The sequence below is a fragment of the Triticum aestivum genome, chromosome 6B (assembly GCF_018294505.1).
Source record: "Triticum aestivum cultivar Chinese Spring chromosome 6B, IWGSC CS RefSeq v2.1, whole genome shotgun sequence".
NCBI lineage: Eukaryota > Viridiplantae > Streptophyta > Magnoliopsida > Poales > Poaceae > Triticum > Triticum aestivum.
In genome coordinates, this window is record NC_057810.1 from 400,578,229 (window position 1) to 400,650,317 (window position 72,089).

Genomic DNA, 72,089 nt, shown 5'->3' on the forward strand with positions numbered 1-72,089 from the left:
AGCCGCGTCAATTGAGGACCCAGACAGCAAGAATGGAAACCTTCTTGGAGAAGCTCCCAAGAAGAAGAAGACATCACCTGGTTCAAGGCCTCAAGAGGTAGGCTCCTCCGGAGGCGCCACATCCGGACATGCGCCCATCCAAGGGGCGTCACCCTCAGTCGCATAGGAAGGTGTGCCCGGCACCCTCCTCGGGCAAGGCTCGGGGGCTCTCTCCTGGGGAGCCACTGACTTTGCCAAGGTCACGAGGAAGGCGCTCGGGCACCACTTGGAGGCGTGCTTCACGGCATGTTTCCCTCAGGAAAGCGTGAGGCAAGGAGGGCCCAACCCTCAGGAGTTCATCACCAAGGTCGCTCAGGAGTTACAGGAATCGAGAGTCACACGCGGCAACCGCCGCCTGCCCAGCGTAGCTCCCCATCCAGGTGAGGATGGCGGGCTGCGCGTCTGCATCGACTACCCAGGACTCAATCGAGTGCATCTCAAGAGTGCTTCTGGACTTCGCGTGTGGGGCGTTGCACGGGACCGGTGCACAGCTACGTTCGCATGCCCTTCGGCCTGCCGAACGCGGCTGCAGCCCACCAGTGCCTGATGAGAAGCATCCTGGAAGCTCAGGTGGTCAAGCATCGCACGTTCCTGGAGGAGATGGAGATGGACCTCACTGAGCCGCCTGGACCTCCTGAGCCTCCCGAGGCTCGGAGCCCCGAGGGCTCGTGAGGATTGGCTTCTTTACGTCGCACCTTCAGCTGCTCCCACACTCGCTCTACAATGGTATCAAGTGACTTCTTTCAAGTTTCGTTTTAGCTGGGAGCGCCCTCAGGGCCGCATCATTCCCAGGCCGCGTGGGTGTGTCCCTGCGGCATGTATCCGTTTTGCTTTCAACTTCAGCTTACCTTGTTGGGGGTGCCCCTCGGGCTGCATCATCCCCAAGCCGCTCGGGCCAGACCCAGTGGCGTTTGCTTTTCTCTGCATCTATCTAAGTTGATTTGCTTCTTCATGCTTAACTTGCTCGAGATAATCGCCTGCTCGATTGACACCTACCTTCGGAGCCGCTCACTCTGGCACGGCGCTTGCGCATGGGTCTGTCCCTGCAACGTCGACAAATCTGAGTGGTCGAGCTCTGGCCGTGGCAGCCCCGCATAGCCCTACCTCACCAGGCCCTCAGTGCCTCAATCACTCCCTTGGAGCAACCAATGGCCGGTTCATAACCGCAATGGCAGTCCTTGTTTTCCTTGTGTTGGTATACATGATCCACGTAAGGAGTAGCGTGGGGGCATCACGAGCTCCCTCTTCCTCTCTCCCGCACGATCCGCTCACGCGTTAAAAGGGGGGCACCTGAGCATCGCAACTCATGGGCTCTTACTGGCTCTCCTGCCCTCACCCCCTGGCCTTGACCCACGACATCGCAACCTGTCATACCAGCGGCGGCTGAGCTCGCTCGAGGGCCGGGACCTGAGGACGTAGAGCATGAAGGAAAGTGCAGGGAAGAGGGGAGAAGCTCACGAGGGCCGACCCAGCAATACCCCAGCTGCCGGCACGCGGGCCAGGCACCTCGCCAAAGAACGTCTCCAAGTTCACGAGATAAGTCACGCCCCTGCAGAAGCTAAACCAACGCAACGCCAAACCCATGCCTAGTGCGGCTCTATTACCGCGACGTTGCCTTCCTTTCTCGCCCAGCAGAGGCTGGTTGAGCACTAAAGGGGACCTCCTGAGCATCGTGACTCAAGGGCTCTTACTGGACCTTGGGCCGCTCACCTCCTGGCCTTGACTACGGCATCGTGACCTAGCATACCAGCGATGGCTGAAGCCTACCTGGGGACTGGGACCTATCAGCGTAGAGCACCAAGCCCTCGTGAGGAAAGAAAGGGGGAGCCGAGCTAGGACAGGACACGCATCTTGCATCGATTCATAATAAGGATATAATATTCACAAAAGACATGGCAGGCGCCTTACATACCCCCGTGGGGTGTTACTTCGATTCCTCGTAGGGAACAAAAGGTGTTAATCCTATGGAACGCTAACTACGCACGCCTCTGGAGGAGACACCATAATCAACAGTGGGCCGTCAGGCGCCGGCGCCAACCCCATCCAGATCAGTGGCATCGGCGGCCTGATGCAGCTGCCCTGCTCCGAGCACGACGCGAGCTCGGGGGCTCATAGCTGTCGTCGCTCGTCTCCGGGGTCACGTGAAGCTCGAGGGAGTCGCTGGATTCTCCGGCTCCTCCACTGCTGCCTGAGGAGCTGCTGGGCAAGCGATTGGCAGGCCTGATCCTCGCCACATCGATGCCCCGGCCGCTTTCCTTGGGGCAGCACTCCAGCCGGCGCCCTTCTGTGTCAAAGACCTTGAAGAACATCAAGGAGTCTCCATCGTAGTCAAGATGAATCATGAGGGCACCCCCTGTCCGGCAGACCCGAGCGATCTCGCCCCAGCCCCGGGTCATGTACACCTTGCCCGGAGCGATGGCCGCGACCTCCGCTTCGATTGCAAGGGTGCTGCAGTCAGCATGCCGCAGCCAGAGCTCCAGAGACCCACTCGACGGCATCTCGAAGGCGAAGGAGGGAGGAAGACGAATACAAGAGCGTGGAGGCATGGCGGCGTGAAGCACAAGCTCGCGAGAAGAGCTCTCGGCATGGACTCCAGGGGTGACGACACACACCACCGTGACTTGCCGACATCACCGGCGGCATCATCGGAGTCGCTCAATGCCTTCTTCTCTAGGGCCCTCGATTCGGGCGTACAAGGGCAACGGGAACCCAGGCGGCGACCGCTCGTACCAGGGCCACAACGTCTCCTTCCAAGCGACCGCATCGCAGCGGCCGGGGACAGGCCGCTCCTTCGACGAAAGTGGATCAGGACCCTCTCGGGGGGCCTTTCCCTTCTCTTCAACTGAAAACCTGTGGATCGGCGCCATTGGCGAAGGAGGAGCAAGGGCGAGGAAGAAGGAGAAGGAATGAAGCAGAAGGGGATGGACTACGGGGGCTCTCGCCCGTCCGTACTTATAGTCCGAAGGAGGCCAACCGTCGGCCACCACGATCTCAGGTAATCATCACTCATTTTTTTTGCATGCAGTGAATGGTCAAGTCGGGCAGTTGCCGAGGCAGCGTCGGGAAGCGGAGACACCCACATCCAATCAACCGCCACGCGGCGCCCAAGGCCCCAGGCTGATGGGGCCCGTGGCGCTCCGCACTTGCCCCTTCGCTTCTCCGCTAAGCCAAGTCCGAGCGCGCCTTGGGCCCGGGGGCTACTGTCGGCGTTCTGGGAACGGGGGTCCCCAGACTTGCCTACCTACGGCCTGCGGCGTGGCTCAAGTAGTGGCCCAGTACGGCCCATCTTCATCAACACAAGACTCAAGACCCTCGCGAGGGGCCAAGCCTCGCGGGGCGGACGACATAAGGCTTCCTCAGGAACGGCCTCACCAGGCAGGCTCGCGAGGAGGCGGAGAGATCAAGGCACGGTACCTCGCGAGGTGCTCATGACACAAGCCATGACGATCGAGACCAGGCGGGCGCTAGGCGGGCGCTGGCCTGCGCAGAGTCCTTGTTTCCTCTTTGGTGCAAAGGGGGCAAGCGCAGGCATGGAGTACCGAGGCATCAGGCAAAGGTTTCCATTTCAGTGCAACGAGACCAAGACCAGCAAAGCGGCAGGGTGGAGGTCATGTGGAGCCCAATACAGCATCATCGCCAGTGCCTTTGGCAGGCGAAGACCAACTTTAGTTAGGATAACTTGTACCAGATGTTCCCCTTCGAAATGGCCGTTGTTGGCGCCCTTCCCGCTCAATATTTGGGAAGAGGATCAGGGCCTCTATAAATAGGACTAGCCACCACAAAGGAAAGGGGGGATTCATCGAGTGCTCATTAGACAAACATAGGCGATCGAACTCACGCAAGCAGTTCATCGCACCAGCTCAAGAACACCTCTCGCGAGGCTGTTCACCCTTTGTACTGTTCATCATCAGCCTCGGAGGCAATACACCACACCACACACTGGAGTAGGGTATTACACCACAACGGTGGCCCGAACCAGTATAAATCTTGTGTCCCTTGTGTTGTTCATCATTTAGCTTAGATCTCACGAGGCGATCCGACATAGATCGGTAGGGGAAAGATCTTCGTGCGCACCCAGAGTTCGAACCTTAAGGGTCTGCCGGAACCCAACATCCGACAATTCCGCCAACATATTTCACTCATATTCACATTGGCAAAGACAAGTGCAATCAACTTCCACATCTTGCAGTAGTTCAAGGAGTCACAAACCCTCTTGTTGGTAAGTCAAGGGACAAGGAAACTGTCGGTGTTCTGGGAACTGGGGTCCCCAGACTTGCCTGCCTGCGGCCTGCGGCGTGGCTCAAGTGGGGGCCCAGTGCAGCCCAGCTTCATCAGCTCAAGCTCAAGACCCTCGCGAGGGGCCAAGCCTCACTGGGCGGATGACATGAAGCTTCCTCAAGAGCAGCCTCCCCAGGCAGGCTCGCGAGGAGGCGGAGAGATCAAGGCGGGGTACCTCCCGAGGAGCCCGTGACGCAAGACGTGATGATCAAAGACCAGGCAGGCCCTTAAGGTTCGAACCATTATAAATCTCGTGTCCCTTGTGTGTTCATCTTTCTAGCCTAGATCCTTCGCGATACTTCAACGCATGAGCTGGTAGGGGAAAGATCTTCGTGCGCACCCCAGTGTTCGAACCTCAAGGGTCTGCCGGAACCCTAAATCCGACATTTGGCGCGCCAGGTAGGGGTGTGCTGGAATCTTTCTTCCGCTAGTCGCGCGTGATCTTACGCCGTGTCCATGGATGATGCTCGCCGAGCTCGCGCTGAGCGTCGGGCTGCTCTCGCCACCCGCGTCGCCCAGACGGCGCCCGTCGGCGGACGCCCTCGTCGTTGCCCGTCGCCTGCCGCCAACGCCACCACCGGCCCGGCGGGGAACGAGCAGCAGGCCTCGTCCCTGCATCCTTCGGTGCGGTGCGATGGCCGTACCGCCACCCCGTTGCTGACTCCAGCCGGTTCATCGTCCCACGCCCGTCGCGCTCCCATGGACGTGCACGCTGCGCTGCTCCTGGCACGTGAGCTCCCGCACTACCGTCCCGTCGACGACCTCTACAAGGACTGGCTTGCCCGCATCACCGAGCACGTCAGCGCCGTAGGGGGCTCTCCCATGCCGTCCCTCTCGCTGCCTCGCCCTCCATCCTGCGCAGGCGGCAAGGAGCAGGAGGTGCCTCCACCACCTCCTCCCCAAGATGGCGCCCTGGCTCCAAGGCGCGCGGCCCCAGGACGAGACCCTCCGCGTCCGGTGCCTGCACGACAAGAAAGGAGCTGCCAAGAGATCCCTCGCCCCCAAGAAGGTTCTTGCGTGCTCCTAGCACCAGAGCGTCGTGATCGCATCCCTCAACCGCCACGTCAAGACCCCGTGCTTCTCCAGGCAGCGGTGCACGGGAATCCCCAGGAGCAAGCCCCGCATCAGCAGAGAGCTCCGGTAGCCACTGCAGGCTGCCGCGCTTTCACCTCCGAGTTGCGTAGCATCACGTGGCCTGACAAGTTCAAGTCGGACCTGCCTCCTTGCTATGACGGCACTTCAGACCCCGGCGGAGTTCCCCCAGCTCTACGAGCTGGGCATTGAAGCCGCCAACGGGGATGAAAACGTCATGGCGAATTGGTTTCCCATGCCGCTCAAGGACAGTGCCCGCACCTGGCTTCTGAACCTGGGTCCTGGCACAATCTCCTCCTGGGACGAGATGCGCACCCGCTTCATCACCAACTTCCAAGGTACTCGCGACCGGCCCCCGGCCATGAGTGACCCGCGCCGCATCAAGCAACAGCCAGGAGAGACCCTGCAGAAGTACATCCAACGCTTCAACAACGCCCGCCTCATGATCCCCAGGGTGACTGAGGAGGCTATCATCTCAGCCTTCTCCGACGACGTGCGTGACATCAAGATGAAAGAGGAGCTAGCAATCCATGAGGACCTGTGCACATTACTGGAGCTGTTCAACTTGGCGACCAAGTGCGCCAGGGCTGAGGAAGGGCGCCTCTCCCTCCTCGAGCTCCCGGCTGCCGACCCAGAAGAGAAGAAGCCCAAGGTCAAGGACGTGAAGCGCAAGGGGGCTACTGTGCTCGGAACAGAGCCAGACACCAAGCGAGGCAGGGATCAGCCTGAGTCATCCAAGGGCAGCCAGTACTGCGTGTACCATGACCTCCACACCCATAACACCAACGAATGTCAAGAGCTCAGGGACGTGCGAGATGGGCGTATCGGCCGACGTCCCGATTGCAACGACCGGGGCTATGACCGAGGAGGAGGAAGAGGTGGAGGACGATGGGAAGACTGTGGCCCCCGCCAAGGGTGGCGTGACCGACCTCGCGAGGACCGCTGGTAGGACCAGCCTCGCGAGGAAGGTTGGAGGGATCAGCCTCGTGAGGACCGCCCTCAAGGCAACACAGGCCTCCCTCCACTGCCACCACCGCCAAGGAGGAATGAAGACCATCACCAGGACAAGGGGGATGGGGGCTTCTAGGAGCCACTCGCAATCGCTTGCATCCTGGGCGGCGCTCAGGCCCCAGCCTCTCAGCGCATCTTCAAGCAGTTTGCTCGCAAGGTGAATGCAGTCCTCCCCCAGGTTGAGGCCACGCGCCCTCTCAGGTGGTCAGCATGCGCTATCACATTCAGCTCAGCAGACCAGCTCAAGTGCGCAGCAACAGCCGGAGTCCTCCTGATGCTTTGTTCCCCAGTCATCAGCAATGTGCAAGTCACCAGGACCGTCATCGATGGCGGAGCTGGACTCAACGTCCTGTCCGTCGAGACATTCAACAATCTCCAAGTTCCATCTGATGGCTTCTGCCAACCAAGCCTTTCTCAGGAGTCACTGATGGTTCCACCATCCCGATAGGGCAAGTCCGCCTTCCCGTCACCTTTGGGCAGCGCAACAACTACCGCACTGAGCTCATTGACTTTGATGTCGCCCACATTCACCTGCCATACAATGCCATCCTCGGGTACCCAGCCCTGGCCAAGTTCATGGCAGTGACTCACCATGGCTACAATGTCCTCAAGATGCCAGGAAGCGGTGGAATCATCACAGTGCCTTGTGAGGAAAAGGATGCAGTGTGTTCTCTTGAGCGTGCCTTCCAAGCCGCAGCAATTGAAGACCCAAATCACAGGAGCGGGTAGCTTCCAGAGGCGACCCCTAAGAAGAATAATGCTTCACCTGGCCCGAACACTCACGAGGCAGGCACCTTTGGAGGCGTTGCATAGGAAGGCGCGCCCGACGCCCTCCTCGGGAAGGGCTCGGGGGCTCTTTCTTGGAGAGCCACTGACTTTGCCAAGGTCACAAGGGAGGCGCTCGGGCACCACTTGGAGGCGTACTTCAAGGCACGTTTCCCTCAGGAAGGCATGATGCAAGGAGGGCCAAACCCTCGGGAGTTCATCGCGAGGAACATTCAGGAGCTACAGGAGTCAAGAGTCATGCGCGACAACCGCCGCCTACCCGCCGTAGCTCCACATCCTGGCGAGGATGGTGGGCTGCGCGTGTGCATCGACGTACCAGGGCTCAACCGAGCCGTGTCTCAGGAGCGCCTCTGGCCTTCACGCATGGGGCATTGTGAGGGTCCACCTCACAGCTACGTTCGCATGCCCTTCGGCCTGCCGAACGCGGCTGCTGCCCACCAGCGCCTGATGAGGAGCATCCTGGAAGCTCAGGTGGCCAAGCACCGCGCGTTCCTGGAGGAGATGGAGATGGACCTTGAGGAGCCGCCCGTGCCCCCAGAGCCTCCCGAGGCTCAGGGCTCCGAAGTCTCATGAGGGTTGGCTTCTTCACCACGCGTCGTCAGCTACTCCGACACTCGCTCTGCAATGGTATCAGGTGACATCTTTCGAAGTTCCATTTTCAGCTGGGAGAGCCCGCAGGGCTGCATCACTCCCGGGTCGTGTGGGTCCGTCCCTGCGGCATGTATTCGTTTTGCTTATGCTCTTTACCTGTCTTGTTGGGGGCGCCCCTCGGGCTGTATTATCCCCAAGCTGCTCGGGCTTGACCCAGTGGCATTTGCTTTCTCCGCATCTATCTAAATGGATTTGCTCATTCATGCTTAATCTGATTTCTCATGGATTTCATTCGCTGCTTATCGCGGACCTCTCTGTTCTCATGCAAAGCGCTTGCACGTTAAAAGGGCGGCAGCTGAGCTCGCTCGAGGGCCAGGACCTGAGGACGTAGAGCATTAAGGAAAGTGCGGGGGAGAGGGAAGAAGCTCACGAGGGCCTAACCCAGCCACACCTCAGCTGCCTCCACGCAGGCTCAGCACTCGGCCGAGAGCTACTCCAAACATACGAGATAAGTCTCGCAAAAATTGATTCGACTCAGCGCTAAACCCACGCCTAGTGCGGCTCTGTCACGGCAACATTGCCTACCTTTCTTGCCCAGCGGAGGCCGCTTGAGTGCTAAAGGGGACGTCCTGAGCATCGCGACTCAGGGGCTCTTACTGGACCTCGGGCCGCTCACCTCCTGGCCTTGACCACGGCATCGCGACCTGGCATACCAGTGACGGCTGAAGCCTTCCTGGGGACCGGGACCTGTCAGCGTAAAGCACCAGGCCCTCATGAGGAAAGAAAGGGGGAGCCAAGCCGGGACAGGACAAGCATCTCGCATCAATTCATCATGAGGATATAATATTCACAAAAGACATGGCCAGCGCCTTACATACCCCCGCGAGGTGGTACTTCAATTTCTCGCAGGGAACAAAAGGTGCTATTCCTAAGGAGCGCTAACTACGTGCGCCTCAGCAGGAGACGCCATCATCAACAGTGGGCCGTCAGGCACCGGCGCCAACCCCATCCAGATCAGTGGCGTCGGCGGCCTGACGAGCCCGCCCTGCTCCGAGCGCGACGCGAGCTCGGGGGCTCGTAGCTGTCGTCGCTCATCTCCGGAGTTGCGTGAAGCTCTGCGGAGTCGCTGGACCCTCCAGCACCTTCGCTGCCGCCTGAGGAGCTGCCGGGGAAGCGATTGGCGGGCCTGGTCCTTGCCACGACGATGCCCCGGCCGCCTTTCTCGGGGCAGCATTCCAACCGGCATCCTTCCGCGTCGAAGACCTTGAAGAACATCAAGGAGGCGCCATCGTAGTCGAGGAGGATTACGAGGGCGCCCCCTGTCCGGCAGACCCGAGCGATCTCACCCCAGCGACGACCTCAACCTCCGCTCCGGTCGCAGGGGTACTGCAGTCGGCGTGCTGCAGCCAGAGCTCAAGAGGCCCCCTTGGCGGGATCTCGAAGGCGAAGGAGGGAGGAAGGCGAATCCAAGACCGAGGAGGCATGGCTGCGTGGAGCACAAGCTCGTGAGAGGAGCCCTCGTCATGGACTCCAGGGGGAATGACGCGCACCGCCGTGACCCGATGGCGTCGACGGTGGCACCGTCGGTGTCGCTCGGTGCTCTCTTCTCCAGAGCCCTCGATGCGGGCGTACAAGGGCAGCTGGAACCCCGGCAGCGGCCGCTCGGACCTGGGCCTCGATGCCTCCTGCCACGCGCCCTCGTCTCGGCGGCAGAGGACTAGCCGCTTCTTCGGCGGAAGCGGGTCAAGACCCTCTTGGGGGGCCTTTCCCTTCTCTTCTGCAGAGAACCGCCGGATTGGTGCCATTGTGATGCGGAGCATCCCACGTTCATCCCCATGTACACTCCGACTACTCTCCAAACCCCAAAAGGACTTATGACGAGACCTCAACGATACGCCATTGGACACAAGGTGAACTCGCTCCTTTCCGAACCGTCACTTTCCACATGTGAGACATGGCTACTACCTCATGCATGGACCTTGCATACACTCAGGTACAACCGAGACGACCAAGGAGGATCCAAGAACTGAGGCCAAGCATGGAAGAGGAGAATGAAGAAGAAGCAGGGACAAGCTTCTGGAAAGCCCGGACCTTCCGGCCTGCTCGGAACTTCCGGCCCCCGGACCTTCCGGCCTGCCCGGAACCTCCAGCCCTTGGAGTCCAGACCAGCCCCGAGCGCGCCAACTCTCTGGTTAGCCCGGAACCTGGCCGGAACCTGCCCGGAACTTCCGGAGCCCGGAACTTCCGGCCCCGCCCGGAACTTCCGGCCTGTCTGCGCACAGTGTATTGGGCCGAGCCCATGTACCCCTTCGCCCTCACTTACCCCTTCGTGGGCTAGCACTATATATACTCCCCCACCTCCTCCTAGTTAGAGTTAGCGTTGGTTTAGCTCAAGTTAGAGATAGAGCTTCGCTCATCCATTGGATCTCCTCCTCGTGAGAGACCGCGACCTCTTCGGAGAAGATCCTATCGGATTCAAGACCCCCTCGTGGGAAGATCCCCTTGTCGATTCAAGACCTCCTCATGGAGAAGATCGGTTACCTTTGTATCCTTACCTTTGTTGACTTTGGATCTCATGTATCTCTTTGTGTTCTTTGATATAGCACTTGTGTGACCGATTCCTTGTTGGTTGAGTGTTTTCCCTCGTTCCTCACCGTGATTTCCTCGTGTTCTTCCGCTCGTTCTTTGTGTCTCCCCGTAGGATCCACTCCAAACGTGAAAGATCGGCACATAGGGTTCCACCCTACATCATCTTGGTATCAGAGCCACGTTGATCACGTTTTTGGAGCCCCTACCCCTCTTTTTCTAGCTTGATTTTGTTGATTTCGTCCTAAATCCGAAAATCCCCACCAAAAATAGCCCCCAATTTTTTTTGTGATTTTTTGGTTTTGATGATGTATTGATGTTTTGACGACATGCCTATCCTCGACAAGTCCATCCCTCCAATGGAAAACCGATGGCCATGGTGGACGATGATACACCCCCCACATGGTTCCATCAAGATGAAGATGACAACGAGTGGATCTTCAACACCTCACCTACAACACATGAGCGACGCTCCAAAGGTAACATAGGTGATGGTGCTTCTCTTGTCCAACTAGTGGACCCTCTTAACAATGCTTGCTTCCATGATGTTGACCCACCTATTACCATGCTTCATGCTAGTGAGACTTCTTCATGCCTTGACTTACCTATTTATGATGAATATGATGATGAGCATGTTGAGTTGCCTAGTTGTGATGCTATGCTTCATAGGATATCCTGTGGAAATTCTATTGGTCACTTCATGTTTGACAACCCATTGAACTTGTCATATGCTATGAGTGATATCTCCCATATTGCATCATTACAATCTCAACATAGTAACTATCCATGCCCCATTAAAATCAATCCTATTTGCACTTATGGCATAGATGACGAGATGATGGTCATTGGCTTTTGTTTTTCATGTGATGATATTGCCATGCTTCCTTTACATGATTTGTGCAATTCATCTACTATGCCATGCCATGATCACATTGAACCAAATATGCTTTGTTTTGGATGTTGTCAATATTCTCCATGTGATGTTGCTACTCTTGCTCATGAGGAGACCCCCATAGTTTCCTCATACATATTAGGAGATTTTGATGCATTCCATACTTCGCATGATTCCCATAATTGCGTGCACCATATGCATTCCATGAATAACAATGCTCTAGATATTTCTCATGATGCATTACATCCTTTGAGTCTCCATTATGTCATACATAACAACAAACCTCTCATGATGGATGGCATGTTTCTATATCACGCATCTCATTTATTTGAGCATTGGTTATTTTGTGCTAACCGACACATGCATGTGCGCATCATGATGGATGATGTGTACATATACCATGCACACACAATTTTTCCTTTGTCTTTGTTTTGTGTAGGTACTCACATATACTCGTCAAACTATCAATCCCAAGAGTTGACGAAACGAGCTCTTGAGAGCAACGATGACTTGGGATCCCGTGGACTATCCTTACCACCGTTCCCTTCACGCAAGGACTACGCGCATCTCTTCTACTTGGCTCTCACACGGCTATGGGCTATTTACCATTTGTCACCTTATGCTCATTTTACCGTGTTCACTTTGCATGCTATGCTTGCTCCTATGCCTTTGCCATGCCATTGTGACCCTTGCTTGCATCTACCCATGATTCACCATTATGCTACTTCTATGTGTATTTGCATGCTTGGTGGAGATACTTGTTGCCATTGCCATGTTTACCATGTGCTCCATACTATCGATGCTTGTTGTGTTGGGAGAGTCATAGTGCCCCATTGCTATTTACATATGGTCTCTCGCCAATACATTGATGACACTTTACTCATATCTTGCTTTCATGCTTGTGCTATGTCAAGTCCATTACTCATGCCCACTATTTGCACACATGACATGCTTGCCATGATTCCTTCTAGTACGTTGCATCTTCGCACTACTAGCTTGCTTGACTTGATTGCTAAGATTGCTTGTTATGTTGCATCACCCATGTTCCACTATTACTTGCTTTCTTGGGTTGATGACATAGATGTTGATGCCTCTCACTTGATTTGTCATGATCATTGCCTCTTGTCTCCATTAGTTGCATCTCTCATATCACCTTGTATTGAGTGCCAACTTGCTATGCTTATTGATCTTGGAGACTTGGACACTTTACTTGTGATGCATGCTTGTTTGATTGAGCCTATTGCATTTGGTTGTTCTCGCATCATATGCCTCCATACTATGCAATACTCCCTTGTCCTTTATTATGATGAGCAAGATGCATACACTTGTTGGGTATCTTACCACACGAATGATAGGTGTTGCATTTGCACTAACCTCATTTGTTTTTCCGAGTGTTTGCCATGTTCTTTTGTTTTGAAGGATTCACAAGGCGGTACCATGATGAGACAACTTGGTCATGTGAAGGCATACACGATGTGCGACACCAACATTTTCGACATTCCCATAAAGGTGAACTCCTTCTCTTTGAGCCATCCTCAAATATGCATATTGGATGGGTCACTCTTTCATTGTTGTTTCCTTCTTGTTGTCTACATGATACATCTCGTGAACGGAGGAGCGACATTGGAGATTGGCTCTATGGACCTTCACATTGAGCAGCGCTCACACTTCTTGGATGCACCTTCGAACCTCCACTCTTGCCACAACATCGAGCATTGGTACACCAACACCTCCATATTTGTTGATTGTGCTCATACATGTCATGCTCGATGGACATCATACTCACCACAAGTTTGCACCCTATGCATGGATTGACTCACATTATGATTGCCTTGTTGCATCTTATATTCCAATGTCATCCATGATATATGAGCTTGTGCACTTCCTTAGCAAATTTGTTGTGATCTTCCTTGATTACATATTCATACATCATGATCATATTGCCCACCATCAATTGCATGATAACATATACATATTGAGCATCCATTGCTATGTTCATGCTTTTGATGCACCATCCCATTATGACATAATTTTGCATCGTGGTTGCATTGATCATACTCATAACACAATTGTGTGCACAACGATTGCATTTGTTCCCATGAATGCTTTGCATACCATTCTAGATCATCTTGATAAGCTTCATGTGCTTCGTCATGCACTATCCCTTTGCATGGACTCACGCTTAATTGATGGACACTTTGTGTGCGCTAACCATTGTATTTCCGAGTGTCGCTTGTGTTTGCTCTTTTTGCATGTCTATCACTCCAGTGACACCTTGGACTACTTGGATTGTGCCATGTCTTCAACTTCGTCCAACTACAAGTCCGTCCACGACAACCGTTTCCATGGTGATGAGGATCACGATCCGAGGTCGGATCTTTCCCAAGGGGGGGGGGGGAGATGATGCGGAGCATCCCACGTTCATCCTCATGTACACTTCGACTACTCTCCAAACCCCAAAAGGACTTATGACGAGACCTCAACGATACGCCATTGGACACAAGGTGAACTCGCTCCTTTCCGAACCGTCACTTTCCACATGTGAGACATGGCTACTACCTCATGCATGGACCTTGCATACACTCAGGTACAACCGAGATGACCAAGGAGGATCCAAGGACCGAGGCCAAGCATGGAAGAGGAGAAGGAAGAAGAAGCAGGGACAAGCTTCTGGAAAGCCCGGACCTTCCGGCCTGCACGGAACTTCCGGCCCCCGGACCTTCCGGCCTGCCCGGAACCTGCGGCCCCTGGAGTCCAGACCAGCCCCGAGCGCGCCAACTCTCTGGTTAGCCCGGAACCCGGTCGGAACCTACCCGGAACTTCCGGAGCCCGGAACTTCCGGCCCCGCCCGGAACTTCCGGCCTGTCTGCGCACAGTGTATTGGGCCGAGCCCATGTACCCCTTCGCCCTCACTTACCCCTTTGTGGGCTAGCACTATATATACTCCCCCACCTCCTCCTAGTTAGAGTTAGCGTTGGTTTAGCTCAAGTTAGAGATAGAGCTTCGCTCATCCATCGGATCTCCTCCTCGTGAGAGACCACGACCTCTTCGGAGAAGATCCTATTGGATTCAAGACCCCCTCGTGGGAAGATCCCCTTGTCGATTCAAGACCTCCTCATGGAGAAGATCGGTTACCTTTGTATCCTTACCTTTATTGACTTTGGATCTCGTGTATCTCTTTGTGTTCTTTGATCTAGCACTTGTGTGACCGATTCCTTGTTGGTTGAGTGTTTTCCCTCGTTCCTCACCATGATTTCCTCGTGTTCTTCCGCTTGTTCTTTGTGTCTCCCCATAGGATCCACTCAAAACGTGAAAGATCGGCACATAGGGTTCCACCCTACATCACATTGGCGTGAGACAGAGCAATGGCGAGGATGAAGAAGAAGAGGAGTAGCAGGGAGAGATGAACCTGAAGGGCTCTCACCGTTCTGTACATATAGCCAGAGGAGGCCAACCGTCGGCCTCCACGATCGCAGGTAATCATGACCCATTTTTGCATGTAGGGACTTGTCAAGTCGTGCGGTTGCCGAGGCGTCGTGGGGAAGCGGAGACGCCCACGTCCAATCAATCGCCATGCGGCGCCCAAGGCCGCAGGCTATTGGGGCCCGCGGCGCTTCGCACTTGCCCCTTCGCTTCTCTGCTAAGCCAAGTCCGGGCGCGCCTTGGGCCCGGGGGCTACTGTCAGCGTTCTGGGAACGGGGGTCCCTAGACTTGCGTACCTGCGGCCTGCAGCGTGGCTCAAGTAGGGGCCCAGTGCAGCCCAGCTTCATCAGCTTAATCTCAAGACCCTCGCGAGGGGCCAAGCCTCGCGGGGCAGACGACAGGAAGCTTCCTCAGGAGCAGCCTCCCCAGGCAGGCTCGCGAGGAGGCGGAGAGATCAAGGCGGGGTACCTCCCGAGGAGCCCGTCGCGCAAGCCATGACGATCAAAGACCAGGCGGGCGCCAGGCGAGCGCCGGCCTGCGCAGTGTCCTTGTTTCCCCTTCGGTGCAAAGGGGGCAAGCACAGGCCAATGCATCAGGCAAAGGTTACCGTTTCGGTGCAACAAGACCAAGACCAGCAGAACGGCAGGATGGAGGTCATCGTGGAGCCCAGGACGGCGTCAACGTCAGAGCCTTTGGCAGCCGAAGACCAACTTTAGTCAGGATAAGTGTACTAGATATTCCCCTTCAAAATGGCCAATTGTTGGCGCCCTTCCCGCTCATTATTTGGGAAGAGGCCCAGGGCCTCCCTCTATAAATAGGACTAGCCGCCCACAAGCTAGAGGCATCTAGAGGCATCTGGAGACATCTAGAGAATAGACCGGTCAGAAAGAGAGAAGTGACTGAACTCGCCCAAGCAGTTCATCACACCAGCTCAAGAACAGCCCCTCGCGAGGCTGTTCTCCCTTTGTACTATTCATCATCATCCCCTGAGGCAATCCACCACACCACACACTGGAGTAGGGTATTACACCACAGTGGTGGCCTGAACCAGTATAAATCTCGTGTCCCTTGTGTGTTCATCTTTCTAGCCTAGATCCTTCACGAGACTTCAACGCGTGAGCTGGTAGGGGAAAGATCTTCCTGCGCACCCCAGTATTCGAACCTCAAGGGTCTGCCGGAACCCGAAATCCAACAGAAACTAAATGCCTTCATGGACATCATCATATGTGTACTTCACTCTATGTCTATGGATATCCATGTTTGTTCCTTGTGGGACTAACCCATGTAGGTATTGAAAGTGCAACTCACTCCAATGGATTGCTCCAAATGATCTACATCAACATTGAGCATCCACATCTTCAACATCTACATGAAGTCATCATCGACAAAACCCAAGGTTTGTTCATCCCTCTAAAAGGGGATATCACATCTAGGGGGAGCTTTACTCTAAGAACTGAGCTAAAGCAACTCTAATGGTGTGAACACAACAATGCTTTATTTAAAAGTAGTAACCCCACTTGTGCTTAAACGATGAGTATGACCTATGATTCTCATTTGACTCCTAAGTCAATATACTCACATATAGATGACCTACTCATCCCCAATTGCTTGATAGATGCTATAGTGTTTGTGCATGCTTTGCCACACATTTCATTTTCTATCTTATTGTGTGAGCATGTTGGTTGCATAATTTTCTCATTTCAAGGACATCCATTTGTTGCTTTGATTGTTTGGCTTTTTCATTTTGCCAAATGGATGGACAAGAATGCCTAAGTACTCCCTCTAGCTATCTATGCCTTTTCTCATCTCAAACTCTATTCTTGCTACATCACAAAGTTCGAACAAGTTGAATTCGGACTCTCCAAGTGAGGAGCACTCAGAGCCACTGACCCGTCAAGGACTTAAACCTACAAAACCTCTTAATGCATCTTGGTCAGACCGATCCACCATACTCGGTCTTACCGAAATCATTAGGTTGATCTAGGTTTTCACCTCGATGCAACCGATTAGAACATTTCGGTTACACCGAGTTGCAGTAACTGCTCACAGTTTTGCATCTTGGTGCCATCGAGTCTTTCCACTCGGTCACACCGACAGTGACTGGGTATATATACTCCACGGGTTGGACTTTGGAAATTTCTTCAAACTCCCAACCGTGCCTGCCCAACTCTGCCGCCCCTCCTGGTCTCCAGACCGTCTTCTTGTCGCCAGCGACCTCCTGCTACTGGTCTCCACCGCCATCAACAGGAATCTCCACTGCTGTTGTCACCGTAGCGAGTTCGCCGCCAAGTTAGGGTACGAACTCGACCTCTTTGTGCTTTCTTTAACTCTGATTCTTGCACAAAGATCAATGCCAAGTTTCTTGCCACGATTGAGATTACTCTATCCACCTAAAAACTTCCTTTAGATTATATTTAATGCAAAACTTAGGGTTAGGTTTCCGCCGAACTCATCTTGGACCGACCGATATGAAATTCTCGGTCTCACCGATTTGGCTCAGGCCATTGCACATGTACTACTCGGTCTGACCGAAGTGTACGAATAGGTGTGACCGAAACCACTAACTTTGTGAAACCCTAGCATCTCAGAGTCACTGAACTGCATCTCGGTCTGACCGAAATCTCATGTTTAGACTCTAAAGCTGCTTCGGTGTCACTGAGTTGGACAAATCGGTAGCTTTGAAATGCTTTCTGCAGAAAACTAAAATTAAGTTTTTGTGTTAACTTTTTGCCAAAATAGCTATGCTTTGTGATGCTCATCTACTCTACCTATTCCTATCTATTCACAGGGATAGTTTCAGAGATGTCAAACCAAAGTGATAGCTAGAACATGTCAGAGGAGCAGGCTAATCTGAGTGAGGGCACTAGTCCCTCCAACAGCAGCTTTGATGAAGGAAGGAGAAGCACTCCAAGCAGTCTTCCAAAGGCCACTGTCAGGCAAAGTAAGAAGAGAACTTCTGACTCAGAGGATGAGGATTTTGAACTTGAGGATGTAACCTCAAAGAAGAAGGTTGTCAAGAAGGAATTTGGTACTGCTGCCTCCACTAGGCCTGGCTTGAAGAAGAAAGCACCTGCCAAGAGAGTGCCTATGTCCAAAGCCAGAGCCTCCACTCAGGAATCTATGGAGTTCACTCTTGAACCAAGAGAAGAAGAGCTGCTGGAGGAATGAAAAGGAAAGAAAGAGTCAAGAAGACTCTAGTCAGAGTTATTGGTAAGCCTTCTATGGTCAGGGAATCAGATGAAGAAGAGCAGGAAGAGCCTGTTGCACCTCCTGGAAAGACCCAGAAGCTTATGGGGGATGCTATCAAGTCTGGGGCTGCTCCATCTAAGCCCAAGACAGCCCCCAAGTCTGCTTCTACTCAAGCTTCAAAGCCATCTGCACCAAAGAGATCCACCAGGAATATCTCTGCTACTGAGAAGAACAAGGCCCTAGTGCCTAAAGTTCAAGAAGAAGAAGAACATCAAGTGCTCAGAAAGCTGAAGCCCAAGATACAGATCATGATGACAATCATCCCATTGCTGAGAACATGAAGGATAGGAAGGATGCAGGACTGAGACTATGGAGATAGTCTGATCCTTATGCTTTGAGGAGAAGAACTGCTGTTGACTATAGATTCCACACCAAGGAACAACAATACTTTTATGAAACTGTGCTGCTGGACAAGAAGCCCATTGTCTGTGATATGAAGTGGGTTGACTGGGAATATATTGATGAGAATGCTGATTACTTCCCTGGAGTGCATGACAACTTCAGGTTGAATGATGTTGACAAGTTTGTTGGACAGAAGCTGAAAAAGTGGAATGATGAGATGATTATGCAATTCTACTCCACTGCACACTTCTATCCGGATGGCAAGATAGTTTGGATGACTGAAGGCACAAGATATCAATCTACTGTTGATGAATGGGCCAAGTTGATAAATGCCCCTTCTGAGGAAGAGAATGACATTGATGTGTATGCAAAGCCCAGGAAGGACCACAATTCCATGGCACATATGTACCAGGAAATTCCTGATAAGGCTTTAGAGACACACAAATTTGGATCCATCTACTATCTTCTCTCTGGCTTACCCACTATCAACACTATTCTGAGGCACACTTTGCTGCATGAGTTAGGAGATCATAGGATGATCCATGGCCATTCAATCAACTTGTTGCATTTGTTTGATGTGCCATAGAAGTTCAAGGTTATGACTCTCATTGTTGAAACAATTAAGAGGACTGCAGCTGATCAAAAGAGATCTTGTGGATATGCCCCTTACATTTAGATGTTCATCAACTCCGAGATGGGGAAAGGGACATATCTTCTAGACAAAGAGCATATTCCCTTGAGGCTAGACTTTGAGGACAATGAACTTGTCATGGATGCCTCCCATCCAACATGTGCAGAAGCCCAGGAGAAGAGAGAGAAAGCAAAGGCAGAGAAAGTAGCTAAGCTAGCTAGTGCTCCAGATGCTTCACGGGTGATCCTCAAGACTAAACAAGATCAACTCAGCTATCTGACTGAGGCTACTTTAAGGATTGAGAAGGGTTGTCCACCTAACTCAAAATCACTAAAGTCTTGAAAGGATCATTGAGCAAAAGATTTATGATCTAGATGTGAAGGTCACTGAGATCCAATCTACTATGGAGAAGATCCAGGAAGAGCTTGAGGAGAAGAATGAAGGACCAACCACAGATGCATTTTAGAAAGTGACTAGGGCACAAAGGTCTTCAACTGTGCCAGTTGCTAGTGATCCCAGGACAACAGTGTCAACACCTACAGCAACTACCTCAGTGATTCCTCCAGTCTCAACTCCTCCAGCTCCACAAACTTCTACAAATGCTTTTGTTGAAGGACTCCTCTCAACGCCATCTACGCACATCGGAGCAACCAACCAGAAGAACCCTTCAGAAGCTCCCGGAGATCGTGCCTAGAGTGTCGTATATCACTATGGATTTTCAAGCTTTTTGGTAACTTGTTGCCAAAGGGGGAGAAGATGTATAGACCATTAGGCTTCGCGCGCGAGAGAGAGTTTTGTCTTTTGTTGCCTCTCTTGCTACTTTGGTCGTTTTTGTTTGATCGTTTGCATGCTACATTATTTGAGATTGTGTGTGAGATACTTCTATGATCATGTGTTTGATCATATTATGCTTAAATATTTGCTTGCTTGATGATATGTGTATGATCAATAATGTTTTCCCTTGGTGATGAGTGCATGTTTTTTATAGCTTATCATTTTGAGTGCTCCACCAAGATGTATGTGACATGGAAGAGTAACCCATGATCCTAATCGATTGTGCATTCGCATTCAAAAGCAAATTTGAAATTTGCACAAATTTAGAGGGAGCTCTTGCTTATCACGTACTTCTCAAAGCAACGATGTATTTCTTTGATATTATCATTTGTCGAAGCTTTGATCTATATGTTGTCATCAATTACCAAAAAGGGGGAGATTGATAGTGCAACTAATCCCCAGTTGATTTTGGTAATTCATAACAACATATAGCTCATTGAACTAATAGCCATTCAAGTTAAATATTTCAGAAAGTTCAATGATTGGCATGGCATGGACTAGAGATGTGGACCCCTCAAAATGGTAAGGACAAAGATTGGCAAAGGCTTAAGACTCTTCATTTTCATTTTCGTGATCCAAGATCACATTGAGTCCATAGCAAAGCCAATAGTATTAAAAGGGGATGAGGTGTTGCTTAATGGCTTGCTTGCTCAAAATGCTTAGTGATATTGCTCCAATAACCCTCAACCACTTACTCATTTCCACATTTGTCCAAAACCTAAAGTCAAACTCGGCCCCACCGATTTGATCCATCTGGCATCACCGAGTTCACTTGACCTAGCCATAGCTAGAAACCCTAATCAGTTCGATCGCACCGATACGACTCTCGGTCCCACCGAGATGGCTTTGCAAACTCTCTGTTTCCCTTCATAACATTTCGGTCTCACAGAAATGAGCGATGGTCCCACCGAGTTCGCATTGCAAACTCTTTGTTTCCTTTTCATAACATTTCGGTCTCACCAAAATGAGCGATCGGTCCCACCGAGTTTGCATTGCAAACTCTCTGTTTCGTTTTCTTGACGTTTCGGTCTCGCCGAAATGAGCTATCGGTCCCACCGTGTTTGCTTGACCAACTCTTTGCTTGATTAATTGTTGAAATCGGTCTCACCGAGTTCATGTGATCGGTATCACCGAGATGAGGTTTTGCCCTAGCCCTAGCACATCGGTCCCACCAAGTTGTTCTCGTCGGTCCCATCAAGATTCATAATGTTCACGTTTTGAACCGAATCGGTCTCACCGAGTTTCTCTATTCGGTCTGACCGAGTTTGGTAAAAAGTGTGTAAAGGTTAGACTTTGTGTGGAGGCTATATATATCCCTCCACCCCCTTCTCCATTTGTGAGAGAGCCATCAGAACGTGCCTACACTTCCACTACTCATTTTCTGAGAGATAACCACCTACTCATGTGTTGAGACCAAGACATCCCAATCCTACCACAAGAATCTTGATATCTAGCCTTCCCCAAGTTGCTTTCCACTCAAATCATCTTTCCACCATAGCCAAATCTTTGAGAGAGAGAGTTGAGTGTTGGGGATACTATCATTTGAAGCACAAGAGCAATGAGTTCATCATCAGCACACCATCTATTACTTGGGAGCCTAGATTGGTTAGGTGTCACTTGGGAGCCTCCGTCAAGATTGTGGAGTTGAACCAAGGAGTTTGTAAGGGCAAGGAGATCACCTACTTCGTGAAGCTCTACCCAAGTAAGGCAAGTCCTTCATGGGCGATGGCCATGGTGGGATAGAAAAGGGGTCTTCTTCGTGGACCCTTCGTGGGTGGAGCCCTACATGGACTCGCACAACTGTTACCCTTCGTGGGTTGAAGTCTCCATCAACGTGGATGTACGATAGCACCACCTATCGGAACCACGTCAAAAATCTCCGTGTATACATTGTGTTTGCCCTCTCCAGACCCTTCCCTTTTACCTTCATATGCAATGTTTTACTTTCCACTGCCACACTCTTAGAATTGCATGTGTAGGTTGATTGCTTGACTTGTGCTAAGTTGCTAAAATCTGCCAAGACTTAAAATTGGGAGGCTAGATTTTTATTTGGTCAAGTAGTCTAATCACCCCCAATCTAGACATATTTTCGATCCTACAAATGACATAGCCACCCTATTTGCTCATGATGAGAAAATTTGCTACTATTATATTCTAAAATTATTTCCGGTCTCATTAAAGGGTGATGCTAAGACTTGGTATAATACTCTTGCTCCTGGTTGTGTGCGTAGTCCCCAGGATATGATTTATTACTTCTCTGGAAAATATTTTCCTGGTCATAAGAAACAAGCTGCCTTACAAGAAATATTTAACTTTGTGCAAATTGAAGAAGAGAGTCTCCCACAAGCTTGGGGGAGGCTTCTGCAATTACTGAATGCTTTGCCTGATCATCCTCTTAAGAAAAATGAAATAATTGATATCTTCTATAATGGACTGGCCGATGCTTCTAGGGACTTCCTAGATAGTTGTTCTGGTTGTGTTTTCAGGGAACGAACTGTTGAACAAGCTGAAGAATTATTGAATAACATATTGAAAAATTATGATGATTGGAATCTTCCTGAACCACCGCCTAAACCTACTCCGAAGAAGAGGATATCTTATATCTCAGTCCTGAAGATATGCAAGAGGCAAAGAAATATATGAAGGAAAAAGGTATTAAAGCTGAGGATGTCAAAAATTTACCTCCTATTGAAGAAATACATTGGCTTGAAACACCATCACCTAAGGTGGCAGAGGTAAATTCTTTAATGGAATTCAATGATAATGACAATCATTATAATATGCGTCCTAGTCAATGCCTTTATGAGTTTGATAACTACATTAGAAAACAAGATCACTTCAATGCAAAATGTTATGAAACAATTGAAATACAATTCTGATATGATTGCTTGCTTGAGTGACTTGTTGTTTAGAATATCAAATGATGCTAGAGGTGTAGGAAAACATGCCTCTATGGTTCAAACTCAACTGGAACAAGTTGCTAAATCTCAAAGAGAATTGTTTGATGAAATGAACAATAATATAAATGACTTTGTTGTTAGAGTAGCAACTAGAGAGGTAAAATGACTCGGGAACCACTCTATCCTGAGGGACACCCAAAAAGAATTGAACAAGATTCTCAAAGACTTAACACTAATGCACCTAGTCCTTCTAAAAGGAAAAAAAAGAAAAATGATAGGACTTTGCATACCTCTAGTGAACCTGAGATAGAAAAACCTCCTGTAGCAAATAATGATATTTCTATTTGTGATGTTGAAACTCAATCTGGTAATGAACACTCACCTACTGATAATGAAAAAGATAATGATGAGGTTCATGAAGACACTCAAACAAATAATAAATGACCAGATAATGATGTTAAAATAGAACCAACTCTTGATCTTGATAACCCACAACCCAAGAATAAAAGATACGATAAAAGAGACTTTGTTGCTAGGAAACATGGAATGCAAAGAGAACCATCAGTTCCGAAGCCCATGCCCTTTCCACTTAAATCAATTAAGTAGAAAGATGGTGAAGAATTTGAACGTTTTGCTGAATGATTAGGCCAGTCTTTTTGTGTACCCGCTTAACTAATATTTTAAAGATGACCCCTTATGCAAAGTACATGAAAGACATCATCACCAATAAGAGAAAAATACTGGAAGCTGAAATCTCCACCATGCTTGCTAATTATTCTTCCAAATGGCTGACAAATCAGCTGCCATACCTGTCGGTATTTGTGAGGATGTGTCTGTTGGTTTTGCAAATGTTACTATCTTAATAGACTTTGTTATATTTGAGATGCCCAAGAACAACAACATGTTGATTATCCTTGGTAGACCCTTTTTGAATACTACAGGGGCTGTTATTGATTGCAATAAAAGCAATTCACTCTTCATATCAACGGTAATGAGCATACGGTGCACTTTCCGAAGAAACTATTCCAAGTGAATGGTATAAATGTTATTGAAAAATCTCTGACACTCACTATTGGGAGTTTCAAAATACTTCTACCTACTGCCAAAAAGAAATATGATATACTTATTGTTGGGGCCATGCATATTCCCGTTGAGGTAACTTAGTGTTTTACGAAAGTTCTTCGGTTTCATGCTAATCGAAGGTGGTTGTTAATAAGACTTGATCAAGCTTATTAATGGGTCACTTTTGATAGGTATGAAGTTGATGCATTTAGTAGGCACCACCTTTTGTCCTTACCTTTTATTTTCTATTTTTCTTACTTAAATAAAATAAAATGCCATGTTTATCCCGTTTTCTGTATTTCCCATGCAATAAAAATGACCCAAAAATAAAAGTTCTCAGAATATCCTGAAAATTTTATATGATTTTTTCTGAATATTTAAGAATTTTTGGTGCAAATAATATCAGAGGGAGGGTGCACTTGGTGGCCACAACCCACCTGGGCGCACTAGTACCCCCAGGCGCACCCTGGTGGGTTGTGGTCCCCACGTGGGCCCCTCACTTATCTCCTTAGCCCATGTCATCACCTACCTCCAGAAAATATTCATCATTGATCTCTCTCTCTCTCTCTCTCTCTCTCATGTTCTTGCTCTCAAACCAGCTGATTTCGATCTCTTTGCTCGAAGCTCCGTTTCCGAAACTGTTTTGCGGGATTGCTACTTGCTATGTGACTCCTCCATTGGTCCAATTAGTTTTTGCTTTAGTGGTTTATATTTTGAATAATTAGCTACTCTTGGTGTATTGTAGATGGGCTTGCACATTGAATTCTTAGAGTTCTAAGTAGTTTGAATGCTTAATATAGCCTCTATGCATGCTTATGAGTAGTTGCTATCAATCTTGTGAAGTTTTGTTGAGAAAAATTTTGTGGACTAAAAGTTTCAGAATTTTGTTCATAGGAATAAGATGAGTTCCTTTAGAAGTTCTTCGAGGAGGAGGTCTTCAGAAGCATAATCTAGTAGTGGGTCAGTGCGTTGGTCTTATGTTGAACCAATTGCAAGTTCGATACGAGAAGCAGTTACCAAATCCTGCATATGGCCATGCAACAATATTGTGGTGAGAGCGGGTATTAAAGAAGAATCTAAGAAATATGTTCACAACACCGAGCTTGGTCCCTACCTGGCAGTATGATGATATGGTATTGTCCTCCGAATGTTTGAGTGGCTTGACTTAGCACATGTTCATGCATGTAGTTGAATCAAAACAACATAGCCTCTATGATATTCATATTCATGGTGTTCATATCCTGCTCGTGCTAGTATCCAATGTTCATTATGCACAATGCATGTTCATGACCGTTTTCGCTCTCTAGCTGGCCGCTTCCCAATATATTTGCTAGCCTTCGCCTGTACTAAGCGGAAATACTGCTTGTGCATCAAAACCCTAAAACCCAAGTAATTCCAGACGAGTCCACCATACCTACCTATATGCGGTATTGCCCTGCAGTTCGAAGTAACTTTGCATGTGCCACCTCTAAAAACTTGAAATAAATACCCTTTTGTGTGCCTTGATTATGCATAGAGCGACAGGAGGTAGTCGGTATCTTCCATGCTAAGTGGGTTATTCTCCTGATGAGTGTTTATTCACTCGTCCTTACACGAGGGGCGGTAATAGGATTCCCAGTCCCGAAATCAAATTGCAAATAAATAAACTAAACTCCCCCAAGACTGATGTTGGTATGGACGGTACCCGTGGATTCGGTTAGCTGTGGAGTGTGTTTGTCGGTGGAGGGGGAGTAAACCTTTACTTTTATTGCTTAGGAACCGCCACTAATGTGTTTAGAATGGAAGATATCGATAACTAATGGTCACAAAGTAAACAAGAAGGTTGCATTTCTCAAAATTTCATTTACCTCTGTTTTAAAAATTGAGTTCTGGCACCACTGCAAATCCCCGTTTCCCTCTGCTAAGGGACTATTTATTTATTTTTATGTTGAGTCATCACATTCTCAATAAGCGCCAGATCCTGAGAGCACTATTGTCATGCTCATGAATTGTGTATAGTTAATGCTGGATGCATCATGACTGGATCTTTTCTACCATGAATTGCAATGGTTAGTCGCAGCTTGAACTTTGGAGGTGCTCTGAATTTATTTTTGCGGTCTCATAAATGGCTAGCAAGATACCACTATTGTCATATTATATCATGATTGTTTTGACAAGGTGTTGTCGTTTGAGATATTTTATTATTGCTCGCTGGTTGATTATGTCATTGATATGAGTTAATATAGTTTTAAAGTGTTATTGTTGACATGGTTGGTTATAATCTTTGTTGAAAACCTGGGTGCTACTTAAGCTTATTTATGTAAACAAGAGCAAAAGAGTTCATAAAAGTTTTTCTTTTTCACTTTTAGTTTACCAACTGAATTGCTTGAGGACAAGCAAAGGTTTAAGCTTAGGGGAGTTGATACGTCTCTGTCGTATCTACTTTTCCTAACACTTTTCCTCTTGTTTTGGACTCTAATTTGCATGACTTGAATGAAACTAACCCGGACTGACGTTGTTTTCAGCAGAACAACTATGGTGTTGTTTGTGCAAAATAAAAAGTTCTCGGATTGGAATGAAACTTTGCGAGTATTTTTATATAATAAAGGAAAAATATTGGAGCCAAGAACCATCAGAGGGGGCCCCTGGGTGAGCACAACCCACCAGGGTGCCCCCCTCAGGCACGCCCAGGTGGGTTGTGCCCACATGGTGGCCCCGCAGACCCTGAATCCAACTCCATAAATAGCTATTTTTCCAGAAAAAATTCAGGGAGGATGATATGGAGCCGCTGCCACCTCCTGTTCTTCATCGGAGGCCAGTCTGGAGTCCATTTTGGGCTCTGGAGAGGGTGATCTTCGATCTTCATCATCACCAATGTGACGCCCCCGATTCAATCGTACACTAATCATACACGCAAATGTGTACGATCAAGATCAGGGACTCACGGGAAGATATCACAACACAACTCTAGACACAAATTAAAATAAATCAAGCTTTATATTACAAGCCAGGGGCCTCGAGGGCTCGAATACATCAGCTCGAATACAAACGAGTCAGCGGAAGCAACAATATCTGAGTACAGACATAAGTTAAACCAGTTTTCCTTAAGAAGGCTAGCACCAAAGCATCTATGATCGAAAAGGCAAGGCCTCCTGCCTGGGAGCTTCCTAACTACTCCTGGTCGTCAGCCGTCTCCACGTAGTAGTAGGCACCGATGGTGGCATCTGGTTCCTGGGCTCCGACATCTGGTTGCATTAACTGGAAAGAAAAAGAAAGGGGGAAAAGGGGGAGCAAAGCAAGCGTGAGTACTCATCCAAAGTACTCCCAATCAAGGATCTACACTACATATGCAACATTATCAAAGGAAGGCTGTATATGTGGACTGGGCTGCAGAAATGCCAGAATAGAGAGAAGGCCTAGTCCTATCGAAGACTAGCATCTTCTGGAAACCACGATCTTGCAGCAAACAGGAGGGGGTAGAGTAGCATAAACTAAAGTAGTAGTAGTGTTATCAACCTCGGCCAGAGATCCTTTCTCGACTCCCTGCGAGAAAGCAATCCCAGAGCCATACTATCCATTTCTCATCACAAACCAATTCTCATCACAAGTATCCAGTTCTAGATGTATCAATCGGGATACAACTCCAAGTGTCCGTTACTGTAGGACAGGCTATCGATAGATGTTTTCTTTCCTGCAGGGGTGCACCAACTTACCCACCATGCTCGATTAACTCCGGCCGGACACACTTTCTGGGTCATGCCCGGCCTCGGCCAAACAATACGTCGCAACCCGACCTAGGCTTAGTAGAGAGGCCAACACGCCGGACTAAACCTATACCCCCAGGGGTCATGGGCCATCTCCCCGGGAACTCCTGCACGTTTCGTATGCGGTCGATGATCAGACCTAGCTACCTCCTTCAAAAAGGCAGGTGCTTACCAGTCCAACCCGGCGCGCGCCGCTCAGTCGCTAACGTTTATTAAGCTTCGGCTAATGCATACGACGCAGAACACCCATACTATGCCCACGTGATGGTTAGTGCTATCAGGCTAGAGGCCCCTCAGAACACGCGGTAACAAGCAGAGACTCACGAAAAATGTGACCCCGTTGCCCTATCTTGAGGACTTGCGGCAAGGGCTGGGAATGCCCGGCCATGCCTCGTAATTATCTCGCGGGCACCCTCTAGGTCAACCCGTCTCCACATCACTTGTGGGTACCCCTCAGGGTCGATCCGCCTTTCCAAGTAACAGGGGTAAAGTCCAAGTATCCATGTGTCCAAACACCAAGGGGAAAACCCAAGGAATCACCCTCGGTGGATTCCACTCGATGTAATCAAGGTGAACGTAAGAGGAATCACCCCCGAGGTTCACACTAGAGGGGTTGCACGACAGAGTTGTATCGGAAGTGGTTAAGGTGGAATCACCCTTGATGACCACGACCGAATAGCTACACTACAGGGTTAACATCAGAAGTGCTGTAGAGGTCTCACCCTTGGCACTCGATTGTAACCCAGCAGTGTCGAGCAACTAAGAGGAAAGTGATGTGCGGTGTCGGGGCCTGGTCTTCGATCCCGTTGATCGGGTCTTCGATGATGAAGCAGGGGCAACAAGGACAAGGTGAGGGTCACTGATGGATCACTAACCAACCTATACTAAGCAATTTAGGATAAGCAGGTAAGGTAACAATAAGCAAGTTACAAAAGCAGGCTATGCATCCGAATAGGAGCAAACAATAACAATAGCAAAATCTAATGCAAGCATGAGAGAATGGAATGGGCGATATCGAGATGATCAAAGGGGGGGCTTGCCTGGTTGCTCTGGCAAGGAGGGGTCGTCGTTGACGTAGTCGTACTCAGAGGTATCAACGTCGGTCTCGAGGTCTATTAGAGAAGAAGAGGGGGAAGAAACAGTAAATACAAGGCACATAGTTGCATGACATGACAATAAGCGGTGCTAGGGGTGTTCTAACGCAGGGCTACTGATACCGGCGAAGGAGGGAAACATCCAGGAATGTTTTCCCGGTGTTAGGCATTTTCGGACAGACGCACCGAAGGGGGAAAGTTGCAGGTTCGCTATGCTAGAGACGCGTGACAGATGAACTGAGAGCGTATGCAGATTCGTTGGATTTTTCTGAGCAACTTCCATGTTGAAAACTTTTTCATCCGAGTTACGGATTATTTTCTATTAATTTTCTAAGTTTTAAACATATCATGAAATTTTTATATTTAGCTTAATCCGAATTAACCAAGTCAATTTGACTAGTCAAAAGGGCAGGTGTGGCCCACATGTCATAGACTATTTACCTAAACAAATAAATAAATCTAACTTATTTAATGGGGTCTACATGTCATCTACTACTAGATTAATTTAGCACTAAACTAGTAGTACTTCTAACTAAGCCTAAACTAACTAAATAAGGGCCGGCCGTGGCACAGCCGTGCACACACACGAACACAACTCAGGACCATGGCAACCAGCAACAATAGCGGCATGAGCAGTATAGATAGCAGTAACAGCAGTAGGCATTAGCAACAGCAAGCAGCAGCGTTACAAGGAGCAGGAAGCAGACGCAGCTGCGGCCAAGTAGCGGCAGCAGCAGAATGCATCGAGGGCAGTGAGCGGGATCAGCAGAAGGAGCAGCAACACAGCAACACGAGCAACAGTCAGCACGGGCACGCGTGAGCGGCTACGGGCGGACGGGCAGGGGCGCGCCGGGCGCGGCCAGGGGGGCGTGGCTAGGCACACGAGGGCAGGCGCGGGGCGCGCGGGACTGGACACGGGCAGGCATACGCGTGCGGGTGAGCGCGGAGCTCAGGCCATGGCGGCCTCAACGGGAGCAAGCGGCCACGACGGTGGAACGGTGACCTACATGACCAAATCGAGGGGCAAATAGGGGGAATGGGGAGAGGAGCTCACGGAGGAAGCAGAGGACGCGGCCGGCGTGGCGGAGGAGCTCCGGTGAGGTAGACCGGGCGTGGGGCAGCAGCGGCCGTAGGCGAGGAAGACGCATCTATCCCGGCGATGTAGTGCTTCCCCGCTCGAACCGGTAGCACTAGTCGAAGGAGACGTCCATGGCGCAGCTCCGGACATCTTTTCAGGCGCTGGGGAAGTCGGTGGCTGCGACGACGACGATGACCATGGCCACGACAGCTCAGTTGCGGGCTATGGGGAAGGGGAGGAACCGAGGGGGAGAGGGGCTAGTGGGTTAGGGTTTGTCCGGGGGGGGGGGTCGGGGATGCTCTTAACCCGCAAGGAGGGTCGCCCGATGACGGACGCGTGCGCTAGCCGTGCCATGGACGGTGCATAGGCGTCCAACGTGCTCCTGTGAGTAGTAGGAAGGAGATAAGGGGGGTTGTTGGGCTGGGCCAAGGTCTGTGCATTGCTAGGCCTAAGTGCATAGTGCCATTTTCCTATTTTACATTTCTGTAACAAAAACTGCTACTGTTTCCTATTTAGTTTAGATAGCAATTGATTTTTGTTTAATAAGAAACGTGTCACACAAATACAGGGAAACACCCTGGGGCTGCACAAAAGGTTTCTAACCGTTTGGGATTGTTTAACTATTTTCAGAAATTGAAAAGGTTAACTAATTGGTTGTTGGCCCACTGTTATAAATCCCAGGGGCATTTTAAACAACTCCAAAATTGTTTGTTAATGCAAGGAAATTATGTGGTGAATATTTTCAACCTAATGAACATTTTTAAATTACCATTTGAACAAATAATAATTTGACTTTGGTTTTAAACAAGTGACAACCAGCTTAGTAAAAACCGGCGGTGACATGGCATCATTAGGGTGAGGTTACTGTAGCATGACACTAGGGGTGTTACAAATCTCCTCCACTACAAGAAGTTTTGGTTACGAAATTCTAACGGGTCTTCTCGATCTTGGTTGCTCTTCTTGAAGAGGTTGGCCCCTTTCGTTGATGTCTTAATTTCCCTTCTTCAAGTCCTCATGATGAAGTCGCCATCCTTTTCTTCGGGGTTTTCATCGTACTTACGAAAAGGATAAGGGGTAATTTTGGAAGAACAGACCTCTACAAGGTCGCTTATCTAGCGGATAACATCAGGGAAAGTGGTGGAACGTAACTCTCGAATTATTACTCAAGAAAATATCGAGAGCAAAGTAAGAAGGTACAATAAGAAGTTTCAAGCGGGCAGGCAATCATTCGATGCCTAATCAGAAGGTGAAAGGTTTTCAGGACAACAAAAATAAGGCTGTGTTTGGTACCAGAGTAGATCATCTCTAAGAAGGTGTCTCGTGATTAGCATATGAAGCCAAGTGTGAGGAATAACTTCGGAAACAGGGGTGTACAGTAGAGTCAGGTTTCGATCATGTGGAACTGTGGGTTATGGGCCCACCATTTGGGTTAAAAGTAGGAATGGCGATGATAGCAAGGCATGTCAGAGCATAAACTGTCTGTTATGTTGGCAACAACATTGGTACCAAGGGCGAGGGATGAAGAGAACTATTTTCCTGCTCGTTAAACGAGGCAGACCTATAGGCAAAGTTCTCGTCCATCGGTGGTTACCGGAATGTCAACAACAATAATAACAAGGTCTTACTAACAAATTGTACACTGAGGTGTTTACATAAGCATGGAACTATTATTGCTTAGATCATATAGATCACAAGAAAGGTTAAACAAAACAACGAAAAGGAAAATGTGTTCAAACACAAAATTTAGGACTGTAACTTTTCCCAAGGAACAGTAGAGCATGATATACATGTCAGAACAACAAGTACATCATCATTTGGATAAAGGGGCAAGGGAATTCATGATGTTATCCATACAATGGTGTTTGGATAATAGAGCAAGAAACATTTGGCAATGCACTTCCAATGTTCTTGTTATTGTTCGGCGTACCACAGTTATGCTTCGAGGTAACATTAACATGGTGTGCAAGCAAGATTGAATCTGAAGGTCACAAGAAGTACAAAGGAACAATTCCAAGAATGTTAAGGAATGCAAGATATAACCAAAACATGACCAAGCCTATATTGGCAGGAAGTCAGGATGGTGTCGATGACAACACGAATCATCGACAGGCAAGGATGGTTTTCTCCTCAAGAATTCGATTGATATCTTAGAATAAGGCATTATATTGATGGTGATTCACGATAAATTTTGTCGAGAGGCTCTAAGAAGATGCCATCGAGCAGCAACGACATCAAGCAAAAGGAATGATGAAGCGAAGGCTATTGGAACCACGGATACGACATAAGCTCGAATTCAAGCTTGTTGATCAAGGTGGAATGATAAGATGAGGAAGATCCATGTAAGCTTCATTCATCATCGAAAAGTTGTGCTCCAGGAATAAGGACCAGGTAGCACAGTTAAAGTTAGCATGATAATGATATAGCCGATCAGGCTAGGAGAGATGTGACGGAGTATCACTCCAATTAAGAATTTACAATAGGTAGTGCAATGACACAATATCCTCGAGATAACATGAGGCAATTCTTGAAGGTAGATCAAATTAGAGGTTGGACAGGTGAAATGCTTGCAGGAGACAAGTATTTTTAACTTGTTTGGGAAAAGGAATCACGGAGAAAATATGATCGGAACCACGATTGTAAATGATTAATTTACAAATACAAGATGAACTTATACCAAGGGGAAAATATTTTTACGAGCAGCTTCCATGATAAGTTCTACCTCGGGTCCATGGGCATGAACACAAAGTTCAAGGTCGACTCCCACTTCTTCAATGAACAACTTCTCATTCACTGCTCTCTGTTAAGAATGTTTAGAGTTTGAAAGTTTAGCTGGTGGAATACCAGAAGGTATGGCACATGAAGCCTTGTGGGTTCTCATAGATAGAGAAGGCATAAACAGAACCCATAGGGGCATTTTACGGATCTATACCACAAACTTATAGAAGCAACAGACAACATTTCAAAACAGGATGCAGATGAAAAGAATTAAATGAGACCGCATTGCCGAAGGCAATTGTAACAGGGGAGGAACTCTCAAAGATAAAAGATGGAGGACATTGTTGGATAATAATCCAACAAAAGATCAGGTGGTCATCAAAGGATCTAATGGGAGTATAGGTACTCAATCAGAGGAAGAAGGAATGCAAGGGCATCGGATTATAGGACATCTGAATAATTCGATACTTAGATAACAAAGGAATTATGATTACCAAAACGAAGGATCAGAAGCATACGCTCTGATAAAGGATGTATAAGTTGAATAGACCAGGGGCACAATCGATGGCAAATAGATTGGTCAAGAACCAGCTCATGTTCAAAATGACGTCTGAGCCGGAAAGATAATTTAGAAGGATCAATTGATGATTGCATGCATTCGCACACATGTTGAATCAATAGGATCAAAATGACGGTGTCAAAGGATACTAATGAATATTGCTAAACATACGGGAAGCATCCATAATGCAAAAAGACAAGTATTTGCAGAGCAATAGTTTGAAGAGGATTCTCGGAAGATCGGATAGTATTTCAAGTATCTTATGAAGCATACGAACAACTTGGGATGAAGGATACTCGATAAGTGCGAGGAATTATCCATAGGGGTATTCATGTGGCAAAGAACTGCAAGGCAGTAAGCTCAAAGGATTCTCGGGACAATAGAAGTACTTCGGGGCATCTTGTAATAACAAGAGCAACGGGGAATGGAAGTATGAACGGTACTTGTATGTTGTTATCCATAGGGGTTGTTGGTGGAAGGGCTTGCATGAGCACATGTTCTCGAGAGAACATCAGAGAGTATCTTTGAAGTCTTCTGGTGAAGCAGGCGATCATCTGGAATGAAGGGGCTCTCCGAGAGAAAGTAGTTACGAGAACCTAAAGTCGGAGTTAATAAAAGTTTTAACCCGAATGGAAGAGAGATCAGAATCCCAGAGTATAGACGAGGAGTAAAAGATCCTAATACCAAACAATGGCGACGTGGGCCCGTAAGACACACAACCATGTTAGTAAAAGTTTTTCAGTCACTAGACTCGACTTTGGCCAAGGAGTTGGAAGGGGGATACCTACAGGCAGTCGGCTCTGATACCAACTTGTGACGCCCCCGATTCAATCGTGCACTAATCATACACGCAAATGTGTAGGATCAAAATCAGGGACTCACGGGAAGATATCACAGCACAACTCTAGACACAAATTAAAATAAATCAAGCTTTATATTACAAGCCAGGGGCCTCGAGGGCTCAAATATATAAGCTCGAATACTCACGAGTCAACGGAAGCAATAATATCTGAGTACAGACATAAGTTAAACAAGTTTGCCATAAGAAGGCCAGCACAAAAGCATCTATGATCGAAAAGGCAAGGCCTCCTGCCTGGGAGCCTCCTAACTACTCCTGGTCGTCAGCGGTCTCCACGTAGTAGTAGGCACCGGTGGTGGCATCTGGCTCCTGGGCTCCAACATCTGGTTGCATCAACCGGAAAGAAAAAGAAAGGGGGAAAAGGGGGAGCAAAGGAACCGTAAGTACTCATCCAAAGTACTCGCAAGCAAGGATCTACACTACATATGCAACATTATCAAAGGAAGGCTGCATATGTGGACTGGGCTGCAGAAATGCCAAAATAGAGAGAAGGCCTAGTCCTATCGAAGACTAGCATCTTCTGGAAACCACCATCTTGCAGCGAACAGGAGGGGGTAGAGTAGCATAAAGTAAAGTAGTAGTAGTGTTATCAACCTCGGCCAGAGATCCTTTCTCGACTCCCTACGAGAAAGCAATCCCAGAGCCATACTATCCATTTCTCATCACAAACCAATTCTCATCACAAGTATCCAGTTCGAGTTGTATCGATCGGTATACAACTCCAAGTGTCCGTTATCGTAGGACATGCTATCGATAGATGTTTTCTTCCCTGCAGGGGTGCACCAACTTACCCACCACGCTCGATTAACTCTGGTCGGACACACTTTCCTGGGTCATGCCAGGCCTCGGCCAAACAATACGCCGCAACCCGACCTAGGCTTAATAGAGAGGCCAGCACGCCGGACTAAACCTATGCCCCCAGGGGTCATGGGCCATCTCCTCGGGAACTCCTGCATGTTGCATACACGGCAGGTGAGCAGACCTAGCTACCTCCTTCAAAAAGGCAGGTGCTTACCAGTCCAACCCGGCGCGCGCCGCTTAGTCGCTAACGTCTATTAAGCTTCGGCTGATGCAGATGATGCAGAACACCCATACTATGCCCATGTGATGGTTAGTGCTATCAGGCCAGAGGCCCCTCGGATCAAATATCCAAATCATAGTGGATTAGGAACGCGCGGTAACAAGCAGAGACTCACGAAAGATGTGACCCCGTTGCTCCGTCTCGAGGACTTGCGGCAAGGGCTAGGAATGCCCGGCCACGCCTCGTAATTATCTCACGGGCACCCTCCAGGTCAACCCGTCTCCACATCACTCGCGGGTACCCCTCAGGGTCGACCCGCCTTTCCAAGTAACAATGGTAAAGTCCAAGTATCCGTGTGTCCAAACACTAAGGGGAAAACTGAAGGAATCACCCCCGATGGATTCCACTCGATGTAATCATCAAAGTGAACATAAGAGGAATCACCCCCGAGGTTCACACTAGAGGGGTTGCACGACAGAGTCCTATCGGAAGTGGTTAAGGCGGAATCACCCTCGATGACCACGACCGAATAGCTACACTATAGGGTTAACATCAGAAGTGTTGTAGAGGTCTCACCCTCATCACTCGATAGTAACCCAGCAGTGTCGAGCAACTAAGGGGAAAGTGATGTGCGGTGGCGGGGCCTGGTCTTCGATCCCGTTGATCGGGTCTTCGATGATGAAGCAGGGGCAACAAGGACAAGGTGGGGGTCACTGATGGATCACTAACCAACCTATACTAAGCAGTTTAGGATAAGTAGGTAAGGTAACAATAAGCAAGTTACAAAAGCAGGCTATGCATCAGAATAGGAGCAAACAATAACAATAGCAAAATCTAATGCAAGCATAAGAGAATGGAATGGGCGATATCGAGATGATCAAAGGGGGGGCTTGCCTGGTTGCTCTGGTAAGGAGGGGTCGTCGTTGATGTAGTCGTACTCAAAGGCATCAGCGTCGGTCTCGAGGTCTATCGGAGAAGAAGAGGGGGAAGAAACAGTAAAAACAAGGCACACAGTTGCATGACATGACAATAGCGGTGCTGGGGGTGTTCTAACGCAGGGCTACCGATACCGGCGAAGGAGGGAAACATCCAGGAATGTTTTCCCGGTGTTAGGCATTTTCGGACAGATGCACCGAAGGGGGAAAGTTGCAGGTTCGCTATGTTAGGTACGTGTGACAGATGAACTGAGAGTGCATACGGATTTGTTGGATTTTTCTGAGCAACTTCATATAGAAAACTTTTCCATCCGAGTTACGCATTATTTTCTATGAATTTTCTAAGTTTTAAACATATTCTGAAATTTTTATATTTAGCTTAATCTGAATTGACCAAGTCAATTTGACTAGTCAAAAGGGCAGGTGTGGCCCACATGTCATAGACTATTTACCTAAACAAATAAATAAATCTAACTTATTTAATGGGGTCTACATGTCATCTACTACTATATTAATTTAGCAATAAACTAGTAGTACTTCTAACTAAGCCTATACTAACTAAATAAGGGCCGGCCGTGGCACAGCCATGCACACACACAAACACAACTCACGGACATGCAAACCAGCAACAGCAGCGGCATGAGCAGTATAGATAGCAGCAACAACAGTAGGCATTAGCAACAGCAAGCAGCAACATTACAAGGAGCAGGGAGCAGACACAACTGTGGCCAAGTAGCCGCAGCAACAGAATGCATCGAGGGCAGTGAGCAGGATCAGCAGAAGGAGCAGCAACAAAGCAGCATGAGCAATAGTCAGCACGGGCACGTGTGAGCGGCAACGGGGGGACGGGCAGGGGTGCGCCGGGCGTGGCCAGGGGGGCGCGGCTGGGCACACGAGGGCAGGCGTGGGCCCGCGGGACTGGACTGAAGGAAATATGCCCTAGAGGCAATAATAAAGTTATTATTTATTTCCTTATTTCATGATAAATGTTTATTATTCATGCTAGAATTATATTAACCGGAAACATAATACATGTGTGAATACATAGACAAACATAGTGTCACTAGTTGCCTCTACTTGACTAGCTCGTTTATCAAAGATGGTTATGTTTCCTAGCCATGGACAAAAGAGTTGTCATTTGATTAACGGGATCACATCATTAGGAGAATGATGTGATTGACTTGACCCATTCCGTTAGCCTAGCACTTGATCGTTTAGTATGTTGCTATTGCTTTCTTCATGACTTATACATGTTCCTGTAACTATGAGATTATGCAACTCCCGTTTACCGGAGGAACACTTTGGGTGCTACCAAACGTCACAACGTAACTGGGTGATTATAAAGGAGTACTACAGGTGTCTCCAAAGGTACATGTTGGGTTGGCGTATTTCGAGATTAGGTTTTGTCACTCCGATTGTCGGAGAGGTATCTCTGGGCCCTCTCGGTAATGCACATCACTATAAGCCTTGCAAGCAATGTGACCAAATGAGTTAGTTACGGGATGATGCATTACGTAACGAGTAAAGAGACTTGCCGGTAACGAGATTGAACTAGGTATTGGATACCGACGATCGAATCTCGGGCAAGTAACATACCGATGACAAAGGGAACAAAGTATGTTGTTATGCGGTTTGACCGATAAAGATCTTCGTAGAATATGTAGGAGCCCATATGGGCATCCAGGTTCCGCTATTGGTTATTGACCAAGAATAGTTCTAGGTCATGTCTACATAGTTCTCGAACCCGTAGGGTCCGCACGCTTAAGGTTTCGATGACAGTTATATTATGAGTTTATGAGTTTTGATGTACCGAAGGAGTTCGGAGTCCCGGATGAGATCGGGGACATGACGAGGAGTCTCGAAATGGTCGAGACGTAAAGATCGATATATTGGACGACTATATCCGGAGTTCGGAAAGGTTCTGAGTGATTCGGGTATTTTTCAGAGTACCGGAGAGTTACGGGAATTCGCTGGGGAGTATATGGGCCTTATTGGGCCATACGGGAATAGAGGAGAGAGGCCGAAAGGAAGGAGGCGCGCAGCCCCCCTCTGGTCCGAATTGGACAAGGGGTGCGTGCCCCCTTTCCTTCCTCCTCTCCCCCTCTTTCCCCCCTTCTCCTACTCCAACAAGGAAGGAGGGAGTCCTACTCAAGACTCCCCTTGGCGCGCCCCTCCTAGGCCGGCCGCCCCCTCCCCCCTTGATCCTTTATATACGGGGGCAGGGGGGCACCTCTAGGAAGAACAACACAAGTTGATCTACGGATCGTTCCTTAGCCGTGTGCGGTGCCCCCCTCCACCATATTCCACCTCGGTCATATCGTTGCGGAGTTTAGGCGAAGCCCTGCGCCGGTAGAGCATCATCATCATCACCACGCTGTCGTGCTGACGGAACTCATCCCCGAAGCTTTGCTGGATCGGAGCCCGGGGATCATCATCGAGCTGAACGTGTGCTGAACTCGGAGGTGCCGTACGTCCGGTACTTGGATCGGTCGGATCGTGAAGACATACGACTACATCAACCACGTTGTCATAATGCTTCCGCTTACGGTCTACGAGGGTACGTGGACAACACTCTCTCCTCTCGTTGCTATGCCATCACCATGACCTTGCATGTACGTAGGAATTTTTTTGAAATTACTACGTTCCCCAGCAGTGGCATCCGAGCCTAGGTTTTATGCGTTGATATTATATGCACGAGTAGAACACAAGTGAGTTGTGGGCGATACAAGTCATACTGCTTACCAGCATGTCATACTTTGGTTCGGCGGTATTGTGAGAGGAAGCGGCCCGGACCGACATTACGCGTATGCTTACGCGAGACTGGTTTCACCGTTACGAGCACTCGTGCTTAAAGGTGGCTGGCGGGTGTCTGTCTCTCTCACTTTAGCTGAATCGAGTGTGACTACGCCCGGTCCTTGCGAAGGTTAAAACAACACTAACTTGACGAACTATCGTTGTGGTTTTGATGCGTAGGTAAGAACGGTTCTTGCTAAGCCCGTAGCAGCCACGTAAAACTTGCAACAACAAAGTAGAGGACGTCTAACTTGTTTTTGCAGGGCATGTTGTGATGTGATATGGTCAAGACGTGATGAGATATAAGTTGTTGTATGAGATGATCATGTTTTGTTGAAGTTATCGGCAACTGGCAGAAGCCCTATGGTTGTCTCTTTGTTGCATAAGATGCAAGTGCCAAATAATTGCTTTACTTTATCGCTATGCGATAGCAATAGTTGCAAGAGCAATAGTTGGCGAGACGACCATGTGACGACACATTGATATAGATCAAGATGATGAAGATCATGGTGTCGTGCCGGTGACGATAGAGATCATGACAGTACTTTGGAGATGGAGATCAAAGGCGCAAGATGATCATGGCCATATCATGTCACATATTTTGATTGCATATGATGTTTATCTGTTATACATCTTATTCTGTTTTGTTTGACGGTAGCATTTTAAGATGATCTCTCACTAATTATCAAGAAGTGTTCTCCCTGAGTATGCACCGTTGCGAAAGTTCTTCGTGCTGAGACACCACGTGATGATCGGGTGTGATAGGCTCTACGTTCAAATACAACGGGTGCAAAACAGTTGCACACGCGGAATACTCAGGTTAAACTTGACGAGCCTAGCATATACAGATATGGCCTCGGAACACGGAGACCGAAAGGTCGAGCGTGAATCATATAGTAGATATGATCAACATATTGATGTTCACCAGTTGAAACTACTCCATCTCACGTGATGATCGGACATGGTGTAGTTGATATGGATCACGTAATCACTTAGAGGATTAGAGGGATGTCTTCTAAGTGGGAGTTCTTAAGTAATATGATTAATTGAACTTAATTTATCATGAACTTAGTCCTGGTAGTATTTTGCAAATTATGTTGTAGATCAATAGCTTGCGTTGTTGCTTTCATATGTTATTTGATATGTTCCTAGAGAAAATTGTGTTGAAAGATGTTAGTAGCAATGATGCGGATTGGATCCGTGATCTGAGGTTTATCCTCATTGCTGCACAGAAGAATTATGTCCTTAATGCACCGCTAGGTGACAGACCTATTGCAGGAGCAGATGCAGACGTTATGAACGTTTGGCTAGCTCAATATGATGACTACTTGATAGTTTAGTGCACCATGCTTAACGGCTTAGAATCGGGACTTCAAAGACGTTTTGAACGTCATGGACCATATGAGATGTTCCAGGAATTGAAGTTAATATTTCAAGCAAATACCCGAGTTGAGAGATATGAAGTCTCCAACAAGTTCTATAGCTAAAAGATGGAGGAGAATCGCTCAACTAGTGAGCATGTGCTCAGATTGTCTGGGTACTTCAATCGCTTGAATCAAGTGGGAGTTAATCTTCCAGATAAGATAGTGATTGACAGAATTCTCTAGTCACCATCACTAAGTTACTAGAACTTCGTGATGAACTATAGTATGCAAGGGATGACGAAAACAATTCCCGAGCTCTTTGTGATGTTGAAATTGACGAAGGTAGAAATCAAGAAAGAGCATCAAGTGTTGATGATTGACAAGACCACTAGTTTCAAGAAAAGGGCAAAGGGAAAGAAAGGGAAACTTCAAGTAGAATGGCAAACAAGTTGTCACTCCCATGAAGAAGACCAAAGCTGGACCAAAGCCTAAAACTGAGTGCTTACACTGCAAAGGAAATGGTCACTGGAAATGGAAATACCCTGAATTTTTGGTGGATAAGAAGGATGGCAAAGTGAACAAGGGTATATTTGATATACAGGTTATTGATGTGTACCTTACTAGTGTTTATAGTAGCCCCTGAGTATTTGATACTTGTTTGGTTGCTAAATATTAGTAACTCAAAATAGGAGTTACGGAATAAACAGAGACTAGTTGAGGGTGAATTGACGACGTGTGTTGGAAATAGTTCCAAGATTGATATGATCATCATCGCACACTCCCTATACTTTCGAGATTTGTGTAGAACCTAAATAAATGTTATTTGGCGTTTGCGTTGAGCATGAACATGATTTGATCGTGTTTATTGCGATACGGTTATTCAATTAAAGTTAGAGAATAATTGTTATTCTATTTACATGAATAAGACCTTCGATGGTTATACACCCAATGAAAATAGTTTGTTGGATCTCGATCATAGTGATACACATATTCATAATATTGATGCCAAAAGATGCAAAGTTATAATGATAGTGCAACTTATTTGTGGCACTGCCGTTTGGGTCATATCAGTGTAAAGCGCATGAAGAAACTCCATAAAGATGGATTTTTGGAATCACTTGGTTATGAATCATTTGATGCTTGCGAACCGTGCTTTTTGGGCAAGATGACTAAAACTCCATTCTCCGGAACAATGGAACAAGCTACTGACTTATTGGAAATAATACATACCGATGTATGCGATCCAATGAGTGTTGATGCTCGTGGCAAGTATCGTTATTTTCTGACCTTCACAAGATGATTTGAGCAGATATGGGTATATCTACTTGATGAAACATAAGTCTGAAATAGTTGAAAGGTTCAAAGAATTTCAGAGTGAAGTGGAAAAATCATCGTAACAAGAAAATAAAGTTTCTGCGATCTGATCGCAGAGACGAATATTTGAGTTACGAGTTTGGTCTTCAATTAAAACAATGTGGAATAGTTTCACAGCTCACGCCACCTGGAACACCACAACGTTATGGTGTGTCCGAACGTCGTAACCGCACTTTATTGGATATGGTGCGATCTATGATGTCTCTTATTGATTTACCATTATCATTTTGGGGTTATGCATTAGAGACAGCTGCATTCACGTTAAAAGGGCACCATCTAAATCCGTTGAGACGACACTATATGAACTGTGGTTAAGCAAGAAACCCAAGTTGTCGTTTATTAAAGTTTGGAGTTGTGATGCTTATATGAAAAAGGTTTTCAACCTGATAAGCTCGAACCCAAATCGGAGAAGTGCGTCTTCATAGAATACCCAAAGGAAACTATTGGGTACTCCTTCTATCACAAGTCCAAAGGCAAAACATTCGTTGCTAAGAATGGATCCTTTCTAGAGAAGGAGTTTCTCTCGAAAGAAGTGAGTGGGAGGAAAGTAGAGCTTGATAAGGTAATTTGTACCTTCTCCTGAATTGGAAAGTAGTTCATCACAGAAATCAGTTCCAGTGATTCCTACACCAATTAGTGAAGAAACTAATGATGATGATCATAAAGTTTCAGATCAAGTTACTACCGAACTTTGTAGATCTTCCAGATTAAAGATCCGCACCAGAGTGGTATGGTAATCCTATTATGGAAGTCATGTTACTAGACCATGATGAACCTATGAACTATGAGGAAGCGATGATGAGCCCAGATTCCGCGAAATGGCTTGAGGCCATGAAATCTGAGATGGGATCCATGTATGAGAACAAAGTGTGGACTTTGGTGGAGTTGCCCGATGATCGGCGAGCCATATTGTATAAATGGGTCTTCAAGAGGAAGACAGATGCTGATAGTAGTGTTACTATCTACAAAGCTTGACTTGTCGCAAAAAGGTTTTTGACAAGTTCAAGGTGTTGACTACAATGAGATTTTCTCAACTGTAGCGATGCTTAAGTCTGTCCAAATCATGATAGCAATTGCCACATTTTATGAAATCTGGCAAATGGATGTCAAAACTGCATTCCTTAATGGTTTTCTTAAAGAAGAGTTATATATGATGCAACTAGAAGGTTTTGTCAATCCTAAAGATGCTAACAAAGTGTGCAAGCTCCAGCGATCCATCTATGGACTGGTGCAAGCATCTCGGAGTTGGAATATACGCTTTGATGAGTTGATCAAAGCATATGGTTTTATACAGACTTTTGAAGAAGCCTGTATTTACAAGAAAGTGAGTGGGAGCTCTGTAGCATTTCTAATATTATATGTGGATGACATATTGTTGATTGGAAATGATATCGAAATTCTGGATAGCATGAAAGGATACTTGAATAAGAGTTTTTCAAAGCAAGACCTCGGTGAAGCTGCTTACACATTGAGCATCAAGATCTATATAGATAGATCAAGACGCTTGATAAGATTTTTCAATGAGTACATACCTTGATAAATTTTTGAAATAGTTCAAAATGGAACAGTCAAAGAAGGAGTTCTTGCCTATGATGCAAAGGTATGAAGTTGAGTAAGACTCAAGACCCGACCATGGCAGAAAATAGAAAGAGAATGAAAAGTCATTCCCTATGCCTCAGTCATAGGTTCTATAAAGTATGCTATGCTGTGAACCAGACCTATTGTATACCTTGCTCTGAGTTTGACAAAGGAATACAATTTTGATCTAATAGTAGATCACTGGACATCGGTCAAGAATATCCTTAGTGAGGACTAAGGAGATGTTTCTCGATTATGGAGGTGATAAAAGAGTTTGTTGTAAAAATTACATCGGTGCAAACTTTTACACGGATCCAGATGACTCTAAGTCTCAATCTGGATACATATTGAAAGTGGGAGCAATTAGCTAGAGTAGCTCCGTGCAGAACATTGTAGACATAGAATATTTGCATAATACATACGGCTCTGAATATGACAGACCCGTTGACTAAGCTTCTCTCACGAGCAAAACATGATCACACCTTAGTACGCTTTGGGTGTTAATCACATAGCGATGTGAACTAGATTATTGACTCTAGTAAACCCTTTGGGTGTTGGTCACATGACGATGTGAACTATAGGTGTTAATCACATACAAATGTGAATATTGGTGTTGAATCACATGGCGATGTGAACTAGATTATTGACTCTAGTGCAAGTGGGAGACTGAAGGAAATATGCCCTAGAGGCAATAATAAAGTTATTATTTATTTCCTTATTTCATGATAAATGTTTATTATTCATGCTAGAATTGTATTAACCGGAAACATAATACATGTGTGAATACATAGACAAACATAGTGTCACTAGTATGCCTCTACTTGAGTAGCTCGTTTATCAAAGATGGTTATGTTTCCTAGCCATGGACAAAAGAGTTGTCATTTGATTAACGGGATCACATCATTAGGAGAATGATGTGATTGACTTGACCCATTCCGTTAGCCTAGCACTTGATCGTTTAGTATGTTGCTATTGCTTTCTTCATGACTTATACATGTTCCTGTAACTATGAGATTATGCAACTCCCGTTTGCCGGAGGAACACTTTGGGTGCTACCAAACGTCACAACGTAACTGGGTGATTATAAAGGAGTACTACATGTGTCTCTGAAGGTACATGTTGAGTTGGCGTATTTCGAGATTAGGTTTTGTCACTCCGATTGTCGGATAGGTATCTCTGGGCCCTCTCAGTAATGCACATCATTATAAGCCTTGCAAGCAATGTGACCAAATGAGTTGGTTACGGGATGATGCATTACGTAACGAGTAAAGAGACTTGCCAGTAACGAGATTGAACTAGGTATTGGATACTGACGATCGAATCTCGGGCAAGTAACATACCGATGACAAAGGGAACAAAGTATGTTGTTATGCAGTTTGACCGATAAAGATCTTCGTAGAATATGTAGGAGCCAATATGGCCATCCAGGTTCCGCTATTGGTTATTGACCAGGAATAGTTCTAGGTCATGTCTACATAGTTCTCGAACCCGTAGGGTCCGCACGCTTAAGGTTTCGATGACAGTTATATTATGAGTTTATGAGTTTTGATGTACCGAAGGAGTTCGGAGTCCCGGATGAGATTGGGGACATGACGAGGAGTCTCGAAATGGTTGAGACGTAAAGATCTATATATTGGACGACTATATTCGGAGTTCGGAAAGGTTCTGAGTGATTCGGGTATTTTTCGGAGCACCGGAGAGTTACGGGAATTCGCCGGGGAGTATATGGGCCTTATTGGGCCATACGGGAATAGAGGAGAGAGGCCGAAAGGAAGGAGGCGCGCAGCCCCCCTCTGGTCTGAATTGGACAAGGGGTGCGGCCCCCCTTTCCTTCCTCCTCTCCCCCTCTTTCCCCCTTTCTCCTACTCCAACAAGGAAGGAGGGAGTCCTACTCCCGGTGGGAGTAGGACTCCCCTTGGCGCGCCCCTCCTAGGCCGGCCGCCCCCTCCCCCCTTGATCCTTTATATACGGGGGCAGGGGGGCACCTCTAGGAAGAACAACACAAGTTGATCTACAGATCGTTCCTTAGCCGTGTGCGGTGCCCCCCTCCACCATATTCCACCTCGGTCATATCGTCGCGGAGTTTAGGCGAAGCCCTGCGCCGGTAGAGCATCATCATTGTCACCACGCCGTCGTGCTGACGGAACTCATCCCCGAAGCTTTGCTGGATCAGAGCCCGGGGATCGTCATCGAGCTGAACGTGTGCTGAACTCGGAGGTGCCGTACGTTCGGTACTTGGATCGGTCGGATCGTGAAGACGTACGACTACATCAACCGCGTTGTCATAACGCTTCCGCTTACGGTCTACGAGGGTACGTGGACAACACTCTCTCCTCTCGTTGCTATGCCATCACCATGATCTTGCGTGTACGTAGGAATTTTTTTGAAATTACTATGTTCCCCAGCATGGACACGGGCAGGCATACGCGTGCGGGTGAGCACGGAGCTCGGGCCATGGCGCTCTCAACGTTAGCAAGCGGCAATGACGGTGGAACGGTGACCTACGCGACCAAATCGAGGGGCAAATAGGGGGGATGGGGAGAGGAGCTCACGAGGGAAGCGGAGGACGCGGCCGGCGTGGCGGAGGAGCTCCGGTGAGGTAGATCGGGCGCGGGGCAGCGGCGGCCGTAGGAGAGGAAGACACGTCGATTCCGGCGATATAGTGCTTCCCCGCTCGAACCGGTAGTACTAGTCGAAGGAGACGTCCATGGAACAGCTCCGGACATCTTTTCAGGCACCGGGGAAGTCGGTGGCCGCGACGACGACGACGACCATGGCCACGACAGCTCGGTTGCGGGCTATGGGGAAGGGGAGGAACCAAGGGGGAGAGGGTCTAGTGGGTTAGGGTTTGTCCGGGGGGGGTCGGGGATGCTCTTAACCCGCGAGGAGGGTCGTCCGATGACGGACGCGTGCGCTAGCCGCGCCATGGACGGCGCACAGGCATCGAACGTGCTCCTGTGAGCAGTAGGAAGGAGATACAGGGGGGTTGTTGGGCTGGTCCAAGGTCTGTGCATTGCTAGGCCTAAGTGCATAGTGCCATTTTCCTAATTTACATTTCTGTAACAAAAACTGCTACTGTTTCCTATTTAGTTTAGATAGCAATTGATTTTTGTTTAATAAGAAACATGTCACACAAATACAGGGAAACACCTTGGGGCTGCACAAAAGTTTTCAAACCGTTTGGGATTGTTTAACTATTTTTAGAAATTGAAAAGGTTAACTAATTGGTTGTTGGCCCACTGTTATAAATCCCAGGGGCATTTTAAACTACTTCAAAATTGTTTGTTAATGCAAGGCAATTATGTGGTGAATATTTTCAACCTAATGAACATTTTTAAATTACCATGTGAACAAATAATAATTTGAATTTGATTTTAAACAAGTGACATGGCACCATTAGGGTGAGGTTACTGTAGCATGACACTGGGAGTGTTACAACCAACCCTCCTTCATCGCCAATTCCATGATGCTCCCCACCGAGAGTGAGTAATTCCTTTGTAGGCTCGCTAGACGGTGAGGAGTTGGATGAGATTCATCATGTAATCAAGTTAGTTTTGTTAGGGCTTGATCCCTTGTATCCACTATGTTCTGAGATTGACGTTGATATAACTTTGCCATGCTTAATGCTTGTCACTTTGGGCTCGGTGTGCCATGATTTTAGATCTGGACATTTTATTTTATCACCATTATATCTATGTTCTAGATCCGATCTTGCAAGTTATATTCACCTATTACATGTTATGATCCGTAAACCCTGGAGTGACAGGTTTTAGGATACTTTCCGGTGACAACTGTAGTTTGAGGAGTTCATGTATTCACTATGTGTTAATGCTTTGTTCCAGTTCTCTATTAAAAGGAGGCCTTAATCACTGCAAAAAATACACTTCCATGATGATACGGGTTTGTCACAGTAGGTCACGTTTTCTGCCATGCATGTACATCCATGATGATTTTAGGACAGAATCAAGATAGTCATACCTGTGCTATGGTAGAAGTGTTCCATGACATTGCCAAAATTATCATCACGGAAGTGCCCACTTCCATGACGATAAATCGCGCGTCACAGAAGTGCTTTCGTCAAGGGTGACCCACACGTGGCATCCACCATAACAGAACATCGTTAAGCTATCGGGTCCGGTTTTGGATCCGATAACCCGTTAACAACCCCGACCAATGGGGATTTTCCATGTGTAAAATCATCATTGGCTGGAGGAAACACGTGTCAGCTCACCGTTGGGACAGATGTCATCCACTCATTGGACATAAGGCGCCTATGATACGTCGACATGTGGCATGACCAAACAGAGGCCCATTCCTGTGAAAAGGCCGGCCCATTTGACTTGGTCAAAAGGTGGCAGGCCGGCCCATGGAAAGCCTGTTAATGACCTGTTCACAAATAGCCCATTTACAACCCGCTAACCTAGGGCCCGTTACAGCCTATCCGAATTAGGCCCACTAGCGTCATCTGGGTTGTCCAATATGATTTCAACCCATTTTAACTTCTGGCCCATGTATGGCCCATGACGTCTTTTGGCCCATATGAGGCCCTTTGTAACTCTTGGCCCATTAACAGCCCGTGGTGAAACTGGCCCGTAATGAACAGTGCATCATTTTATCCCATTAACGGCCTGTGGGGAAACTGGCCCGTAATGAACAGTGTATCACTTTATACCCATTTACGGCCCCTTATTCCGTTGGGACCTTTCCAGCCCATGTTATCTTTCGGCCTTCTCAAGGCCCATTTATTCTTGGGCTCATTTCCAGCATTCGTTTACTTATGGCCCGTTACTGCCATTTTCTGCTTGTGGGCCAAATTCAGCCCGAGGTTACAGTCGGCCCGTTTGTGGCCTGTTAATACGTTGGGTCGTTTTCATAGCGTCATCAAATACGGTCGATTAACGACAATCCGTTATGGTCGGCCCATGAACGGAAGATTCCAACTCTAGCCCGTTTACGTCCATAATGCGGTTCGTTATTGGCCCATGTTTGGCCAACCGATCATACGGACCATAGAAGGCCCATTGATGATACGATCCATAGAAGGCCCATTGTGTATACGACCCGTATAAGACCCATTGTTTCTACGACTCGTAGAAGGCCCATTGTTTCTGAGGCCCGTAGGAGGGCCATGGTAACTATAGTAAATATGTAGCCCATGGTTACTGTGGCCTAGTTTTAAAAAATAGGTTATTGCGGCCACTAGCAAACCGCAGAAAAAGAACTGCACTGACTACAAGCAAAGAAATAAAAAAGACAATAAGGAAATAAATAAGCAAGCAACTTATGCTAGGCTATCACGGCTATTACACATATTACATCCACTTGCATCAAAGTTCGCCACCAGTGCAAATATAGGGAACAAAGCAGCATATAAACGCCGCAGCAAAACAAGTCCAGAACTAAAACCACTTCAGAAGAGCTCAAGAAACAATATCCTGGGTACCCATAATGCTGGCAAGATGCTTAGCAAGGTTATTAACTTTCTCTTGTTTGACGCTTAAATCCTCCAGCACTTGCTGTTGCACCAGAAAGTATGCATCTGAATTCTGCAGGGACTTCCTCAGTCCTTCGGCTTCATGTCTCATAACATCTGATTGATGTCTTTCAACTTGAAGTTGAGACTCAAGAAGCCGAACTGATTCAGGCAACGAGTTCACAGAGCTAGTGCCATCAGTAGTAGCCACTAACTCGAACACTACATCAAGACATGACTTTGGGGTTGTCTCAGTGTCTTCAATATAGTTTTTATCAGCTTTCTTGGAGACCAACAGTGATGTCTCACTATCTTGAACCTTATCTGCATTACTTCCTTTACCATTGCATAACGGGGTACTCTTCTCCAATATTTTATCCGCGTTCTAAAAGAGAAACAAATAAACACATCACAGGTTTACAATGTAGTATATGAAACTCATTTTGGTAAACCAGTTCAGTAGTAAGGTGGACAGGATAACATCATGAAACAAACATAAATCTATGTAGTATGGTCACTGTATGGTCTATATCATTCTAGTTTATGTTGCCAAATTAAGATAGATATAGTTCGAATCATATCTATTTAAGAAAAAGCAGCATAGACAGAATATAAGTGTGGGAAACAACACAGCAATAACAACACTTGTAATGTGCATGGCATGAGAACATAACTGTTTATTCAGTTGAAACTGAAATCAACATAGAGCAAGTTACAACAGCAAACACGTTAAAGAAACAGGTTTAAAACATACCTGTTGCGCCATTGGAGTTTCAATTGCATCCTTCAAATTTGAAATTAGTTGGTATGAGTAAATACAGTGATGCAAGAGCAAAGTAGTATGAACCATAGCTACGGAACCTGACTTGAGAACAATGCTTCTTCTGCTTTAAGCGTTGACTTGGGGTTCCGAGTGGTGGTCCTCGTGCTTTGGGCACTGCAGTTGCCTTACTAACTGCTCGTGTTTGGGTGCTCTATGGTGGAGATGGTGTTGTGTCAACGGGAACCGGGCTACTATCTGCTGGGGTTGGGGTTAGAAGGGGTGTAGTTGGTTCTCTGTCCAACTGGGTAGGGGTACAATCTGCGTGAGTCTAGGTTATGTGTGGTGGGGCCGGTTCTTGGGCAAGTACAACTGTGGTTCCATCTGCATCGACAGGTAGCATGATCTTTTTTGAAGACCGTGTTTTTACTCCCACAGATACTGCCATCACCCCCTCCAATTGAAATGGCTGATAAACAAGAAAAGTAATTGAATGTACAGACATTGTAAGATAGACATGTGCAATGGATAGTAGGGAAGAAAACATGGCATGAAATAATTCACATTTATGTTGTCTAACCAAACAGAATATCAAGACATAATTTCACATATATGATGGCTAATTAAACAGGATAGCATGACACAATTTCACATGTATGATGGCTAACTAAACATGATAGAATGACATACTTCAAAATATGATGACTATGTAAACATGATGACATGATATAACTATATGATGTGTCTATTAAAGTGGTTGGCATGCCATAAATTACAAACATGCCATCGATGGAAACATGATGGCATGATATAATTCACGGATAGAATGACATAATTTAAAATATGATGACTATGTAAACATGATGAGATGATATAACTATATTATGTCTTTAGAAAATGGGTTGGCATGCCAAAATTCAGATACATGTTGTCTATGTAAACATCATGGCATGATATAATTCAAATATATGATTTATATACTAAGGAAGTGAGCAGAGGGCAATCGCATATATGATGCGTCAACTAAGGAGATGGCATTCAATATTGTGTATATGATGTAAAAACTAAGCATTGCAATACAACATATGCATGATATGAGTAATATAACCCTGCCAAGTTTGAGCATACACCTCAGGGGGATAATAGGACTGGTCATCTGCCTCTGAATCCTCCTCTGAAGAGCTATCTGTAACCAGCAAGATATCTGCTTCAGCAGGTAGCATTGTCTGCTCTGAAGACCTTGTTTTCACTCCAGATTTCTCCATCACCAATTCAAATGGCTGATGCACAGGAAGAGAAGTTGGATATACAAACATTGTCGACAAAAGCAATGACAAATACAAAAAAAGGATGGCATGATATAATTCACATATATGACGCTTGGCTAAACAGCATGGCATAGCATAATTCACATATATAATGCCTTGCAACAAGATAACACTGCATAATTCACATATATAATGTCTTGCAACAAGATGGCATTGCATAATTCACATATATGGTAATTAGACACTAAACAAGTGGCATTCAGACAAAGCATGTCTAAACTAAGCAAATGACATAGCAATGCAAGATACCATACACACGATATGAGCAACATAACCCTGCCAAGTTAGAGCATGCACCTCGGGGGGAGGGGGAATAGGACTGGTCATCTGTCTCTGAATCCTCCTCTGAGGAGCTATACGTAACCAGCAAGACATGCGCTTCGTCAGATAGCATTATCTGCTCTGAAGACCTTGTTTCACTCCAGATTTTCCATGACCGTGCCAAATGGCTGATGCACAGGAAGAGTAATTGAATGTATTAAAATTGTTGACAAATTTAAGAAGTAATAAAAAATGATGGCATGATATAATTCACATATAAGATGACTGGCTAACCAGGGTGGCATTGCAAAATTCTATTATATGATGCCTGGCTAAACAAGATGGCATTGCATGATTCACATATACGATAAAGAAACTAAACAGATGGCACTAACACAAAGAATGTCTAAACTAAGCAGATGCCGTCTTTGATGTATACAGTAAGAAATGCAAGGCACCATATGCATGATATTACCAACATCAGCATGCCAAGTTAGAGCGAAGACCTCATGGGGTAAATAGGAGTGGTCTTCTCCTTCTGAATCCCCCTTAGAACAGTTATCTTCCTCTTGATTACGATCTCAAATGGGTGGTGGGGGGGGGGGCTGCCTTTGCGCCCACCATGGAGCGATGTCTACATGAAATTTTATTGCCACACAAGGCTCGTCTCCTTTGCTCTACATGATCAGTTCCATTGTGTACAATAACTAGCATGCATAGGAATAGAACATAGTGAGATTATGTAAGGAGTACATGCACAAATCCAGAGTGATGGTAGCTAACTGTGGATAGACACAAAACCAATGATAGCAGGCAGATAATAGCTTTAGTTAAAAAATACAGATAATGGCTCCTTCAATGTTTGTTTGCACCCAACATGAAACTCATAGTAGACACCCGAGATTAATCAGATAGTACTGATTGCCGCCCCAATATGTACCCCACAACCATTTAAAAACTCAAGTTTCAACATTAGTTTGGACCTGACTCGGAGTCTAATTGGTGAACACGACAATAATGTAGCATGTCATCATATTAAGCGATGCATAACGTAAGCAGACACGGAAGAGTGTGACCTCTCTTGCAGACCCATGTAGTCCTCAAGGTCATCTGCTCAGTTGATGATGGTAATGCAGTTGTCGTGGCTGCCGGCGGCGGGGAAGAAGATCTGAGGCGGCGAAAGATAGTCTGGAGAGCGGATCCCTACTGTGGTGAACCCTTCCATCGTTGGAGCAGCTGAGCTGGGGTGGAACACATCGCCACAGGAGTAGGGCAAACCACACAAGGTTTTCATTGACACATATTTGTAATAGAAGTAATTGTGGAAGGGCTTGTTTGAATTTGAGGATTCTAACAATGCAGGGATAGGAAATAGTGAGGAATAGGATAGGAATGCACGTGCAAAACAGAGAATATAAAAACACAGGATTTCTGCCAATCTGGGTGTTTGATTCACAAGAATTGGAAGATCACATGATGCAAAGAAGCATGGTGAGATTAAGTCAAACCACAAGAAAATGTACGGTTATAATGCTATTATGCTACTATCTCTTAGTCTTGTGCTTCATGAATAGGAATATGAAAAGGAGGACCAGTGGAAATTAGAATTCCTACGGTTTTTCTTTCAAGGAGACACTAAAGGAACAAATCCTACAGTTTTCCTTTGCTCCATTCCTTTGCACCAAATTCATGAAAAGTAGTACCATAGGAAACTTTACAATTCCTATGTTTTTCATTGACTTTTCCTTTCAAGCACTGGCGATTCTAGTAGGCAGGCTTGAGCAAGGAAAAGCCTACACTAAAAAAATGTTTTTGTGCTACTTCTATTAGTTTAGACCCAGGCCACTGCCCTACTAGCTCAACTCCCAGGCCCATCGACAAATGCACAGCTCAAACGCGCAGAGATAAATATGATGGCGTTCAAGAGAGTTCATCACGGATAGCTAAGTTGCCTGGTACCTCACTGCTTGTCATATAGTAGGATAAAATAATCGTATTTCACGTTACTACGTCTGCTCAGTGGACAATATATATAACATGTTGAGTGAAAAAGAGATGCAACAAGTGTATAACCTCTTTGGCGAAGCCATGTCGATCTCAACGTGATTGGGTTGGCCGGTGAGGATGCTCCGGCTGACTTGGCGGTCGGAGGAGGGGAAGAAGATCTTAGGCGTCTGGAGATGGAGCCCGAGGTACTGCTCTGCTATGATGGAGGGTTTCATCATTGGAGCAGCTCCAGTGAGTTGTATGACACCGAGGCTGAAGCAGGACAAGAGAGACAATGTTAACTTGAGTGGAATTCTAATAGCATCTCCAATAGATGACGTAAAATACATAACCACAAAGTGCTAGATGTAAAATACATCAGCCGCTCATCTATGAACTTAACTGCCGAAACTGAATTTAACTGTCAGAACTGAACGCACTAGAGGTGAGGCTACATGTCAGTCGACTGACTTTTTCATCTCTGGTCAGTCGATTTTGTAGTCATTGGATACGAAATCAAGGGCCTGCAATTCATCTTCAACCTTCACCCCCATGAGCGGCCAGCCACCACCAGCCAAACAGCCGCCCCTCCGCCCGCGGCCAGCAGTGCGCCGCCCTGCCCGCCCTGAAAACACTCCCCACTACCGGTCCGCCATCGCCCTGGCCATCCGTCTAGGCCCCCCCGTGCCGAGCATTTTCTCCAGCGATCCCCACGCCACCGCCCCACCACCGCCCCACCCTGAACCCTAAGATAGATAGTGGGGTACCTCTCCGGCGACCCCCCTCCCCGCTGCGGTTGGTTCTTCCTTTACTCCGGCGAGGCCCCCATCCCCTAAAAATCGACTGACCCAAAAGTCAATTCAGTCGACTGAAGTGTAGCTAAATTGGAGCAACATCGCAAGCAAGAGCAAGAGCGAGAACCGCAGCGCAAGCAAGAGCAATAGCAAGAGCATACCAGGCAGGGGACCGAGAGCAAGAGCAGAGCAGCGGCACAAGCGAGAGCTAAAGCAGTAGCAACTCCTACTGATGTGGACGTCGCCGCCGAGGGAGCGACGCCATGGAGGAAGTGGCGGGTGACGCCACCATGGATGGAGCCGCGCCGTGTCGGCTCGGGACTGAGCGCCGACAGCATCGTGAGATCGAATCAAGAAGAAAATGCAGCGATTAGTGTACAACCTCTTTGGTGGCGCCGATTAGGCCGCAGCTTCATCCGAGGAAACGGTGATGATGCCGCTCTTCCGGTGGTGCAGGTGAAGACGACAGTGTGGGAATGGAGGTGGCGCGAAAGTTAAGGGGAATGTCGGGGTAGCTCCTTGGAGGTGGAGGACGGGGTGGCTGAACCGACGGGACAACGAGATCAATGATGGATCTAACCCGGTATGGTGGATGAGGGACGTCGAGGTGTTGCTGTGGATGACATCGTTGGGGGAGAGGCTCCAGCTGGGTGGCGGACGGAGGAGGGTGTGGGGCTTCGAGGGTTCTCGTGGCCTCGGTGTACGAATGGGTGGGCGGATGGGATGGGAGTGGGGAACCATGGCTTAGGGACGTGCTTGTCCGAAATGTGGGGTAAGTTACAAAAGTACCCCCACCGATTTGAGGTGGTTCTTTCGATTTAGGGGTACCACGGGCATTTCGCGTGTCGGGATTTCACAGGAGAGGTGGGAGTTTTTGCGCGTGTTGTAAATTTGGAATAGCAAGTCGCGGGTTGAGATGGAGGGAGTTGTCGGAGCATAACGAGACAAAGATATATATTCAATATTTCGGGGTAACAAGGCACAGGCTGAAGAGGCGGGAGTTTCGTAGCACGATAGACATAGATGCTAGCTTGAAATTTCGGCATAACAAGGCGCGACTTGAAATTTCGGGAGAACAAGCTTAACGTGTACCCCAAAAAAGACAATTCACACCTCAACACGCACAACACACACACAAACACCATTTAGACTAGTAAGGTACACGTGCATTGCACGCATGAGATTTGGCAACCAAATTATGAATAAATACCACATTATAGCATGTAAGCTTTGAGTCATATATGCATGATGTAGATGTTCGTTTAATTGTTATAGTTCGTTTCATTCAAAATCATCTAGTTTTTATAAGAAAGCTAATCTATTTTAAGATTCATGGAATTGTGCGTTGTAAGACATAAAGTAAAAACAAATAATGGCAAATCATGTAGAAAAACACTTGGGCAATTCTGATACGGAAGATTCTAGAACAAAGAAAAAGTGCTTGTGTTTTGAGGTTTGTGCATTATGCTTAAGTTCAACCATGGAGTCTTCTAGATTGTACATGTGGCAAAATCTGGTGGAACCTAGATGATATCCAACATCCAGTAGTGCTCAAATTTGCCATCTCTGCACCATCGGATTCACCTCATCCAATGACCATCTTTCAAAGTTAAAGTTACCCGCACACAACATAAAAAATATAAAATATAATATATATATAGAGGTATAGATATAGATATGTGATGCGAAAGCCACCCATCATCTCCAATTAGAATAGTGTGTCCATGCACGGATGCAATGTGGCCAAACGATGTCTACCATCGGTATCTCAAATTCAAATCAGTCTGATATTGTTCAATGTGTATACATTACAACATGCTCGTTTCCAAACCACACCGTGCAGATCTCCGTTATATTCATGCATGCATGGGTTTCAAACATCATGATCTCTTATTCAAATATTTGAATTCAACTTTACATTGATTATGACCCCACCTAGTCTTTTACACCCACACATTCGTCTTCTCTTTATAATTGTACCACTAACTTTCTCTCGTGCATGCATGCACACACACTACCGGTCGGCATTATCCATCGCACAAATGCAATTTTTTTCTTCAGGTCGGTCTCCCATGAAGGCACACGCACACACATCCCCCTCTCCATCATATCGGACATTCTTTATCTCTCACGCGTGCATGCACAACGATCGATGTTCCTCTATGTGTGTGTGTGTGTATATCTAGGTCTTTCATAGTTTTCAACACAAACCGATCAATCTATATATCTAGTGAGGTCTCACCCTCTTTCCCACGTCCACATCGATCAATCTATACCTCTCTATATAGGATTACGGGGTTGTTTGGTTTGAGACTAAGTTTTGCCAAAGCTTGCCACACCTAATGTTAGGCAAATTTGACCAACTTAGGTGTGTGTTTGGTTCAAGCCACATCTTAGGCAAGCCACACTATGGTCCCACATCACATACACACAACAAGTGTGGCAAGATTCCCTTAGGCTTGCCAACTTGTGGCTCTCATTTTGAAGAACTAACGTTAGGCAAGTTTGGCAACATTGTATGGCAAAGTGTGGCACTCCTAGGCCTAAACAACCCCTACATATATAGCTAATACACCCACATTAATTATATATCCAATGTCCCCCTCTCATCATCCATGCCTTCCGCTTAATCTCTCATACACGCGCACAATGGCGAAGATAGGGGGCAGCAAGGGCCCTGCCCCCCTAACATCACTATATATCAGGCTAATATGAATGTGATCATTAGACAATTGCTAGTAAAAATGGTTTAAGTTCATGAATTTGCCCTCTTCATAAAGGATTAGCATTGCTTGGCCCCCTAGCTCATTTATTTTTCATGGCTCCAGCACTGCGCGCAACAGCGCACGGTCTCGCCCCCTCTCTCTAAATATCGATCTCGCACTTGTGCACTCCTTCATAGTCTCCCTCCACTCGGCCCCTCGCACCATCTTCTAGCCCCCCCACCGGATTTTGCCACATGTACAATCTAGCAGACTCCATGGCTGAACTTAAGCATAATGCACAAACCTCAAAACAACAGTGGTTCTCCTTTGTTCTAGAATCTTCCGTATCATAACTGCCCAAACTTTTTTCTAGTTGAATTGCCGTTATTTGTTTTTACTTTATGCTTTACAACACATTCCATGAATCATAAAATAGATTAAGGGCTTCTCTGATTCAAAGGATTCTGAATGAATTTTGGAGGATTCTAATCCTTAGGAATTTTTCCTATCTTGGTTGTTTGATTCGTAGGATTGTAAACCATAGGAGTTTTTCCATATGATTCATTTGCACTAGGTTTCATAGGAAACATCCCATCCACTCAAACCTCTTTGAAAGAATTCTGCGTTTTTTCTATGCACAATCAAACACTCGTACAATCCTATATGATTCAAGACGACATTCCACTATAACCCCATGTTTTTCCTATTCCCGCGTTTTGGAAATCCTACAAATCCAGGCCCTAGATTTTTTATAAAAACTAATTGATTTTGAATGAGATGAACTATAAGAATCAAACGAAGGTCTATATCAGGCATATATGACTCAGAGCTTACATGCTATAGTGTGGTATTTATTCATAATTTGGTTGCAAAATCTGATGCGTGCAATGCACGTGTACCTTACTAGTACTTCGAGTATGTGCAAAACACGTAAATCAGAATTCCAATGGCACGCTACATAGTGTCTCTCTTATAGTTCATAAAGCCACGTGGCACATGTGGAGGCGTTGTCGCGACCTCCTTTTGTGGATTGATCACAGTGACGTGCTGCTGGTTCCAGAAGAATGTACTCGTCCTCCCTAAGCCATACTAGTGGTACATGCACGAAGCGAAGATGTGCACGCACACCACGCACGCACTCATTCCCTCGCATGCACACGCGGGTCCACGGGCGGATGCAATTTTTTTACCAAGATCCACCCCATGTGATAATTTGACGCGTGTAGAGTCGTTCACTTCATTGATGGTCAATTAATATAGCGCATGCAAATTGAGTGGACGTGAGGCTGGAAGAAAGACATTACTACTCCACTGCACGCATGCGAGTAGTTAAATCATGGGTTGCTAGTAGTACTTCCATTGGTCTCCTTTGTATTTTGTGCCAATTTTTGGCAGTAACATACTCATTGGGAGCCGTTTCAGGCCTCGAAACCAAAACCATCAATTAATCTTTACCTTATTCCCATCACATTCGAAAGTACTAGTGCTACAATTAAGTGCAAGCCTACTCACACCTACTAGTACGTACCAAACCTGAATGTGTTCCCACTATGCAGGTATTAGTACTAGTGCTACTACTTAGGATATAAAAAGGGGAACTACCTAACCAAAAATTACTCTACCTTTCCTCCTCATAAGTTCTTCTTGTTCCTCCATCCTTGCCATGGCCGTTGAGCAGAGCTCTAGGTCGAGAACTACTCATAACAAGGGAGCGGCAACCAAGGCTGCAGAAAAAAAGAGAGGGCTCGCCGCCACGCAGAGACCTCGAAAGATCTCTCATGGGTAGGCGATGGCTCCCAGGAGCGCCCTAGCCGCTAAGGCGAACATGCCGAGCCGGCGGCACTGGAGTCGTTATCCCTCGACGGCATGCCCGATCAGCTCAATAAGCACCTCAATAAGCAGAATGAGTTCATCCACGGCTTGGTGGAGCTACTGAAGGAGAGCCTCGACGACATGACCCCTGATCTCAATAAGCAGGGGGAGTTGACCGCCGGCTTGGTGATGCTGCTGAAGAAGAGCGGTGCCTCGGAGAAGAAGGCGACCGGTGAAATCCTGCAACTTCAGGAGGACAAGGCGACGCTCTTCCACGAGATCGACCTGTTGAAGGAGAAGAACGCCGGCTGGAAGAAGCTGCATGAGAATAGTAGTTCCTCGATGAAGATGCTGCAGGCCCTCGTCATGGAACCGAAGGAGGAGTTGGCGAAGCTCCGCATCAAGCACTCGGCTGCTGTCAAGGTATGTAATGCGGCCGTGGAACAGATGATGAAGGCTCGCGTCGAGAAATCTCGTGTCATGGACAAAATGAAGAAGATGGCGGAGGAGACGCTTGGAGCCCACTCCTCTAGTCCTGTCTTGAGCTTAGCTTTCTTTTCCGTTGAGCAAGGAGATGGAGGTCGTGGAGGCAATGAAGAAGCAGTTACGACTCCACGGCGAATTAGATCATTTCGGGTGATAATCTTCCTTCTTCTTTTGCTCTTGTGTTTCATCTTTTGTTTCTGGTGTTTCACCGCACGTGTCATGTTCTCTGCGAGGCATGAATAGAACAATGATACCAATGAGATGACTAGCAAATTAGATCATTTTTATCGCCATATGGCACTAGGCTGTCGTGTTTCGTGCTCCTCCGTCATAGTACTACTCCAGCGGAAAACTTGAGTATACCGCACGGTTCATTGCTCCTCCTCAGGTCGTCGGCACATTTATGTGAGCAGTCAAATCACAAGGCCCCACCTTCCAGCAGTAATGAGCCGTCAAATCACAAAGGCCCTCGCCTCTCGTGAAACCCACCAAGCTATACTGCCCCACCCTCTAGCCTTTTAAAAAATGTATACTTTTGTACAGTAGTAGTATCGTGGACTGCACCATGGAGCAAAACTTAAAATTTTAAAAAAGGTGGTACATATAGATAGCGCTTGTCGCCAAATTATGCATATAGTACTATAAAAAAAGCTAGTACATGCTTAAATGGGGTGCTAAATTCTATTAAACAAATACTAGTATGTACGTACTCAAGAGTTAAAGTAAGAGAAGAAACATAACATAGTTCTGCCGGGGGCTTAGCACAACACACCCCTCAAATTAAACTAAGCACACCTGAAATTAAACTATGGAACTAATCCGGTAGACACTACATTAGAACCACCATGAGCAACAACGCTGCCACCTTACTTGGAGTCCTCGTCCACGTCCTCAACTTCGTCCTTGTCCCACTTCCTATTGGCCGAGACTTCTTTGCTTGAACCGCACACTTGGCTCTTGCTCTTCATCCAACCCTTGTAGATATTGAAACAAAGGTAGCCATCCATTGCAGCGTAGTGGATGTGGTCTATATCTAGTACATTCCGCTGCCATGCATGATGATTAAATGTGTACGAAGGTTTCTCCAGTTTACCGTACGAAGGATGAACCATGGCTCCTGCCGGGGTCAGCATTGAAGGCTGACCACTGGAGGGCAGCAGCCGATTCTTCTGGAGGTTGAAGGGGTTGCCTACAACGAGGCCTATCCGACCCAGGACTCTTTTGTCGTTCGTAAAGTCTACAGTAACGAATTTGACTAGGTTGCTCTTGAGGAAGTTCTTAAAATCCTGGCATTCAACATCGGCATGGCATATGTGGTAGACCAAGCATAAGTCATGCACGCAAACCTGGATCATGGTGGGCTTCTTCTTCTCTTTCTCCTTTAGATCCTTCTCTCGGCCCAGGACTGTGGTTTACTCAACATCTAGCCCAGCGACCCACTCATCATTTGAGTTTTAGAACATGCGTCTGAAGCGAGCAAGGCATCCTTTCACTGTCGCAGAAGAACGGGTGTAGATGACGTCGAACTCATCGCCGGTGATGGTTCTAACCTTGTACTCACCGCCGATCATGGAGATTTGGGACGCCATGGATTTGACAGGAGGGTTAGGATTAGTGGTACTGCCGTAATGTGAAAGGACGGGTCGACTAGGAGCAAACTGCCGTAATATTAATGGACGTGCGGGGACGAGTAGGAGCAAACTGCCAACGTGCGAATGGCAGGGTAGTGGCTTTCCATTCTCCAATGATACGGGCTTCCGAGAGCCCTTGGATCTGACATCGAACGGTTTCATGGCGTGATTCTAGACCTATGGGTGAATATCCTATCCTGGAGGGTTATTATGCAATTTTTCAGCAACTTAGCATGCGACCATTCGATCTCAGATCCAAGGGCTGCCAGCAGCCCGCATCATGGTCGCACCTACCACGACCGTCGCCTCGCTCGCGCAATCGCGCCCTTGGAGATTTAACACGACGCGTTAGGCTATCTGATGTTGGCATGTCATACATAGTCATCACTTAGTCACTCATACTACAACAAGGTTAGCTATAAGGTTGTCTATAAGTGTATTTTTTACTTCTCTCTATCTCTTTCTTCGCAGTATTTATTGCATTTGCCAAGGAGTGACCTCTTCCAATGAAATGGTGCTTAGATGAGGTGCTAAGGGCATTAAATGGCCTAGCAATCAAGTCCCCAATGCATAGGTGCTTAGTTTTTTGTTGCTAAGTTTGCTTCATTTAATTAGCTATAGACTCAAATTGTCTTTTCACCTAGATACACGCGCTTAGCACTGTTTCTTCCTTGGGTCACCAAACTAGTCTCTCTCTTCTTAATTAAATTGCCACATCAGACTTTATGCCTATGTGGCAAGCTTAGCACCTGTAGGAGCAAGTAAGTACAATAGTGGGTTATAAGCCCGCTTTACATGGCATTTTTGCATATGTGGAGGAAGAGGCAAGGAAAAAGTGGAGAACTGGGCTCTCATGCAAGAGCCAGCCTCTACATGGTGGAGCATTGGGAGAGGCACCTATATGGAGGCGGTCAGGAATCGGGAGACTCACGCCGGTCGTAGTGCCGTAGTTAAAATGATAATGACAGCCTACTCCCTCATCTTCTCACGTCTCTGTCGAACCGACTAGGCGGAACTGCCCCGCCTACCGTGCAGGAAAAGCCCCGCTCTCGACTTTTAAGTAGTACAGTATACTACTAATTTTGTATCCATGGATTGCGCCATGGAGCAAAGCCTCAATAAAACAGCGGTACACATGTACGAGTATACAACACGCCCGTCGCTTTCGCGTTGAACCCCAGATGGTCGGTCGGTCTGGCACGCTGCTCTTCGAATGGAACACGCATCATATTGCGTTTGCACACACATGTGGGACAGCAATTGAGAACTGACCATAGGCACACTCCCCGGCCCTGCAAGTCGGGTGACTTAATAGAAGAGAGAGACGAGCGATAGTACTAGAGAAGTGTTGTACTACATTGGTGCCTGGACGATCCCTGCAAGACATGGAAGATCAGTTCATCCATGCATGTGACCAGACTCCAGTAGACACGCCTGGATTGGCTATCGTCTACATATCGTGCTTGCTGTGTTGTACAGGGCTGCAGTTCTGGTGAGAAATCTAAAAAAAGGTTTGTTGTCATCTCGCAAAATTAGGTGTCTGCTACGTCTTGAGCTTGCATTGGTTTTCCTTGAAGAGGAAAGGGTGATGCAGCAATAGTAGCATAAGTATTTCCCTCAGTTTTTGAGAACCAAGGTATCAATCCAGTAGGAGGCTCCTCAAAAGTCCCACGCACCTACACAAACAAACAAAGAACTCGCAACCAACACAATAAAGGGGTTGTCAATCCCTTCATGGCCACATGCAAAAGTGAGATCTGATAGAGATAGTATGATAATATAAATATATTTTTGGTATTTTATAATATAGATTGGAAAAGTAAAGATGCAAATAAAAGTAGATTGAAAGCTTATATGATAAAAGATAGACCCGGGGGCCATAGGTTTCACTAGTGGCTTCTCTCAAGATAACATAAGTATTACGGTGTGTGAACAAATTACTGTCGAGCAATTGATAGAAAAGCGAATAATTATGAGATTATCTAGGCATGATCATGTATATAGGCATCACGTCCGTAACAAGTAGACCGACTCCTGCCTGCATCTACTACTATTACTCCACACATCGACCGCTATCCAGCATGCATCTAGAGTATTAAGTTCATAAGAACAGAGTAACCCATTAAGATGACATGATGTAGAGGGATAAACTCATGCAATATGATATAAATGCCACCTCTTTATCCTCGATGGAAACAATACAATACGTGCCTTGCAACCCCTATTGTCACTGGGTAAGGACACCGCAAGATTAAACCCAAAGCTAAGCACTTCTCCCATGGCAAGAATGATCAATCTAGTAGTCCAAACCAAACTGATAATTCTAAGAGACTTGCAAAGATAACTCAATCATACATAAAAGAATTCAGAGGAGATTCAAATAGTTCTCATAGATAAACTTGATCATAAACCCACAATTCATCGGATCTCGACAAACACACCGCAAAAAGAGTTACATCGAATAGATCTCCACAAGAGAGGGGGAGAACATGGTATTGAGATCCAAAAAGAGAGAATAAGCCATCTAGCTAATAATTATGGACCCGAAGGTCTGTGGTAAACTACTCACAACTCATCGGAAGGGCTATGGTGTTGATGTAGAAGCCCTCCATGGTCGATTACCCCTCCGGCGGAGCACCGGCGAAGGCTCCAAGATGGGATCTCGCGGATACAGAAGGTTACGATGGTGGAAATTGTTTTTCGTTGGCTCCCTAGATGTTTTCGTGGTACGTGGGTATATATAGGAGGAAGAAGTAGGTCGGCGGCCGCCCGAGGGGCCCATGAGATAGGGGGCGCGCCTTGTAGGGGTGGGTGCGCCCTCCACCCTCGTGGCCGCCTCGGCTGCTTCTTGGCTTGCACTCCAAGTCCTCTGGATGACGTTTGTTCCAAAAATCACGCTCCCGAAGGTTTCATTCCGTTTGGACTCCGTTTGATATTCCTTTTCTTCGAAATACGGAAATAGGCAAAAAAACAGCAATACGGGCTGGGCCTCCGGTTAGTAGATTAGTCCCAAAAATGATATAAAGCCCATAAACATCCAAAATGGGTTATATAATAGCATGGAACAATAAAAAATTATAGATACATTGGAGACGTATCAAGCATCCCCAAGCTTAATTCCTGCTCGTCCTCGAGTAGGTAAATGATAAAAACAAAATTTTTGATGTGGAATGCTACCTAGCATAATTCTCAATGTAATTTTCTTTATTGTGGCATGAATGTTCAGATCCAAATGATTCAAAATAAAAGTTCATATTGACATAAGAAATAGTAATACTTCAAGCATACTAATCAAAGCAATCATGTCTTCTCAAAATGACATGGCTAAAGAAAGTTATCCCTACAAAATCATATAGTCTGGCTGTTGCTCTATCTTCATCACACAAAGTATTTAATCATGCACAACCCCGATGACAAGCCAAGCAATTGTTTCATACTTTAGTAATCTCAAACTTTTTCAACTTTCACGTAATACATGAGCGTGAACTATGGACATAGCACTATATGTGGAATAGAATGGTGGTTGTGGAGAAGACAAAAAAAGAGAAGATAGTCTCACATCAACTAGGCGTATCAACGGGCTATGGAGATGCCCATTAATAGATATCAATGTGAGTGAGTAGGGATTGCCATGCAATGATGCACTAGAGCTATAAATGTATGAAAGCTCAACAAAAAGAAATTAAGTGGGTGTGCATCCAACTCGCTTTTTCACGAAGACCTAGGGCATTTTGAGGAAGCCCATCATTGGAATATACATGCCAAGTTCTATAATGAAAAATTCCCACCAGTATATGAAAGTGACAACATAGGAGACTCTCTATCATGAAGATCATGGTGTTACTTTGAAGCACAAGTGTGGTAAAAGGATAGTATCATTTTCCCTTCTCTCTTTTTCTCTCATTTTTTTTCTTTTATTCCTTTTTTCTCAATATTTTTTTCTTTTTTTTCTTTTGGCCTTTCTTTTTTCTTCTTCTTTTGTAAAGTCGGAAGTCTCATCCCGACTTGTGGGGGAATCATAGTCTCCATCATCCTTTCCTCACCGGGACAATGCTCTAATAATGAAGATCATCACACTTTTATTTACTTACAACTCAAGAATTACAACTCAAAACTTAGAACAAGATATGACTCTATATGAATGCCTCCGGTGGTGTACCGGGATATGCAATGAATCAAGAGTGACATGTATGAAAATTATGAAGGTGGCCATGCCACAAATACGATGTCAACTACATGATTATGCAAAGACCAATATGACAATGATGATGCGTGTCATGTAAACGGAACAGTGGAAAGTTGCATGGCAATATATCTTGGAATGGCTATGAAAATGCCATATAGGTAGGTATGGTGGCTGTTTTGAGGAAGGTATATGGTGGGTGTATGGTACCAGCGAAAGTTGCGCGGCAAAAGAGAGGCTAGCAATGGTGGTAGGGTGAGAGTGCGTATAATCCATGGACTCAACATTAGTCAAAAGAACTCATATACTTATTGCAAAAATCTACAAGTCACCAAAAACAAAGTATTACACGCATGCTCCTAGGGGGATAGATTGGTAGGAAAAGACCATCGCTCGTCCCCGACCGCCACTCATAAGGAAGACAATCAATAAATTAAATTGTGCTCCAACTTCATCACAAAGCGGTTCACCATACGTGCATGCTACGGGAACCACAAACTTTAACACAAGCATTCTTTAAATTCATAATCACCCAACTAGCATGACTTTAATATCACTACCTCCATATCTCAAAACAATTATCAAGTATCAAATTGATCATAGCATCCAATTCACTTCCTATGATAGTTTTTATTATACCCAACTTGGATGCCTACCATTCTAGGACCAATTTTATAACCATAGCAAATACCATGTTGTTCTAAGAGACTCTCAAAATAATATAAGTGAAGCATGAGAGACTAGCAATTTCTATAAAATTAAGCCACCGCCGTGCTCTAAAAGATATAAGTGAAGTACTAGAGCAAAAACTATCAAGCTCAAAAGATATAAGTGAAGCACATAACATATTCTAATAAATTTCAATCAAGTGGGATTCTCCCAAAAGGTGTGTACATCAAGTATGATTGTGGTAAACTAAAAAGCAAATACTAATATCATACACGACGCTCCAAGCAAAACACATATCATGTGGTGAATAAAAATATAGCTCCAAGTAAAGTTACCGATAAACGAAGACGAAAGAGGGGATGCCTTCCGGGGGCATCCCCAAGCTTAGGCTTTTGGCTACTCTTGAATATATTGGGGTGCCATGGGCATCCCCAAGCTTAGGCTTTTGCCACTCCTTATTCCATAGTCCGTCAAATCTTTACCCAAAACTTGAAAACTTCACAACACAAAATTCAACAGGAAATCTCATAAGCTCCGTTAGTGAAAGAAAGCAAAACTACCACATAAGGTACTGTAATGAACTCATTCTTTATTTATATTGGTGTTAAACCTACTGTATTTCAAGTTCTCTATGGTTCATACCACTTAATACTAGCCATAGATGCATCAAAATAAGCAAACAACACACAAAAAACAGAATCTGTCAAAAACAGAACAGTCTGTAGAAATCTGTAACTAACGCAAACTTCTGGAACTCTAAAACTCCTACCAAAATAGGAAGTCCTAGACAATTTGTCTATTGATCTACATCAAAAATAATCAACGCAAACATTTCTGTGATTTAACAAAACTAATTTCGTGCGCGCAAAGTTTCTGTTTTTCAGCAGAATCAAATTAACTATCACCGTAGGTTATCCTATAGGTTCTACTTGGCACAAACACTAATTAAAACATAAAACACATCTAAAAATAAGGTAGATGCAAAATTTATTAGTAAACAAAAACAAAAACAAAAAACACAAATAAAATTGGTTGCCTCCCAACTAGCGCTATTATTTAACGCCCCTAGCTAGGCATAAAAGCGAAGATAGATCTAAGTAGTGCCATAATAATAAGATAAATCTTGAAAACTCATCTCACATTCTCTATGTTCAACAGCAAGTTTTCTTTGAAGCAAGCAAAAGTAATCAAAAGGGCTAAATTTAGCGGGACAAATGTCCCCAAGATCAATCACAGGAGGAACGGGTTCCTCCTTTGGCCCTTCATAATGCACAGCTAATTCATCATTATAAGCATTCTTTTGGCAAAATTTCATGAGCCTATACTCAAGAGAGTATCCTAGCTCATTATTTCGAAGAGCAAGGTCATTATTAAGTTCAGAAATTCTATCAACTAGGACATTGGTAGGAACCTTTTTTCTAAGGTTTTCATTGAAAGCAACATAGTCCAAAGATTGAAAACGCCTAATTTCCTCTTGATCAAAGAGGATCGCCTCTATGGGAGGACGACCGGCGTCCACCCTATAGTGTGCAAAGATTTCTTTGGCCTCTCTTATTATAAATCTAAACTCATGAGCCAAAAAGATAGTAACAACGCGCTTAACAGAAGAATGCTCAATATTAGAAAATTCCAGGAAAATTCTTTGTATGCAAGGATGCATATGCATAAATTGTCTTTCGAGCTCAACTTCAAGCATAGCGATAGCATCCGCAAGACTAATAGTTCTATGAAGAATAGAACCACCCATAGAAGGTAAAGCACCGGGACAAGTAAAGAAATCTGGAATAACACCTTTTCCAATAATGTTACCACTACCGATTCGAAACTTTTTAGTATGCAAGATAGGGGGTTCTTCAGCAGGAGCATCAGAATTTTCCATGTTATCATTATTATTCATATCGACGATAATCTCCCCAATTTCAGACATAGTGGCAAAAAAAGTGAGGAAGAAACAGAGAGCAAGCGGAAGAGAGAGAAGATTGGGAAAGAGAGGGCGAATAAAACGGCAAGGGTGAAGTGGGGGAGAGGAAAACGAGAGGCAAATGTCAAATAATGTAAATGCGAGGGAGATGAGTTTGTGATGGGTACTTGGTATGTCTTGACTTGAGTGAAGACCTCCCCGGCAACGGTGCCAGAAATCCTTCTTACTACATCTTGATCTTGCATTGGTTTCCCTTGAAGAGGAAAGGGTGATGCAGCAATAGTAGCGTAAGTATTTCCCTCAGTTTTTGAGAACCAAGCTATCAATCCAGTAGGAGGCTCCTCAAAAGTCCCATGCACCTACACAAACAAACAAAGAACTCGCAACCAACGCAATAAAAGGGTTGTCAATCCCTTCACGGCCACTTGCGAAAGTGAGATCTGATAGAGATAGTATGATAAGATAAATATATTTTTGGTATTTTATAATATAGATTGGAAAAGTAAAGATGCAAATAAAAGTAGAATTAAAGCTTATATGATAAAAGATAGACCCGGGGGCCATAGGTTTCACTAGTGGCTTCTCTCAAGATAGCATAAGTATTACGATGGGTGAACAAATTACTGTCGAGCAATTGATAGAAAAGAGAATAATTATGAGATTATCTAGGCATGATCATGTATATAGGCATCACGTCCGTGACAAGTAGACTGACTCCTTCCTGCATCTACTACTATTACTCCACACATCGACCGCTTTCCAGCATGCATCTAGAGTATTAAGTTCATAAGAACAGAGTAACACATTAAGAAAGATGACATGATGTAGAGGGATAAACTCATGCAATATGATATAAACCCCACCTTTTTATCCTCGTTGGCAACAATACAATACGTGCCTTGCAACCCCTATTCTCACTGGGTAAGGACAGCGCAAGATTGAACCCAAAGCTAATCACTTCTCCCATGACAAGAAAGATCAATCTAGTAGGCCAAACCAAACTAATAATTCGAAGAGACTTGCAAAGATAACTCAATCATACATAAAAGAATTCAGAGGAGATTCAAATATTTCTCATAGATAAACTTGATCATAAACCCACAATTCATCGGATCTCGACAAACACAGCGCAAAAAGAGTTACATCGAATAGATCTCCACAAGAGAGGGGGAGAACATATTATTGAGATCCAAAAAGAGAGAAGAAGCCATCTAGCTAATAACTATGGACCCGAAGGTCTGTGGTAAACTACTCACAACTCATCAAAAGGGCTATGGTGTTGATGTAGAATCCCTCCATGGTCGATTCCCCCTCCGGCGGAGCGCCGGCGAAGACTCCAAGATGGAATCTCGTGGATATAGAAGGTTACATCGGTGGAAATTGTTTTTCGTTGGCTCCCTAGATGTTTTCGGTGTACGTGGGTACATATAGGAGGATTAAGTAGGTCGGTGGCCGCCCGAGGGGCCCACGAGATAGGGGGGCGTGCCCTGTAGGGGTGGGCGCGCCCTCCACCCTCGTGACCGCCTCGGCTGCTTCTTGGCTTGCACTCCAAGTCCTCTGGATCATGTTTGTTCCAAAAATCACGCTCCCGATGGTTTCATTCCGTTTGGACTCTGTTTGATATTCCTTTTCTTCGAAATACTGAAATAGGCAAAAAAACAACAATACGGGCTGGGCCTCCGGTTAGTAGGTAGTCCCAAAAATGATATAAATGTGTAAAGTAAAGCCCATAAATGTCAGGACCCTGACTCGATGTCACATCGATCTAGCCGGTAACACCTCATATCACTTTGCGGCCTCACGCACGGTATCCCCACGGGTGTCGCCTTACCTTTGCCTGGGACCGTTTGCGCATTTTGGCTCACGTATATGATAGTGTCGCTAGCATCCATATGATAAAGAGCCCGGGCTGACATGACTAGTCGTAAACCCAAAGTGGCACAGACTTACAGGGACAGGCATCCATGACCCATCTTCGAACGTGTCGGTCATCAGCAAGTGGGTCCGGGCTGTAGCACTGGGCTAGCAGGACTCCGGTAAACCGGGCTGTAGCGGGCTAAGAGGACTCCGGTACTCAATGCATGACATTTCCCTGAAGGGACAGACACAGGAACGAAGAAGAACACATGCCGGCCAGCCTAAGTGTTCCAGAGCAGTAGCAAGCTACCATGGCTCAGCGGTAACACTAGGAGACATTTCCCGGTAAGAGAGGCTACTAAAGATAAACAACTAGATAGTCAGATCCCACACATACCAAGCATTTCAATCATACACACAATATGCCCGATATGTGCAAATACAACGAAGCATCACAACATGACTCTACGACACAAGTACTTTATTTAAGGCTCAGGGAGCCATACATAGCATACACAAAGATACGGGTCACACGACCCAGCATTCAAGTCATACAGTCATACAAACCAGCAGCGGAAGTACATTGTCTGAGTACAGACAACTAGTAAAATAAAAGAGGCTTGGAAAGCCTAGCTATACTACATGGTCCTTCACAAGCTCAGGGTCACCACCTGGGCCTTTAGCCTACTCGTTGATGTCAATGTCTACATAGAACCCATCAGAAGGGGTTGCAGCGTCTTCTGTAAAAAATGTAAATTATAGCAACATGAGTACAAAGGTACTCAGCAAGACTTACATCAGATCCTGCATACATGCATATTATCAAGAAGGGTTGGTGGAGTTATTGCAGCAAGCCAGCTTTGACTCTTGGCTAGACTATCCTACGATACTTCAACTTGAAATGGTTTTGCGCACACGAGTCCACTACTTCACCAATTCAATACACTACCGAGGATCCGCCTCCGTCTTTCTACGGAAGAGCCATCCTCGGCACTCACACTTATCTTGAGGCTTTTAGTAGTTTCCATTTACTTGTCTATGAACTGTATAGGCAACCAAGTAGTCCTTTACCGCGGACGCGGCTATTCGAATAGGTTATGATAACCCTGCAGGGGTGTGCTTCTTCATACACGCTCTCACCACTTACCGTCGTTTACACGACATGTACTCGGCAACCTTCAAGCGGAAGCCCAACATGGGTGTCGGCCACGACCTACCTAATCACCTAAGCCTCCAGTCCAGGTTTATCGCCTATCCAGGTTCCATCCGCAGGGAGTCCGGCCGAGGTTTCCCATACGGCCCCGAACGATGTGAACAGGGTTCCCGAGATACCTAACGGGTATTCGGTACACCCGGCCACGTACCTACCGCATCACAGCCCACCCCTACGGTCAGCGCTGTCCACGGCCTCCAGTAGGCTACAAACACCAGAAACTACTTGCAACTCCTGGACGGAGAACTAGGGTGAATAAGAAGCCGAGAGGGTCCATTGGTTTCGGGCCCAATGCATGGTAGTAGCTGATTCTTAAATCACACATACAGATCTCAGTGCTTAAGGTCGGCTTCAATGAAACAACCCACCATGTACTCCTACATGGCCTCTCATCGATACCTTTACCAAATCATGTTCACCACACCACTCTCATTACCGACATAATCATTTCACTCTAGCCCATCACCCAGATGAACCAGACCTGACACGACTCTAAGCATAGCAGGCATAGCAAGGTAGGAACAACACATACATATGGCTCAATCAACTCCTACACATGCTAGTGGGTTTCATCTAGTTACTGTGGCAATGACAGGTCATGCAGAGGAAATGGGTTCAACTACCGTAGCACACAGCAGTTTGAAACGCGTTGTCTTAATGCAGTAAAAGAGAGCAGGAGCGAGAACATGGGATTGTATCGATATGATCAAATGGTTGGTTGCTTGCCTGATGGTTCGATGCACTGATACGGTTCTTCGTTAGGGTAATCACGGTACTCCTCGGAGGCAGAACCTGTCGCAAGGGACATCGATACACAACCATCACCAAACAATGTGCAACAATATGATGCATGCATGAAACATGGCAATATGAGTGTGTTGGGCTAATGCAACTAAAACCAGAAGGGTTTGAACAAACTTGAATCAAAGATTCAAATTTCAAACTCAAACATGGCCTTTTAAAGTGCTTTTCCTTGTTCTGCTTAAAACATCAATTTAACTTGTTTGATCATGCATGAAAATAGTACAGATGGATAGATTGGATTTTTCTGATCATTTTTCATATATAATTTGTCTAATTTGGAGTTACAGAATAAAAGTTATGAATTTTTGAAGTTTAAATAATATTCTGGAATTTCCTGATTTAATTTAAATCCAGAAATATAAATATTGCGCCAGCATGACGTCAGCATGACATCAGCGGTCAACTGCGGCTGGCTGGGGTCAAACCTGACGTGTGGGGTCCACACGTCAGTGACAGGGGGTTTAACAGGGTTAATTTAATCCTAATTAGGAATTAGTGGCACTGGGGCCCACTGGTCAGTGTCAGGGGGGGTAGTTAGTTTAACTAATTCGGTTAGTGCTAATCCTAATTAGCTAACAGGGCTGGGCCCACCTGTCAGGGACACAGGGGGGTCCTGCCGTGGTCAAGATGGGTCAAACCCACCGGCGACATGACGCCGACGAGGCCCGAGACGGCGGCGCGATGCGGAAACGCGCTACAGGGCACGGGCGAGGCCGTGCTTGGGCTCGTTGGAGAGCCCTTGCTCCCGCGCGTCGAACGGTGGTGGTGGCCGTGCCTGTGGTGGCCGGTACCGACGACGGCGAGCTCGTGAGCGGCGGCCGGAGTTCGGCCAACGGCGGGTTAGGCGATGCAGGGCGCTAGGGGAGGCGTTGGTGCGTGCTACGTGCTCCTGGTGAGGTGTGGAGCACGATGGTGTGCTCGGCTTCGAGCTACAACGGCTCCAGCCATGGCGGCGACGAGGCACGACGGCGGCGAGCTTCGGAGCTCAAGGGGACGGCAACTACAGGATGCTAGGGACGACGGGGCAAGGGGGAATCGGATCAGTGGCTCACCGCGGAGCTGCAGGGATGGTTAGCGGGCTCGGGGATGTCCGGTAGCTCTCGATTCGACGGCGATGACCTCCGGTGGCCGAGGAGGGGAACGGCGACGTGGGCGGCGATGCAGGGCTTCCGGAGGGGCTTGGCTTGGTGGGGAGGAAGAGGGGGTCGCGGCGGAGCTCCTGAGCTCAGCGGAGGGGCGAGGGGTGGCCGGTGACGGCTGCTATGGCGAACGGCGGCGATGGTGGTGTTCGGCCGTGAGGGAGAGAGCGAGGGAGAGGAGGGGGAGAACCGAGGGAGAGTGAGAGAGAGCAGGGGAGGGCGTGGCGTCGTCCGGGGC